Source organism: Lathyrus oleraceus, chromosome 1 (assembly GCF_024323335.1).
Source record: "Lathyrus oleraceus cultivar Zhongwan6 chromosome 1, CAAS_Psat_ZW6_1.0, whole genome shotgun sequence".
NCBI classification, from domain to species: domain Eukaryota; kingdom Viridiplantae; phylum Streptophyta; class Magnoliopsida; order Fabales; family Fabaceae; genus Lathyrus; species Lathyrus oleraceus.
Window position 1 is genome coordinate 339555788 of NC_066579.1, and position 72089 is coordinate 339627876.

Here is a 72089-nt window from a genome sequence, read left to right on the forward strand (position 1 = left end):
GCACCTCCCATGTGCAAAGCAAGATTAATCGCGAAAACATTATCAACTAAAAGTGTAAAAACCTCACCCTCATTGTTTCCCAACTACTCCAATAGATTCATTATCCCACAACATGACACACACATAACGAAGCAACAATGTATTAGGCCTTACAAGACCAGAGTGCAACTACCGGTTCCTTCTTTGAACACCAAGAGATTAGTGTTCTACCGAACATAAAGATGTATCCAATTGTAGACTTTCAATCATCTTTATCTCCATACCAATTGGAATCGGTAAAATAAAGCAAATTGTATTTTCTGCCCATATCCGGTGCGAGAAAGAGAATTTTGCAGCCAACTGAACCTTTGACATGTCTTAGGATCCTCTTGACAACTATCAAATGAGACACCTCCGGTCTCCCCATGAATCTACTCACAATATTGACACTAAACATAAATTTTGGCCCGTGTTGCACAAATAACACAAGGACCCAATCAACCTCCTACATTGGTTGGGTCAACATCTTGCTCATCCTCATCTTCGACATCTGTAGCCTTAGCTCAGCTAGAGTAATGGAAGCATTGCAATGCTCCGTTTCAAACTTCTTCAATATCTCAAGTGCATACCTTATTTGGTGCATGAGTAGTCCTCTTTTGGACTTGTGGAATTCAACGCCAAGGAAATATGTCATGAGACCAAGTTCGGTCATCTCAAATTCTTTCATAAGTTCACTCTTGAACTTAGAAATGCACTTTCCGTTGCTGCCTGCTATTAACAAGTCGTCTACATATAGACAAAGGATAATCACTTGTTCACTTGTATTCGTCTTCACATACACTTCATACTCAGATACACATTTCTTGAAGCCAACCTCCTTTAAGAAACCATCTATTCTTTTGTTCCAAGCTCTTGGATCTTGATTCAAACCATATAACGCTTTCTTCAACTTGTAGAACTTTATATCTTGGTTTCTCACAACAAAACCAGGGGGTTGTTTTACATACACCTCTTCTTCAAGCGGTCCATTCAAAAATGCAGGTTTGACGTCCATTTGGTAGATAGGGGAATTCTTGCTATTCGCAATACCAACAATTATCCTTATGGTCTCAATCATAGCAACCAATGTGAATACCTTTTCAAAGCATATGCCTTATCTTTGTAAAAGTCCATTTGTAACTAATCAAACCTTCTACTTGATTATTTCACTCTTGGGATTTGCCTTCACTCTGAACACCCATCTCCCACCAATTGGCTTCTTTCTGTCGGTATATCACCAACTCCCAGGTATTATTCTTCTAAATAGATTCCAGATCTTCCTTCATAGCACAAATCCACTTTGGATCACTTAAAGCCTCCTCCATTTTAACGGGTTCAGATTCGACCATAAGTGAAAAATGGATGAAATCACCATCATCATTGACTTCGTTGTCCCAGAACAACTCATAATCTTGGAGTTTTTTAGGAAAAAATCTTTGCCTTGTTGATCTTATCACATTTTATTCAATTCGGGCTTCGACAACGGGAGTTTCTACACTTCATGTATCTGCAGATTTTGAATTTTAAAAGTTATAACCGGTTACAACTTTTACATAACCGATTAGAGGTTGTTGCAGCTCCTTGATTTCGTCTATAATGACGTCTCGGGTGATCACAACCCTCCTTTTTGATGCATTAAACAACTTGTAACTATCGGTAGAGTGATACCTTACAAGTATCCGCATTTCTCGCTTATCATTCAGCTTCTTTCTAAGCTTCACCAGAACATCTCGATACACCATGAAATAGAAAACTGTCAAATGATTCAAATTCGGTTTGAATCCCGACCATGCTTCCTACGGTGTTACCTAATCAAGCTTCCTTGTTGGACACTTATTTAATAAATAGGCAGATATTGATACAGTTTCTCCCCATAACTCTTTCGGCAAGTTCTTCCCCTTTAACATGCTTCTTACCATGTTCATGATCGACTGATTCTTCCTTTCAGCAACATCGCTTTGCTACGGTGTATAAGGTGGTACAAACTCATGTATAGTCCCTTATTGACCATAAAACCTTTTAAAGTCTTTTGAGACATATTCGCCTCCACCATCCGTTTTGAGCACTTTGAGTTTGTGATCGCATTTCCTCTCAACCAGGGACTTGAACTTCTTAAATACTTTAAATACATTATCCTTTCTCTTGATTAGTTATGTCCATAATTTTCTACTATGATCGTCGATGAGTGTGACAAAATATTTATTGCCATCAATGGAATCTACTTGCATCGATCCACACACATCTGAATACACCACCTCAAGGTGATTCTTGGTTCTAAAACCTACATTCTTGCTGAATTTACCCTTATGTTGCTTCTCTTGCACACATTCTTCACAAATTTCAGCCCGTATGTTGATCAATAGCAACCTTATTACCATTTCATTCTTTTGCAAGTCTTTGAGATCTCAAAAATTTAGATGCCCAAGATGATAGTGCCATGTCCACTCTTCTCGACTTGCCACTGCATTTTCGTATACTATTTGCGTATATACACAGATGCATCTCTATATTGTTCCCTGAAGTCCTTTTACAAGTCTTGGAAGTGTGGTAATTCCAATGGGGGATTATTTCAGAGATGCATATCTGGAAACCCCCTCGAATGGTTTCAGAACAACATCATTGTCTCAACATTATAATTTTTTGAGGCCAAGTTATATTGACGTAAAATTAAAGTAAAATTGTAGTAAAATTAATTTTAATTAAAGGTAAATGAAATTAAAAAGTCATACATTAATTAAAAATGCAACACCATACATAATATTTGTCTGAAAATACAAAAAAAAATACATCCAAACATAGACTATTACATATGTCAAATCCCCTGCCTTATCCTCCTCCGATTGTACTACATAGTATTTCGTATCTCGACAATCATGTTCTCCACGAGGACCAACTAAGGATTTTCATCCTTAAAGAGTCATGACTCTAAACATGCTCTACCCATCTCCACAACACGCCGATAGACCGTCGTCACACTCTCGGCCTGCTAATCTCGAGCCTTAAGTACCTCCTAGTTAGATGACCTAAGTGGTCTTCTAGGAGTGTCTGACATCATGATAAGGTGTGACACCCTATACAACCAGATCATGTAGCCTTCAACAACAACCCAATGTACATGAATTGGCTCCCCGCGATACTCCTCTAGTACCAAGTGACTCTCAAAATCATTAAATATCACACTAAGATCTCTATGACGGACACCAGTAAGAGCGAACTCATAAGGAGGTATCCGAATAATTAGCAAGTAGCCAAACTGGCGCATCACTCTCTTGGGCAGACAAGGATACATAAGAGATGATCCACATACTAGCCACCCAGAGTATAAGGAAATAATGCCAAACGGACGTGTCCCCGGGTGACCATCGTATGGGCATAAGCAAACATCATCTGATACATGACGGCTAAGATACACTCTGAATGGATCAACTGCACTATTCCCCATGTACAGAATAAAAGCGGTTGCACGTGGCCAATCCTAATCATAGATAGACTCAACTTCCCACTGGTGATGCGAGGGAATGAGGGATGATTCATCCCTGAAAATGGTTTGGATACAATATTAGTAACAAGTGTAACAAATGAATTATTAAAATATTAGTAATAAGAAAATACCGTAAGCAACGTGTAATTCCCTGTCATCTGCTTTATCTTCCAAAGACAATCATCGCCCAACTTCGAGTACAGGTATATCAAACAGATAACCCCTAATTTGTACTTGTGAATCGAAGTTAGGTCGGTGAAGTACTTAAGGTACACCGCATCGACATAGGTTGTACTTTTGTCCATAAAAATGGACATGACAACCAAGAACAATAGGTGACACCTCAATACACAATGCCGGTGATACTCAACCTACACATCATCACCTTAAACATCCAAGGACCCCTGCAAATGTTCTTTATAAAGCTTTTCCAAAAAGTTAAATCGTGCATGTGCACCTCTAGTGTAATGTGCCTCCTATGCAACCTTAGTAGGGCCAACCCCCAAATGGGTGACCATCAGATCAACAACTTCCTCTCACCCAATCCTCATGTGGTCCAGTAATCTCCCTCTGATGGGAAGATGCGGGAGGTATGAGATGCCATCCAAGGTGATGGTCATCTCACCTATAGGAAGGTGGAAAGATGACGTCTTGAATGCCACCTGTCAGCAAAAGTCGTCTGCATGTCGTGGTTTATGGTCATGTAAGCAAAAGAACATAAACTTGCAAGACCAGAATAACAGATAACATCAATGAACTAAGTATCAATAGGTTGTCCCAACTCCAATGTCTTCTTGCCGTGGTTTACCGATTTCAAACAATAATGCTTATGTCAAAAGAAAATATCACCTCAACATCGATTTAAGTAGTTTTAAACATATGAATTTCAAAATAAAATAAATATACCTCCATTTCCCATACATGTCTATCCGCATGGTCAACATATAGATGGAGTAATGAGATGTCAAATGGTCTTGCTGGGTAACTCTCTAAACTAGCATCAACAACGACTTCCTCACGCGCTTAAAGAGCTTTAGGAACTTCAAGATTTCCTGCATCATATGCCTGAGAGAGTCGGCTACGAGAACCAAACGCTTGGGAACCTTGGGGTTATGAAGAAGATGCAATGTCAAATGAGTTATCAGCAACTTGTGGCCTCGTGGTCCTCGTTGCGGCCCTCTCACATCGTACCGACGCGGTTTGGAGCCCGAACTTAATTTTACCAGTATTGTTTTCATCCATTACACACGCGTTAAAAATATAGATAGATCTAAACAGCATGTCAGAACAAATTCACAAGTTCCACAAAATCAATTAAGTTTTTGCATGAGTCCACTCTAGGGATGTATCTTCGAAAATAATGCAGAGCAAATCCGGATATGCATCTCCAGACAAACTTGTGATATTCCCAACCATGGTAGATACGCCATTTATACCCTAATAGTCTAAAATACCTCAATGCATGTTCTTTTAACCTACCGATTTCATTTACACTACTATCTAATGTACCTAAAACAACTAATGTAACTTAAACAACTAACTTCAAGTCAAAACATAAAAAAAGATAGAATTTTTAAAAACTTACCAAATTAAATTGAATGTATGAGTAATGAGATGTTGGAAAGGAGGAGATATAGCTCGAACGATAGAGTTTTGCTATAAAGGGATGCTTGAAAGGGACAAAGAACTCAAAAGCTTTAGATGATGAATAATTTTTTTCTTTAGAAAATGAACAAAAAGGAAGTGGGAAAGGCAGTCTGGCGCGGGATATGAAAGTAAAGTTTCCGGAGATGCATCTCTAGGACACTCATAACTGTTTGAATAAATGGTATTTACAGAGACACATCTTCGGATGAACCCACAATTGTTTGAATAAATGATATTTACGGAGATGCATCTTCTGACGCATTTTTTGCGCATCCAGAGATGCATCTCCGAATACATTTTTGGCACAATGGGATGCCTCTTCAATTTAGTCTGAGGAATGATTAAAATAGATGCGTTAAGAGATGCATTTTCGGACTTAAGGGACAGTATGGACTTTTTATGGTGATGTGGAAGCACCCATAAGGATGAAAAGAGTATTCCCAAATATATTAGTGCAGAATCTTTTCTTTAATGTGCAATGTTTAGTGGCCTAACGGTAGAGTCAAACGGGAATGTCTTAGATGGTTGTGGTTGGTGTCCCATTTATGTCGTTCTTATGCCTTAATTTTATCAAATTTTCCTTTCCTTTAATCAATCTTTATAATTATTAATATTGTTTGACAAACAAATCTTCATCGATACTAGTATTAAGTGTTCACTTTTATTACATGATATTGGTCTTTGATCTAACAATACATTAATAGTTTGATTTATTTTAAAATTTCCTAGATTTCTTTTTTAATAAAAAATAAAATTAATGTTAAATTAATATAATTATGTTTAATTTTTTATTTTATGAAATTATGTGTGAATTTGAGTTTTTTTTGAAATGCTAATATGAAAATCACTTTAAAATAAATTAATATATCATTTCAAACTAAAAAAAAGATGAAGTTAGATTAATACCTAAAAATATAAAATAAAAATGTTAAGCTGGCACTTAAAATTTTGTAATCATGTAAAACTTAATATATGTTGAGTTTTTTGTTTTCTTTCTTTTTCCATGCTTAGTATTGCTGAGCTAAAAGTACAGTCAGCAAAGTGTGTACAATTTTTAACCCAGTCAATGAAATAAAACATACCAATCGACCCAGCTTAGATACACGTACTAAGTACGTGGCATGTTCGTTTATTATCTCATTTGATGTAAATATTTGTTCACAAAAAATTGCAATTAATAAATATTTTTAATATTCATTACTTTTTGTAAATTTTAATATCTCTCTCTATATATATTTTACATATTAAGAATAAAATATATTTTAATAAAATAAATTATAATTTTTTATTTAATAAACATTAACTAACACGTGTTATAAAATAAAGATGATACTTAATATACTATAAACCAATGATAATACTTATTGTCATTTGATGATTCTCTTAAGTCACTAATTTATCCATCTTTAAATGATGGTTATTTTAGATTTTGTATAACTATTAAAAATATGTACGGTGCATACAATATTAAAGTGTATAATATATATATATATATATATATATATATATATATATATATATATATATATATATATATATATATATATATATATATATATATATATATATATATATATATATATATATAAAGATTATACATAAATATAAAGCAAACAAAAAAATAACTACTTGATTTATGAGACATAACATTGTTATGCATATGTTTTGAACTCTCCGTAAGAGATAAATTACGTGTAATAATAGGAAATTAAAAATATTTAAGACAAATAATATAAAAACATGTTGATTGTAACACAATTTCTAATGTCTGACCACTTTACCTAAAGCGACTTTGAGGATTGTTTAGTTCCACAATAAACCCTTCAACTATCAGTCATATTAGTGGGAAAACCTCAATCAATTCTACACATGCATGTTTCTCTCCTACCCCAATCGAACATCAAAACATCTCATGACCTAAGTGTCAATCTTCCGTGATATGAGTCACTCAAGAAATTAAATAATGTCTCTTTCTTCATAGATATTCCGACTGACAAAAATATATCAAATAAGAAATCTCTAACAAAGTTATGTCAATATTTGAATTTGAAAACATTTTATATAAAAAATACATATTCCCTAAAATGTATCCAAAGACGTGTTGCGACAATAAGACAATATAACAGACCTCATTAATAAAAAATAAGAGAATAATCATAAAAAAATATCTAAGGATAATATAATCCTCAATCGATAGTGTGTTGACCTAAGCTATTAATAAGAACAACAAGAAAATTTTAAACATGTCCTGCTTTAAAAAAACTGTGTTCGTTTCATTTTAAGTTTTATTGTCTACTAGCGTCCAGACGGGCACTCACGTGCCCGTCTGTCCGCTTTTTTAATACACATCATTGAAAATATAAGTGATATTTTTTATTTAAATATAATTTTTTAAAAATACAGCATGTGAAAGTTATTAGTAGGAAGTTACGTAAAAGTTAATAATAGTGGTTTTATTGGAAGTTATTAGGTAAATTACATAATAAAATAAGGATAAAAATGGTAGAAAAATAGACTACACAAAAAAAAAATTCCCTTTATATACTGTTATAGAAAATTACACAATAAAATAAGGATAAATATGATAGAAAAATAGGTTACACCAAAAAAAAGTATTCCCTTTATATATTGTTATAAATATCCTAATTTGTTTTCCTAAAAATATTTTTTTTTTAAAAATCATTTGCTGATAAAACTCATAAGGTGAAAGTTGGGAATTGCGTCTCAAATACCCTTCAAAACTTTGTCCAAATTAAAGTATTTCATAAGGTCATTGAATACACCATAGATAATACAAGTATATTTATAAGTAGTGTTTTAATTTTTAATTTTTTATTAGAAAACTATGTATATAATATTTTATCTATTTTTCAATTTAGCCATGCATTCAAATGCTTATCACTTTTCTTCATTCAAAAAGCTTTGGAACAAAATTTAGACGTAAATATCCAAAAATAGAGAATTAGTTAGAAGAGGCTTGTCAACATATTATATATATATATATATATATATATATATTAAATTAAGAGTTAAATTACCACAAATAATGATATTTATTTAAAGAGATATTATCATTTATCAACAAATTATTAATTTACAACAACAATTAAATTAATTCTTAATTTTTGTAGTTGAAGACATGCGTGATAAATTATGGTATCAATGAAGATAAAGATAATTGGTTTGTAGCATGTGATTCTTTGAGAGGCTATAACCTATTATTTCAATTGGTTAGAGTTTTCTATGATATCCCAAAGAACATTTTTAGATCATCTCTTGCAGTTGAGTGAGTTTGGTGGGTTTTTTAAAAATATTCAATTAATTTTTAACTATTTAATTCATAGTGATTTGGATTATCTGAAAAAAAATGATATAGATTTAGTTTTCAAAATAAAGTAGAGTAATTGTAGACGGTATATGAAAAAGTAAAATTTTAAGTGATTAAAGTCCAAATATGTTATACTAATTACTTTTTATATTATAATTTTGAATATTTTTTTTAATTATTTTCCATGTGTCTGAATTAAAATTGTTTTGTTTTTATCCTTAATATATATATATATATTATTTTGACTTAAAAAACATTTTATACCGAATTCTTCCATAAACGTTAGCATTCGAATACTATGGTTAAAAAAATTACCATCTTTTTTGGACACTTTTTCCCACACAACAACCGTGAATAGAACTTTTAAACAATATATTGAATTTGATATCGGTTGCTTCAACCGAATACATACATTTTTTTATTTCTTTAATTTCATTGACATAATCCAATAACTAACCTTAACCTTAAAAGGACCATTTAAAAAACAAAAACAAAACTAACCACAAAAGGTGGAGGGAATTTTGTAATTTTAACATATTAAATTATTTTATTCTTTATTATAAAGGATGATAAATGAACATTTTCCTTCTGTTTAAATTTATTTTATAAAAACCCATAAATAAAATAAAATAAAATAAATATAAAATTTAAATTTTTGATCCGTTGCTAAAAAAAAGTACCGCAAAACGAGCATTCTCATCATTTTAATTTAATTTAATTTATTTTATATTTAAAATATTCAAAATAAAAATAAATTTGAAATATTATTTTAATTTTGGGTCATGATTTTGGTTCTTTTTAAAGTTGAAAGGTGAAGCCACATCTTCCATGTTCACCCGCCGCCTGTAAGAAGAAGGAAGAGAAGAGAAAGGGTGCAATTTTCACCCTTTTCCCTATAACCTAAAATTTTCATCTTCATTTTCCTTCTCTTACAAACAATTTCAACCCCAATTTCAAATTCCTCTAACCCTCATTCATCATAAAGATTATTTTTTTCTCACTTTCTTCAAGATTTTTTCTATATTCAGAGAAACCCTTTTCAAATCCCATAATAATAACCCAGTTACAGAAAAGGGTTATTATCAGAACAAAGAGAGAAAAAGCAACTGCCTTTGTAAAGCCCGTCATTGTGAACAAGGTTCCTAATTATTCTCTCCCTTGTGGGGTGTTGTTGAAACTTTCTTCCTTTTTCCAATTTTGTTTTATTATTTTATTTTTCTCTTATGATATCTATGTAATGTCTCTCACTACCAATATATCTTATCCGAATCAATCATAGCACAAACAAAAAAAATAAAAATCACTTTGCATTGTGTTTTTTTGTACTCTTGTTGTCATCATTCTTAGTTTTATCAGAGCAAGTAGTAAGGTTTTAGTATATATTGGTACTATATCTGTCTGTCTTTAGGGTCATAGGTTGTGTTGTTTTTGTCTTAGTACTGATATTTGGTGTTTTTTTTTGTTCTTGCTTTGTGCATTTTGCCTGGGACAAGTTCAGTATCCAACTTAGGAGGAAGGAAAAATGAAGTATGTGTTGGTGACAGGTGGTGTTGTGAGTGGACTTGGGAAAGGAGTCACTGCTAGCAGTATTGGACTTCTCCTTCAAGCATGTGGCCTTCGAGTTACTTCTATCAAAATCGGTATTTTCTTCTTCTTTGATTGAACTCTCACCATCTTTAATAATAATATTGCGTCCGATGTGGTCAAATTGGTGTTTCGATGTTGTGATGTCGTTGCAGAGACCTCAAAATCCTTTATATTGTGTCTGCATTTGTGGTTGCAAACCGCAGTTTAAAGCCATGCTTATGTGTAACTATATAAATCATATAGATACATTCATGTATGTTGTATATGTAATTATGTATATATACATCTATGTATGTATTTATTTATCTATGATATTACCATTTAATTGATTGACTCAATGGATAGATAACCATTCCTTGGTTACATGAGATTTGATTTGATTAACTCTTGTTGAACAAAAATGGGGTTTTCTTTGTGTGATATGTAACGTACCTATTCTTGTTTTAATTTTGTTCAAATTAAATTTATTTTTCATTTGTAGATCCCTACCTGAACACTGATGCGGGGACAATGTCTCCTTTTGAACACGGAGAAGTGTATGTCTTAGATGATGGCGGTGAGGTAAACAGATTTTTTTTTCTCGTATCCTAAGGCTGCAAATTACTAGTTTATTTTCAGGAAATTGATGCATAATATTTTGAGATTTATAGTGACATGTCATTGGCCATTTTTGTGAATCTACTTGTGCTGTTTTTTTCCTCTTGCTCACTCTTTCCATTTTGTCATTTTACATGGAAGTACAGACAAATTTATCTTTTGTTTGTTCACTTAGGTGGTTTGGTTCTAATTTTTAGTTTGCAATTTTTATTCTTTTTTTATATGTTTTGAAGGTTGACCTTGATCTTGGAAACTATGAACGTTTCTTGGACATCAAATTGACTCGCGACAATAATATCACTACTGGAAAAATTTATCAGGTGATCAAACAAACAACCTTTACGTGTATTTCTTATAGATGTTTTTGACTAGCAATTCCTAATGTATTAATGGATTTTTATTTGAATGTTTAGTCTGTTATTGAGAAGGAGAGAAGAGGAGATTATCTTGGAAAGACTGTTCAGGTCCGTTAACCATTTTGATTTTCTTCTTTGAAGTTTTTTTAATGGTTGTTTGTTGGTGCCTTAGTTTTCGAATTGTATTTGCTTTATTTGTAGGTTGTTCCGCATATCACAGATGCTATCCAAGAGTGGATCGAGCGTGTAGCGAAGATACCGGTTGATGGAAAAGAAGGGCCTGCTGATGTTTGTGTCATCGAATTGGGTGGAACTATAGGTACGTTAATACTCTTAGGAAAAAGCCTTTTGATTGAAGAAACAATTGGTAGAAGAAGAAATTCAAAATGGTTTAGTGAGAGGAAATAGTAATATAGTATTACGAAGCCTTTATTTTACTAAAGTGATTGAAATAAGTTTTTTTTAATGCAGGTGATATTGAGTCTATGCCTTTTATCGAAGCACTTGGCCAATTTTCATACCGTGTAGGTAATGCTTGTCACACCTAAAACCTCTTACTAATTTACACTAGCCGATTTTGTTTTTTCTGTATTGAGCGAATAAATTTAATTTTTTATAAATTTTGTAGGCCCTGGGAACTTTTGTTTGGTTCATGTCAGTTTGGTTCCTATTCTCAACGTTGTTGGTGAACAGGTATGTTGTTAAACATGTCATCAGTTTACAATATTATTCTAATAAAAAATAACCTTTATTCATGTCACACTGGCATGATCAAACACTTATATGAAGTTTTAATCTGCAGAAAACAAAGCCAACTCAGCACAGTGTTCGTCAACTTAGAGGATTAGGTTTATTCCCTAATCTTCTTGCTTGTCGTTGTTCAAAGGTATGTCTATCGTCCTTATTTCTCTTTTCATTGTTCGGATGGTTTCATGTTTTGACGATTAAAGAATCAATATTTCACTTGTCTTTCTTACCAGGAACTTGACGGCAGTACTAAGGCAAAACTTGCTCAATTTTGTCATGTGCCGGTAATATGACATTTTCACTTTGACTTCACTTGTTTAAAAAAGTCTTAAAAATATACTAATACTCTTAAAACACATTTGTATCTGCAGTTGTCAAATGTACTTACTCTTCATGATGTTCCAAACATTTGGCACATTCCTTTGCTATTGAAAGTAAGTAATTAGTTCTATAGTCTTTTGAAACACTTTTCTATGGTTGTCTTCTATGAATGCTGGAACTATATTTATGAAGTTCTATTCATTTATTTTAGGCTTTTATTAACTGAATTTTTCCTGAAAACATTTAAATTGCATGCTTTTCATTGAGTGGTTTAATTTGTGTAAGATTCTGATTTTTTTTCTTCTTTTGGATTTATTATGCTACAATAGGACCAGAAGGCGCATGAGTCGATCCTGAAAGCATTAAACCTGCCGGGGTTTGTCTGACAAAACTCATTCTTTTCTGTATATGTTTAGAACTCCCTCTCACGGTTATTAATATCATATGATACACGCTAGTCGTATCCCAGTGAACATATGTGAATTTCTAGTGTGTATCTATTTTGGACATGCCTCTCATCTGAAATCCTGATATAATGAGTTTTGACTCATTCTCTAGTGAATCACTACCTAAACTTAGTGTTGCCAACCACTTTTTTCTTGTCCACTTTGTATAGATAACCACTTTTTCATTTGATTTTTGACTTGAATCTTGAATTATTTTGATGTTTATAAATGATATATCAACATATAACTATGCTATGTCATTTGTTTTAACTTTAAAATGTCATAGTTTTATTGGTAATGTACCATACAATTCATAATAAGATTCGATTAATGACTCATAATATAGATATTCTGATTCACAATTTGAATAAAAAATTCCCATCCGTTGTGATTTGTTGTTCTGAAAATGTGTTCCTAGTTATATTACAGTGGTTAACTTAAGTTTCTTTCATTGAACTAATGACCTTTTTTTTGCAGTGTTGCTGCAAAGCCTAATTTGAAGGAGTGGACTGTTAGGACAAAGAATTATGACAAATGTCATGAAACTGTAAGTCTAAAACATCTCAAATGTATCGTCTAAATATTTTAAAATCAAGATATGTCGGGTTCTTCAAATATCCAACATTGTTGAGCTCACAACTGTACCGTGTCCCACAGGTTAGAATTGCTATGGTGGGAAAATACACTGGCCTTTCAGATGCATATCTTTCTGTTTTGAAGGTAATTTTCTCCGAAATTAGTGGTCCATAATAATGTAATTTGCATTCACTTTATGCTTTGTCTACAACTTTCATCTCTTGTATGAATTTATTAAAAAGAGGTGGCATTGAACTTTCTGCGCCAAAACATTATAAAACTGAATTACAATATACCATAAGCTAATTATTTGTTTTTCATGTAGGCACTTTTGCACGCTTCTGTTGCTCACAATCGCAAACTTATTGTGGACTGGGTTCCAGCTGGGGATCTCGAAGATGGTACCTACGGAGAGGTGATTACTAATTCTTGCAGTTGTACAAAAAATATTACTTTAACTTTTTTTGTTATCATTATGTCAACACTCTGATGATTAATGTAACTGCAGGATCCCAAGGCTCATACAGCGGCTTGGACTCTTTTGAAGGTTTCATACTATTCAGACCGAATGTGTTTTCTTCAATGTTTCTAGTCTAATGCTGTTTTATTTGTTTAACGGTTTCCTAGTGTAACATTATTTACCGGTCTGTCTTAAATGGACTTTGCTGCAGGGTGCTAATGGAGTTCTAGTTCCAGGAGGTTTTGGTGATAGAGGCGTGCAAGGGAAAACTCTTGCTGCTAAGTATGCTCGAGAACATAATGTTCCGTATCTCGGCATTTGCTTGGGGATGCAAATTGCTGTTATTGAGTTTGCACGGTCTGTTCTGGGTCTGCATGGCGCTACCAGTGCAGAATTCGATCCTGAAACCAAGACCCCGTGCGTCGTATTTATGCCAGAAGTATATTCTCTTACTCCTGAACCAGTTGATAATATTCTTTCTTTGAGTATCTCGTTAAATTGGTGATGTGTTTCGTTGATAGGGTTCAAAGACACATATGGGGGGAACTATGCGTCTCGGATCAAGGACAACTTACTTCCAAGTTGCTGACTGCAAATCTGCAAAATTGTAAGAATTATCACCTCAGTTTAGAGCTTATTTGTTACAGATCGGTCAAGAGAAAAAGTACTTTTTTTAAAACAAAAATATCCTTTTTGTGGTTTCTTGATAGGTATGGTAATGTAAGCTCTGTTGATGAGCGACATCGGCATAGATACGAGGTATATTGTGTTTTTTGTATGCTGAAACTTTCTCTCCAAGTAAAGACCTAGCGGTAGTTACTAACAATAATTGTTAACAGGTTAATCCTGACATGGTGTCTCAGCTAGAGAGTGCTGGTCTATCATTTGTTGGCAAAGATGAAACTGGGAGTCGTATGGAGGTATGTATTTACATAAAACTTCAATGACATTGATCTTAAAATTTATTCGAAAATAACAATAATAATAAGTTTTGGTAATTATATTCACGAGTGCAGATAGTTGAACTGCCTAGCCATCCTTTTTTTATTGGCGTTCAGTTTCACCCCGAGTTCAAGTCCAGACCAGGAAAACCTGCTCCACTCTTTTCAGGTATTTTCTCTACATATTCACCAGTCATCTTAGTCGATTCAAAATCGTTTATTTATTGATGTTGTCATGTCAATGCAATTACCGCGTGCTATTTGTGTTGAATTAACTTTTCATTTTCTGTGGAATGACCTTTGAAGTATTTTGTTGATAAAACAGGATTAATAGCAGCAGCTTGTGAACCGAAGAGGACAGTTACAATGCCGGGCAACGGCCACACCAACAAGATACCTAATGGAATATACAACGGACACTCGCCAATACGTAAAGCACACCAAAATGGAAATGGCTTCATATCATCCAATGGATCTTTAAACGGCGTATTCACCAATGGTAACGGAGTGTATGTGGATGGTAGTTGTTAGCCATCTGTCTTTTCCGCCTTCGAATAATGATGGTATGACTATATTCAACGACATTATGGTTTGTCCTCTGTCGGTCGCATTGTACAGTTAGTGAGTGGATAGGTCTTTTTAGCTAGGGACTTGTCTTTCATTATGAAACCAAAATTTTTGAGTCTAACAAGCTTTTATTGTTTCCTAGTATGGTTGTGCTGTGGTGTGTGGCAATTGCAGCCACCATTGATTTCACTTACACTCACTTGATTGATGATCATGCCAAATATTTGGGCTTTGGTGGCTTTTTCCTTGCTATTTAGCTTTTTTTTTTGTTCTATGTATACAAGTTTAAGGTGTAAAAGTATTTTCAACAAAGTGTCTTGTTTTGAGTGGTTATTAATGTAAAACTCTTATGAATATTGAAGTTGAATTTGTTTGGGGCATTTGTGCTTTTTATCTCTCTTGCCTATAAGTTTTTTCCTCTTAAGTTTTCTATAAATAATATTAACATAGTCAAATGTATTTGATATCAAATGAATTAGCTGTTTTTTCAATTACACAATCCATTTATTTGAAGTGAATAATGGTTATTGGCAATTCAGGTTGATCCTGTCTAGGAAACAAAGGGTCCATACAATTGATAATTGATCAAAATTCAAAAAAAAACTTGTCTTGAGGGATTCCTTAACATCTCCCATAACATAATGTTGGGTCTGACTTCTAAGGGATTCCTTAACATGAATGAGATTGCACCGTGTACTATCACTGACAGCAAGAATATCATATAGTGACATGTGTACCAAACAGTTGGAGGTTTTAATTTGCCACCCCAACACTTTAATTTGACACTTCCCATAAATTTCATAAATTTGAACGACATTTGAGTACAAAATTTCTGGTAGACAGTCCAAAATTTTCGGTACCAAAGAATTTTTTTTGTGTATTCAGTATTTCAGGTATATAAGAATTTCTAAAATTTTCGTGAAGTTTGCAACATTATCAGAAATGTTAAAAAGTATCATGTTATATTGGAAATTTTACTCAGTAAAATTTTTGGTAGTTTAATTTGTTTAAAATTTTAAAGGGTCAGTTTGTGGATAGTTTTGGACGACTGTGATTCAATCGACAATTTTTATGTGGTCCAGAATAAATGCAAAGTTATAGACATAGGGGTCATCCGTTATTTGATAAAAACATCTTAAAATGTTCCTTTCTTAATTTTTGATTAAGGCATAAGTGTACTTCAATGGAACTTTACCTCCTATAGAGTTCTGACTTTTGGATGGCACCACAACTCTCGCCGCCTTGACATTCAAGTTGAACGAATTGTTGCCTGATAGTGATAACGAGAAAGATCGAGTTTCGTGAAGATTAGATTGATACTAATGGCAGGGTGAAAGCCGATCGAGTTAGATGCGAAGATTTCAAGATCTACCAACGACATAATTAAGATGATGAAACGTCTAGAATCACTAGATAATGTTTAGATTTTCTTATTTATTATCATTTTCTTAATTTATGTTTAAGTTATGTAATCTTTTGTCAAATGTTAACTTATGTTCATCTTGTATCAATGGAAGATCCAAAACATATCTAATAAAAAGTTCAGTGCTGATATCTGAGTAATGTTACACGTAATATATAAAAATAACAATAATGTCTAAATAGGTCCCTCAGAGGCTGTATGTGCAGCACAAGATAAACTAGTAAAAACCTCATCACATGAGTTTAAAAAATCCATGAGGTTATCCATAATAACCTCAATAATCTGGAGGCGTTGCGGGTCATCGACATCAGTTGGAGGTGGCAGCGATGACACGTTATCGACAGGTATCCAACATTAGAAGACCCAACATCATCTGTATGCTCAACAGGTGGAATGATGCGAAAGAGTGATGCACTAAGGTACCACCCCAAGTGATCATCCTCACAATGCAAGCCGTACTGAACCCTAATTGCGCGATCTCTAATGGCACGACGATAACTCATGATGTTACTATAAAACCACCCGTCAATGCCCGCAGATGGAATATCCGAAACTGGTCGTGGGATGCTCCAAACATAACCATATTGTCACAAACACCTCTCAGGCAAGTGTATAGTCATCAAGGTCTCCCACCACATATAACCTGAATATAAAGAAGAGTCATCAAACTCACATTGGACTATGTGATCAGTGTATGGTGTCCAGATAACATAATCTACAATCAGCGCATCAAACCTCTTCCTATACTCCGCAACGCCACCAATATGTGTCTGCCTTCCATCTCCTTACTCGTGCACCTCCCACAGAGAAATGCTGCATCCTCATATCACATAAGGTGGAGAAATGCTCGTATATCCAACACTGATATCGAAACATAGACACAACAAATAATAATTAAGAAATATTATTGTAATAATTAAAAAAGAAATAAACAACAAATAATAATTTAAAGTATACATGTAATAGACTCAAATCACCATCAAGATGTCTGGTCTCAAAGGCTGTCACAACTCCAAGTGCGAGGAGCTCAAAATCACGTACATTACGCATGACTTGCTCAGACATCAGAGTCTTGGGGAAAATCTTCAGCTTCGACGTGTTCAATTTCACCTTTAATGTGAGACAATCCAGTGACAAACAAATATAAAACAAATTAGTAGATAACTTTCATGGAACAATATTAAATAAATTAAAGTTAAACATAAAATATATGTACCTCTTCCTGCCATAGTCGATATGCCACATGATCAGCATACTCTGTAAGCACCGACCGATCTATGAGTCATCTCGAAAATGCTCCGTCAGTGTGAATAGACGGCTCCGTCGACGAATCTGTAACCTCTGTGTCAGTAGTAGTAGATGGGATCGGATATATGTCATCCACCTCATTAGCAACAACGACATCTGGTTGGACCATGCCATCTACAACACGGGCATCTGGCTGAACCACCTCATCTGCCACCTCATCAACAACATGTGTCGTATCTATCTCGACCACTAGGCCATGAACATCCTGAACTAGCATGTCCTGAGCATGAACAACTCAACATCATCATCGGGCTGCTCGAAAAATCTCATTGCTTGGCGTCAGGTGCTATGGAGTGCACAAAATTGTAGGAGAATTGCCATCCAAGGTGCAACGGAATTTAAAAATTTCTCCATTTAGTGATCCTTACGAATGGGCATGATCAGTGATAGAATCGTTACCTCTTGTGGCGATTCAAACCTTTGGTGCAGATCTCTGATAATGATCAAAACCTTTGATACAGATCCACAGGGCGATCACGAACGTTGAACGATGACAACGTCTCTACTCAGTCCACACGAACGGATTCCTTCAATCGCAGTGCTAGCTGTTATGAATGAAGGCTTTGAGTGAGAGAAAGAGGGAAACAAAATTCCAAGTCTCTACTTGAATTTCTGTCTGAGTGGATTGGAGTGGAGTGGAGTGACAATGCTTCTACCCAAGGGGTTCTATTTATAGAACCACTTGTGTGGGCTTCAAGCTAAAAAGCCCACTTAAGTGTATTTTGCCCATATCTCATAATATGCCAAAATCACTTAAGTATTTGGTACCTTACCATATTTCGTTTCCACTTAAGTGCACCGTACCTTACAGTGTTTCTTAGTTACTCTATTTCTCATCAATCCGTCCTTTGTGTGTGACCCTATAGGTTTTCGCGACGTTGGCAATTATATTAAATCACGCATTTAACATAATAAACAGTGAGCGGTATCTAGCAACACATCACTGCTACCCAAGTCACGAAAATGTCATGTGATTTGACAAAACCTCATGTGATAATAATTATGTGTATAATTACCCCTTTGCCCTTATGTCTATATTGAACACAAGGTATAGACCGTGTCATCCTTGTCCAGTTCAATATTGGGCCCATAGACATTTATCCTGTTACGCAGGATGGGCAAATTCCATCTAGGACACTCATGTCCCTCAGCATGCTTTGTGGAGTACCCATCAACTGTCTTTATGGTTATCCAGTTACGGACAACGTTGGATCAGCAATAAAGCACTCGACTCTACATCTAGGATCCATAGTGGTTTCAGGTCGAAGAGTGGTATACACTATTATCACCATGAGAATAACTTATGACACTTTGCATAACTTTCTATATAGTATTCTCATAGCGGGTCAATCCGGTATAAATATTACTCCTAATATTCATACCTATGTTTAAGACTTGATAAGTCTTTATCCATGATCCATGAGATGTGATCATCAGTCTACAAACATAATAGTCTTAATGCTTTAATGTTATCCCACTTCACACTAAAGCTCGACTACAGATACTTTAAGAATAGTGTCCTTATGTTTAATGTGTTCTCATGATTAAGTACACTTAATACATTAAACGGACTATCTATTCCAGGGACTTTATTAATCAACCATAATAAAGAAAATGCCTTTTATTATTAATAAATAATTCGATACAAGTACCAAAAGTATTGGCCTCTAGGGCTTATACCAACAAAAATTGCCCCCGCTCAACCAATAATTTCCGGCGTGAACCGGTTAGAACCATTCGTTTAGTATGTATCTAAGAAGACTCAGCCTCAAATACCCTAGTCTAGTCTGTCGCTCTATCTGTCGCTTTGCCTGCAATATTGCAGTCTGTTCCCCTTTATTTCACTGCAAAAAACGGGAAAAAATAAGATTAAATTCGGGAAATTTAAAATTTCCATAATTTTATCAGAAATTCTAAAATTTTCGTGATTTTTTTTGTAACTATCAGAAATTCTGAAATTTATGAGAAAATGTAGATCAGTTGTACCGTAAATTGGAAATTTATGGGGAAAGAGTTCAAAAATACCGAAAATGCTGAAATTCATGGTACAAATTCATGCAAATTTGGTAATTTACGAATAAAACATACTGATTTTGAAATTTTCGAGAGTACAAACGAAATTTTTGTTATCACGCTAGACAATTTGTAATTCGTGCGCATGGTTGGTAAAAGTTTGAAAAAAAGAAAAATGTTTCGAGGTTAATATTGTCTATTAACCGGGATTCAGGAGGGGTTATCAAGTACAAGTGTGGGGGTGACAAGTTAAAACCACAAACAATTGACACATACAAGTTGTGTCTATTCACATGGAATTTTGATGAATGATTTTTGGCATATTAATTCAACTGTTGATGTCACAATTACACTTGGAAACTCAAACATGAATATCTTGTAGATGCTCATGGATTCACCGGAAGAGATTAATACTACATTTATGAGTTTTAATGTGAAAGGCTCAAAATAAACCATACTGTGCAAATTAAGAGCAAACCTTGATTTTAAAAGCTCTTTTGAAACCGCTAGCAAAGAATCCTCCAAACAGTGCGATGATAGACATGTTAAGCCACTGAGACCGATCCAAAAAGTTTATAAACTGAAATAAATAATGAAAAATCAATTATTTTCTAGTTTGTTATTGCAATTTCCTATCAAACGATTTCCTTTACTAATCGATTCTTATTGTGTGAATGCAACAATCATAGTTGAATTGAAAATCCACCATTGAGATAAACAAATTAAAATAGATCTCAAATCAAACAGATCTTGAATCATAATTCTTCCTTGTTCTCCAACTGTTTCTCTAGAGAAAAATCTTTCTTGTTCTTCATCTGCTTTGCAACCATGAAAACCTGCAACATCAAAATGAGAAGGTAAAAGGTTAGGAAAATATTGATCGAATAAGAGAAGCAATGGTAAAAAAACGCTTGAAATTGAAGATTTACATTAAAAGAGAAGAGAGAAAAAAAGGAGACGAAATGTTATGGTGGTGGAAGAAGGAGAAGAGAGAAAGAGGGGTGGCGGAAAACCTAGGGTACCATATAGGTTTCCAAATATTAAATGGTTTAACAAAAAATACTTAAAACTAAAAAATTCAGGTTAGAAAATAATAAGTTAAGTAATAAAATAAAAAAAGGCAGGTCAGAAAATAAAATTGCATTAACATTGCCACATGGTCAATTTTAATGTTTCTTTAAATTTTTTAACAGAAATGACCATTTTGTGTAACATAACATATTTTAAGGGACTACTATTTAACGTTTTTTAGTTAAGGAATCAAAGCGAAATAATAAACTAAGTTAAATGACTAAGAGATGAATTAAGCCTAATCCTTTCTTTCATTAAAAACATTAAATATAAAGAAAAAACATTGAAAAAATAAAAATAACACATTTCTCTCTTTGTAGGATGAAGATAAGGGGCCGGACCTCCGTCTAGGGTGAAGAATGCACTAATATAATGTCTTAGGGTTAACACAGTTTTCTTTGCCGTCTTTTCCCATGAGATGTCTGACATCGACCCGACCATCGTCTCTCATCAACTGAATATCAATCCTAATGTCCAATATGTATATCAGCGAAGAAGAATGCAATTTCAAGAGAAAGCTGAAACTACGACCATCACGATTCACGACCTGTTAGATGCCAATTTTATTTCTGAAGTAAAATATATCGAATGACTCTCCAATATTGGGTTAGTAAAAAGCACCTCCAAAAAGTGGAGGATGTGTGTCGATTATACCAACCTCAATTGGACGGGCCCCAAGGATTTGTATCTGCCAAGTATATGCAAATTGGTAAATAGTTTGGTCGGATACAAACTGTTGTCATTCCTAGATGCTTATTCTGGCTACAACCAAATACCCATGTTTGGATCTAATAGAGGAAATATAGATTTCATGACAAAGCAAGCCAATTACCAATACAACATGATTCCCTTTAGATTGAAGAACGCATGCACGACATACCAAAAATGATGAACAAGGTTTTTCAAGAGGAGGTAAGTGAGACATTAGAGGTGTATATGGACGAAATGACTGTGAAGTCCTGTCAAGAAGAGTCTCATGAACAACACCTTAGTCAGGTATTCAAGAGGGTTCAGAAATACAATATGAGCCTCAATCCATAGAAATGTACCTTTGGGGTCAGAGCTGATAAATTTATAGGGATTTACCTTACACAAAGAGGGATGGAGGTCAACACCGACAAATGCGAAGCAATCATCTAAATGTACGCGCAACCTTAAAGAAGGATATTATGAAGTTGAAAGGGATGCTTAATTATTTGAATAGGTTGTCTCAAAAATTACCAACATGCGTTACCATTCTACAAATCGTCGAGGAAGGAATCACAATTCGAATGGATGCTAGAATCTGAAAGGGCCTTTGTGTCTTTGAAAACAACGTTAGCTACACCTTTGGTGCTTACTTGATCTATCTCTGACGAAGTCCTCCATCTTTACCTAGCAATTGTCCAAATAAATTATTAGCATTGCTCTGATCAAGGAGCCAGATTCCAACCTAAATCACGGGTGTATTTCATTTTAAAGGCTCTACCCAGACCGATGTATGTTTGGTGTTTCTTTCGAAGCAAGGAAAGCATTAAAGGCCTAACTGTTTGCATACTTCCTAGAAGAAATGACTCCTGGCCCACCTAAACAAGCCCACACTTGGACGATACTTACATTTGGATCATATAATAGCTCGAACATCGTTGCTGATTTAATTCTAGAAAATAAAGCCAACCTCGTGGTCGAAGCTGAAGGGAAATCAAGATACAAAGCGATGTGGAAAATAAAAATTTCCCTTTAGTAGATCCTTATGAATGATGCATGATCAGTGACGGAACGATTACCTCTTATGGCGATTAACACCTTTGATAAATAATCATAGGAATATTCACGAGAGTTGAATGAAGAACAACGCTTCTACCCAGTCCACACAAATAGAGTGTCTTCAATCTCAATGCTAGTTGTTACGAATGAAGACTTTGAGATAAATAGATAGAGGTATATAGATAGATAGATAGAGATAGAGTATACACACACACACACACACACACACACACACACACACAGAGAGAGAGAGAGAGAGAGAGAGAGAGAGAGAGAGAGAGAGAGAGAGAGAGAGAGAGAGAGAGAGAGAGAGAGAGAGAGAGAGAGAGAGAGAGAGAGAGAGAGAGAGAGAGAGAGAGAGAGAGAGAGAGAGATCATGGCCAGGGTGTCACAAACAAACTTTCATCAAGTGTAAAATCTTCTGCACAAGTGTTCTATTTATAAAACCACTTGTGTGGGTGCAAGCTAAAAATCCCATTTAAGTGCAACTTACCTTATGATGTACCGTATTTCACTTAATCGCACCGTACCTTACGATGTTCTACAATTCATTTAAGCGCACCTACCTTACGACGTTCAATAATTCTCTTAAGTAAACTATACCTTATGATGTTCCTTTTTTATTATATCTCTGATCAATCTGTCCTTATGTGTGTAAACCTGTAGGTTCTCGTGACGTTGAAAATTATATTGAAACACACATTTAATATAATAAACAATGAACGGTATCTGGAAACACATCACTCCTACCAAAGTCACGAAAATGTCACGTTATCTGATAAAACCTTTATGTGATAATGTTTATTTACAGTTACCATTTTTCCCTCATGTCTATATTCAACACAAGAGATAGACCGTGTCACTCTTGTCCAATTCAATATTTGGCCCGTTAGACACTTATCCTGTTACATAGGTGTTCACAAGTGTTTTTAGCAAACAATCACGAGTTTGAAAGTCTTTGAGATTAACTCGAAAAATCTTGGGATTGGTTTGTGCAAAAACTTTTACAAGAACGTACGTGTAGGATGTGACTACAAATGTCTGAATGCAGACAGTGAAAACGTAAACCTTAAAGACAATAAAACTTGAATTAAAGTACAAAAAGTTTAGAATGAACAACATTAAATAAATGAAATAAAAGAAAAAAATAAAAGGATGCTTCATTTAAGGAAACATAAAAGGTACAAATAAAATAGGGACACAAACTCACATAATTGCTCACAAACTGTTTTTGGCTTGGGTACTCCAGTTCTATAGAGAATGTATATGAAATTTACGACCTTGATTACAACTTATGAGTCTGCTATATATACTAAACTAAGAATAATTGCCTTCAACAGTTTATACCTAAAGAATTGACACGTCTTCGAATGCATGCAACTCCTCTTCAAAAGTCTGACACATCGTCAGGGCTTGGAAACTGTTGAAACCATTATCCTACATTCTCTTAACTGCTTAGTGACTAGTAACTGCATGCTTGTCGAAGGTAGTTGTTGATATTACTAAGTCTCTTATGTCTTTGGTTTCCTCAATTCTTCTAAGTCTTTGGGGGTCTGTCGAAAAGCCCCCCTCGACATGGTATCGAGTAGTTACCCAGGTCTTTTCTCGAGACTCCTCCAAACCGATTCTCAAGATCTACTCTTAAGATTCTTCCATACTACATATCAAGAGCATCTAAAATCATGAGAATCCAGGGGAGGCTTTAAAAAGACTCATCAATAGCCAAAAGGGTTTCTCTGATTTATCTCCCAACTCATCTCGTGGTCAGCCTGACAACTTCGATGAGTTGTTTGAGCAGCTAAAATCCAAATTTGTTAATCTGGATCTTCTCCAAACAATCAGAGATGATCCTATTACTTTGTTTGAGATCCAATGGTTGGTTTTAAAGTTGAGCAAACCAGAAATACCAGCCCGATTGCTGATATTGTCTTGGACTTTGAACCTCTGCTCGAGTAGGCTTTCCAAGTTGTCAGGAAAAAGCAAGAATCTATCATCCATTTCGAACTAAGAGATGGTATCCTGCACGAACACCAGAGTCTGATCTCTGAGTCTTGGGCTCAAGTTACTGAGTTGGAAGCGAAGAATAAGGAAAAAAAATAAAGTAGAAACTCCATAAGCTGCATCTTGACTTGGACTCAATAAATAAACTGACTACACATGAAGATTGAGGCAATAAAAGAAGAGAACGAAGAGTTAAATGCTTATGACCTGGATTATATCGACCAAAAGCTGGTCGAGGCTGCCAACACTGGTTTAGAACGTGCCAAAACTACTAAAGAACTATAGACCGAAGTAGAAAAACTGAGAGTTATCGACCGCCATGTCGATAGGAAACTTGAGCGCACCAAGCTACGCTTAGAGGAGTTGGGGAGCAAGTTGAAGTCTTCTGATTGACATTGCTTAGTTATTTTCTTGTAGTTTGTAATGCACTTCTAAATTTTGTAATACTTCCCGTGCTTTTGGCATTATTAATATACCATTTTGGCAATCCCTTTTTAGCGCATTATGTTGATATTTTTATTTCCTGCAACACATGATTATACTTTTTTAAGTATTTTCCATTTATTTGTAATATTCGACCATCAGAACCTAACTCCTCTATTTCGTAAGCATGATTTGAAAATCCTTGGTTGATTTTGAATGGCCCTTCCTACTTTGGTGACCATTTCCCTAAAGCTTTGTCTATTTGTTCCATGGGTAATATTACCTTTCAAATATAATCCCCAACCAAAAATACTTTCAATTTGACCTTCTTATTATAGGCTTTGGCTACACGCTCTTTTTGTCTAATCTGAACGTCTAAAGCGGTTAACCTTTCTTCGTCTAGGTCGACCATTTCGTCCATAATTATGCTCCAATAATGATCTGCAACAATTTCTCCCTGCCTTTGAATTCTCATTGATTGCAAGTGTAGTTTTGTAGGAAACACTGCGTCATGCCCAAAAGTTAATTAAAAAGGCGTGGAATTAGTTGCCTCTTTATGGTATGTTCAACAAGCCCAAAGTGCTTGGTCTAATGTCTTGTGTCAATTCTTTGGATTTTGGCCTACAAGTTTTTTAATTAGGCTGATTATAACCTTGTTTGCAGCCTCGACTTGACCATTTGCTTGAGCATAATAAGGAGTAGAGGTCAATAACTTGATTCATGACCCTTGGGTAAACTCAACCATCTTTCATCCAATAAACATAAATCCTTGAGTTGTGGTTATTTTCTCAGGAATCCCGAATCTAGAAATTATGTGACTTTGGGTGAAGCTAATCACCACGTCTTAGTAGTCACTTACCAAAGGCACCGCTTTGACCCACTTGGTAAAATAGTCGATGCCTACCAACATGTATTTGTGAGACTTAGACGATGACAGTCTAATCTCGCCTATCAAATCCAAGGCCCAAACTCTAAGTGGCCAAGGTTTGATTATTGCATGAAGTTCACTGGCTGAGACATGCTGAATCCTAGCGTGCTTTTGACATTCCTGGAAGCCTTTGACAAATTCTATGCAGTCTTTCAATATGGTGGGCTAGTAGACCTCTTGTCGAAATAATAACCACTTCATGTTGTGGCCTGCTTGATGGGCACTACATGATCCATTATGCACACTAAATATTGCCAGGTATGCTTCATTTTCTCTAAGGCATTTAAGTAAAACTCCCTCAGGAGTCTTTTTTGAATAACTCATTGCCCATGATTACGTTACTTAACACCTTATACCTAAACTTTCGATCTGTTTTTCCCGTCAGATTCTTTAGGAATTCTATGATTAGTTTTCTCCAATCATCTTTTGAAAAATTTCTAATGGAAAAAGTTTCAAATTTTTTGGGATTTAGGTCTCCCAAGTCTTCTACTCTCACCAGTTTTGTCTTTGACAATTTTCTGGAGCTAGAACACAATTCGAGATTAATTTGTCTTTAACCTCAATCAATTCTTATAATTTTTCTTTAGAGACTCTATACCCTAAGCAAATTTGGGTTAAGTCACTGGCCTCCTGATTTTCAATCCGCGACACATGTTTAATGTCAACCATGTCAAACTTCTTTAATAGCGAGTTTGCTTTGACAAAATATATTAATAAATTCCCATTAATGCATTTGTACTCTTTTGTCAAACGCCTCATTACTAGTTCTGGATCTCCCTTAATCTCGACTCTTGTTTCCCCTAGGTCTACCAAGATGGTAATACGTGATATTAAGGCATTATATCCAGCCTCATTATTCGAGCACCAACCGTTAGTTTTAAATTTGTACTTGGTTGGAATTCCTTGAGGGGAGATAATTAGAATTCCAATGTTGATTCCATTAGCACGCCTCTCTAGAACCGTCAAAGTATAAGTTCCATGCCGTTTGCTCGACATAATTGTGCTCTACTTCCGTTGTTGCATGATTCAATATGAAATCAACAATGATTTGGCCTTTCATGGCCCTTAACGGTGTGTATGTTAGAGAATATTTTGTTAGGGAAATATCCCATTTTCCTATTCTAATATGTAAAATAGGTTTCGACAACATGAATTTAATAATATCAAAGTGTGAGTAAACAAACACATTTGTCGATTTTATATAATATTTCAAATTCATACATGAAAAATACAAAGACATGCACAACATTTCTAACAAGCTATACCTAGTTTCTGCATCGATTAACAATCGACTAAGATAATATATGGCTCTTTCGATACCATGGTCATCTTCTTGGGATAACATACTGCCTATTATCGAATATGATGCAGAAATATACATATTCATCCTCTAATTCCTCATATAAGGTAATAACACATGAGGCTTCAACATATACTCTTTTAATATCATGAAACGCCTTTTGATGTTCTGGTTCCCATATGAAACCTTCCTCATTTTTTAAATTAGCAATGGTGAGAATATTTTTGTCTTTCCGCTTAAGTTAAAAATAAACCTTCTCAAGAAGTTTATTTTTCCAAGTAGAGATTGGAGCTGCTTCTTGGCTGTTAGAGGCTCAGTATTAAGTATAACCTTTGTTTTGTTCTGATCTATCTTGATACCCTTCTTATGAACCATAAAACTTAAGAAATCACCTGCGCTGGCACAAAAATCACACTTTAATGGATTTATCTTCAATCCATATTTCCTCATTCGTTCAAAGGACTTCCAAAGGTGGTCTAAATGGCCACTTTCTGCCGAGGATTTGATGACTATGTCATATATGTAAAACTTCATAAATGTCTCAAAAAAATCTTGGAACATAGAATTCATTATACTTTGGTAGGTTACGCCAGTGTGTTTGAGTCCAAAAGGCATCACTACCTACTCGTAAGTGCCCAAGACTTCAGGACATTGAAAAGTCGTCTTAGCCACATCTTCCTCAACAATTAAAATATGGTTATAACATGAATAAACATCTAAAATACTTAAGTACTCAAACCAGGCCACCGAGTCGACTAGCATTTTTGCCACTGGAATTGGATATTCTTCTTTTAGAGTGTCTGCATTTAAATCTCTAAAGTCAATACAACCCTTGAAAGTGCCATTATTTTTAATCACTAGAATGATATTGTCTATGAACCTCTTTCGCAGTAATCTTTTGATTTTCACCTTGATTTTCAACATGACTTCTAGCGTAAATCTCCTTGGAGTTTGTTTAACAAGCCTTTTGTCTAACTTGATTAAAATTTTCAACTCTACCAACTCTCGGGTAAGACCCGACATGTCATGGTAATCCCATGCAAATCAGTCTCTAAACTCCTTCAGCATCTCAATTAGACTTGCTTTTAGGGACGGGTCAAGTTTGGCACTTATATAAGTTGACCTCTTCGTTAACCCTTCCCCGAGTCAAGTTATTCCAAAGGATATTGAGCTTGTTTCCTTTTGGTCGAAGTAAGCGTGTCTTTCTCAAAGCCCAAAGGCTCATTGTCGCAACCTGAAAAATACAGTGCGCGAAAAAAACAACCGACGAAAGAAAAAGACAGAAGAGTCGCCACCGTGCGTTATTCATCCCAAAGGAGGGAAAGGAAACGCTCGAAGTAAACCTGAAAAAGGAAAGGACAAGACGGGGTCTCGCAACCAAATCTTGGGTTCGGGAGTCGGTTATGCGAAGGGAAGGTATTAGCACCCCCAGCATCCGTAGTACTCTACGGGATCCACTTTTGAAGTTCTTGTCTAAAGGGTGTGAGTTTATCTTGTGCTGTTTACCAAAAAAAAAGGGTTAAATGAGAATGACTCGCGCGGATGTCGCATCCACTGCATACGTATCTCATCTGAATATGAGAATCAGAGTCTTCGTAGCTCGGCTGACCTATGGGTTGAGTAATTATGCTCGCTAAGACATCGCGTCTTATGCCTACGTATCTCATCTGGAATGAGAATCAGAGCAAGCCGTAGTTCGGCTAACTACGGGGTTATGGAGTGGGTTTTGGACGAACGACGTCACTACGCAATCTACCGGATGCTCGACCTTTGGAGACTTACTCGCCTGTAGTAGAAGGAGTTAACGTGTTGCTTTGGGTTTTAGGGTTTGAGGGTTACTCATGCAAAAGGGCAAAAAGGCAGTCCTCGACGAAGGAACCGCGCTACCTGTGGGGATACGAACACATACAAAACAAACATGTATAAAGTAAACGTGCCAACAAGGGGCTCAGAAGTAAATAAACAAAAGAAAACAAATGCCTCCTATCGAGGTCTTCCAGCTAAGAAAGCGATAAAATGCGGAAAAAAGGTAAAAGTACCACACGGATGAAGATCCGAAGTAACAACAATTAAAGGAGTAAGAAACCCAGGGACCTCCCAAGCTAATGCCATCAAAGAAAAGTGAGTCAGTACAGGTAATCGGAATGAAACCTCCAGGGGTTATCCCACAAATAAAGTGGGAAACCACGCAAGTTATCCCTGCAAAAGTCATGTGCCTTCACAAAAACTCAACAAAAGGGTTAGTGAAACACCATAAGCATTTTTTTCATGAATAACAATATGGTTTCAGAAACCTCAAACCATGTGGTATACATTTCAGAAATCATGTGATTAAACATTCAAGGCATATGTTTCACCCATTCATGCATAATTAAACCCGTGGGCAAAAACATAATGAAATTCATCCATCATACTTCATACATTTAGATGATCCAAATTAAGAGCATAAAATCATGGGAATGAGGCAAACCTGATGGGAGAGCTTGATTGAAATTGAGTTGCACCCGTGAGACCCTTCAGGGTTTGGAGGCTGCTCTGAATTCTCTGTCAGGTTTCTCTTCAGGTTTTGTCCAGGGTTTTGTTCCAAGGAAACCTCAGAGTATTTTGCTTCTCTTCCTTTTTCCCAAGTGAAGCCTTGGTATTTATAGACTGAATTTCATGGTTTTGTGGGTTCAAATGAGAGAGACCCAAGTCCAAAAGTTTTTATTATATTTTATTTATTTATTTATTTTTTTTCGTTTTTTTTTCCATGTTTTTTTTTCCGAATCTAATTCTGATTGACATGATGAAATGCAATATGAAATGCAAAATGAATGCATGAATGAGGGCAAATTTTGGGGTGTTACAGCTGCCCCTATTCAATCATCAGCTAAACCGAGTAGGATGAAAGCGAACAGCTTATCAGACAAACGGGGTGAGTTGTGATTGAATACCAAAGATAGACCGGAAATTTGCGCTCCGAGAACACCACAAAAACGCGGAAATACACCGTGCTGTTTATTTTTCTTCCGATCCTCTGGCTTAATATGGAGTTTCGATCCTCTGGCTGGATATTAATTTTGATCCTCGGGCTGGATACGATTTTGATCTTCTGGCTAGATCTTCTTCGATCTTCTGGCTAGATCTCCTTCGTTTCGATTCTCTAACTGAATCTATTTCCTTTGATTCTCTGGCTGAATCTACTTCGATCTTCTGGCTAGATCTGAATTGTTTCGATTCTCTGGCTGAATCTATTTCCTTTGATTCTCTGGCTGAATCTACTTCGATCTTCTGGCTAGATCTGAATTGTTTCGATTCTCTGGCTGAATCTATTTCCGGTCTTCGGGCTAGACCTGACTTCGATCTTCTGGCTAGATCTTCTTCGATCTTCTGGCTAGATCTCCTTCGTTTCGATTCTCTGGCTGAATCTATTTCCTTTGATTCTCTGGCTGAATCTACTTCGATCTTCTGGCTAGATCTGAATTGTTGCGATTTTCGATCTTCTGGCTAGATCTTCTTTGTTTCGATTCTCTGGATGAATCTACTTCGATCTTCTGGCTAGATCTGGATTATTTTGATGATAAATTCCCATCATTAGGATCCCGCATCTGAGGCATGCGCTGGTTGACCCTCTTTTGAAATCTACACCCAACCTTCATATTAGATATGCAGCTTCGAGCATATTCCACTTTTGGGCTTCGTACATATTCTTCGGGCTAGAACATGTTGTAACGACTCCTCAATTAGACTTGGGCTTGCTGGGGAAATAAAGCTTGTAGGCGACTTCACTGGGGAATCTTCAAATTGAGCCTTAGGCTGGCTTACTGGAACACGATTCTCAGGCTGAATCTTCGAAATGACCCTCAGGCTGGATCACTGGAACACGATTCTCAGGCTGAATCTTTGAAATGACCCTCAGGCTGGATCACTGGAACACGATTCTCAGGCTGAATCTTCGAAATGACCCTCAGGCTGGATCACTAGAAAACGATTCTCAGGCTGAATCTTCAAAATGAACCTCAGGCCGGATCACTGGAAAACGATTCTCAGGCTGAATCTTCGAAATGACCCTCAGGCTGGATCACTGGAAAACGATTCTCAGGCTAAATCTTCAAAACGACCCTCAGGCTGGATCACTCACGCTTGATCCTCTGGCTGGATCTCATGACCTTGGTTGTAAAGTAATTCTTCAGTCTGCTTGGAAGAACCTGTTTATCAGCTTATGTGTATGCTTGATATGATATGCATGCAAATGCAAATGTTATGTATGGTGTAAAAAGAAATCTGCTTGGGGAAGCAAACTCCGGTAGGGAACAGATCGCTGTATCAATCCTTGAATGCTCCGTGGGGAATGATCCGTCTGCCGGGACCAATGAGCCACCAAAAATAAATTGGCTGCTTGAAAAGTTGACCTTGCGGGGGGAGTATCAACTATGGAAACTTTTCTCGGCGAGGCTCTGTGAGGAGAGTCTGTGGGGAAAACACTTCCTGGGGAAATGTCGTAGGAAACGACCTTTGCTGGGGATATGAACTTGCTAATCGTCCTCAAGCTAGGGATTAGCAAATCTGTTAAAAATAATCTGCTGGGGAATGAGATGAACACTGGGAACGCCACCCTCTCATCTGTTGGTTATGCAACCACTCCGCTGTTGCTAGGAAGATACAGTCTGACACTGTCAACTCCACTGGGGATATATAGTCTGGATACTGTCAACTCTACTGGGGATAGACAGTCTGGATACTGTCAACTCTGTTGGGGAACATGCTCTGCTGAGGAACATGCTCTGCTGAGGAGAGACTTTGTGAACCACTTGGGGATGAAGATTCATGACTTGGCATCCGGTTCCTGTGACCTGCAACCAAATATACACGTATGCCTCGGGGGAATTACTCGGTTTGAATTCACCGTTCGGGATTAAGCACATTCAAAGCAATTTTAAATGTTTTCCTGTGCAAATCATCTGCAAAAGCCACCATTATGTTCATATGCAATATGTTTTATCAAAAATTCGGACATTTTTGCAAACAAACTGATAAATGAAAAATAAAGAGGCTCTTTAACTGAATTATTCGACTCTTAATGGGGAGAAAATTTGTGCCAGGAATAGGCTAGAGTATCAGGAAGCTGATCCCTGAAAAGAGGTGATCGCTATAAAAAGAGAACTATCCTAATGACAACGGGGATACGGGGTCCCACTGAGTTTCGACTCTGCTATGACTCGTATGTCCTCAAGACGCTCTGCTCATCTTGCTTTCTGAAGTGGATGATTAGTCGATCTTTAACCTTCGAAGATTGCCGGATTGAATGAAACGGTGATATAACACTGATGAACTCAGATCGCAGTCGTTCACTTATTCCCTAACTTTTGCCTGGATCGCCCCCTTTTTCGGGTTTTCAATCCACCGGGATACCCATTTTTGCCTGAGCCGCCCTTTTGGGTTTTCGACTCACCGGGTGTACTCTTTTTTATATCCCTAATTTTTGCCCGAACCTCTTTATTCTCTTTTTTTTTGGTTCGTCGGGATGCCCTTTTTTTGCCTGGACTATTCTTTTTATCGTCCAGCGGGTCTATTTTATGCGAAGTATTTTTTAACTGCGTCTGAGTTGACAGGGGACGGGAATCCTTCGCCATCCATGGTTGTTAGCATCAAAGCTCCGCCATAGAAAATCCTTTTAACCACGTACGGACCCTCATAGTTCGGTGTCCATTTGCCCATGTGATCTGTGTTGGGAGGAAGAAATCTTTTGAGTACTAATTCACCGACTTGATACCCCCGAGGGCGCACTTTCTGACCAAATGCTTTCTTCATTCGTCTCTGACCGAGATACGTCAATTCTGGGTACGTAGTTCCAGCATAGCACCATTTCCCGTTGGTTTGATTGATGACCAAAGCTGAATCCCCGTATACATCCAGGGTTTTAATCTGTATATTGACGGCTTCCTCAAGTCTTAGGATACAAGCTTCGTATTCGGCTTCATTGTTGGTGCAGGGAAAAGTTATTCTGGCACCAAATGGCATATGAACCCCCTTCCGGTGTGATCAACACTACACCAACTCCGCGACCATTGACGTGGACCGCCCCATCAAACATCATAACCCATTTGGATTCAGGGTCAGGCCCCTCCTCCGGGAGTGGTTCCTCTCAATCTTTCGATTTGAGAAACATGATGTCCTCATCAGGAAAGTCAAACCTCATAGGTTGGTAATCATCAATCGGTTGCTCTGCAAGATAGTTTGACAAGACACTTCCCTTGATGGCTTTTTGTGAAGTGTATTGGATGTCATATTCTGTCAGTATCATTTGTCACCTAGTAACCTTTCCGGTAAGTGATGGCTTTTCAAAAATATACTTGACTGAATCCATTTTTGATATCAATAGAGTCGTGTGAGTCAACATATACTGTCTTAGTCGGCGAGCAGCCCATGCCAAAGCGCGGCAAGTTTTCTCGAGCAATGAGTATCTTTGTTCATAGTCGGTAAACTTTTGCTAAGGTAGTATATTGCATGCTCTTTTCAACCTGACTCGTCATGCTGACCGAGCACACAACCCATTGACCTTTCTAACACAGTCAAGTACATGATCAACGGTCTTTCCTCTCGGCCTGTAGACTGGCCCCGATCTTGATCTCTTTCTTGTTGTCTTCGATACCAACGTTGATGGTCTCAACCACCTCCTGATAAGGTGTAATAGCTTGGTCCTCCTGTTTCAACAATCTGGCTAACCCTTCAGGCAATTCACAATCTTCCTCAGCCCCTTCTTCGGCTTAATAGATAGGATTGTCGAAGTCATACTTGGCCATAGCAGTGTCGTTAGCAGTGAGATCCGAGTGGTCGGCTCTGCATGATGGAGGATCATGCTTTACCTTAGAATGAGAGATTTTTTTTTAAAGAAAGGAAAAACGAAAAAAGAAACATTGCCATTTTTTTGTAAAAAGTAAAAAAAACTGAAAGAAAGAGAACACAAAATTGTTTGCAAAAGCCGTCCTTTATTGATGATAAAAATAATTGCGAAACGTAACTAAATGGATGGCCCTACAAATGAGCCGTTACACCTTGGGCAAAGTGTAAGACTTTATTATGCATGTAATAAAGGAAAACAATAAAAATCACTCTTTCAGTAGAGTAACCCGGACGGTTTTTTCAGACGACCAATTGTCGAGCTTTTCTCCTGGGATACACGGCCGAATCCAGCTATCTAAGTCACAGTCGCTGTCAGCCTTGTCTTCATCTGCAGCATTGACAATGTGGGGAGAAACCAAACCCCCGCTGGAGAAAGTACCGACTTCATTCTTCTGAGACCCCGGAGTATACCCCAATCCAAACTTGTCTTCTTTGATGACTGGCTCCACAAATTTGCCCCAGCCTTGGGCATTACCAGCTTTAACCACTTCGACAACTTGCTTGTATGAAGAGATAGAAGTCCCGACCTTCTCAAACTCAGGTGAAAAGACAGCTTCGGGCGCGACCTCATTGATGTTTGTAGTTTCGAAGCCCTGACACAGCATCTCGTGCATCTCGCCGTCCATCTCTACATACTTAAATGTAGACAGGTGGCTAACAAAAATATCCTCTTCACCACAGACAGTGACGACCTGACCTTCTAGTTCATATTTGAGCTTCTGGTGGAGGGTAGAAGTAACAACACCGACAACATGAATCCAAGGCTGACCTAGCAGACAGCTGTAGGCAGGCTGGATATCCATCACATAAAAGGTGCTCTTGAACACCTTCGGTCCAATCTTAACTGGCAACTCAACTTCGCCAAAAACAGCTCTCTTAGAGCCATCAAAAGCCCTCACAACTAAGTTACTTGGCCTCAGGATGATGCCATCGCAATCCAACTTCATTAAGGCTTTCTTTGGAAGAACATTCAGAGAAGAGCCTGTATCAACCAAAACATGGGAAAGCACCAATCCATTTTGATATGCAAGGCTTTGTTGTGATTCCTGCCCTCAGGTGTCAGGTCATTATCGGTGAAACCTAGCCCCCGGCTAACGTTTACATTGGAAACTACCGACTCCAGCTGGTTAACAGTTATCTCCGGTAGAACATAGGCCATATTCAGTACTTTCAACAAGGCTGCTCTGTGCGCCTCAGAGCACAGCAATAGTGAGAGAATGGAGATCTTTGAGGGTGTCTGATTTAGCTGGTCGACTACCTTGTAGTCACTTTTCTTGATAATCCTCATAAACTCATCCACTTCCTTCTCGAATGCGGTCTTAGGAGAATCTTCCTCAGTAGTAACCTCTTCGGTGGATACCTGTTTCCCTTTAGCCTTGGCAGCTGCCTCAGCTTCAGTATTCGCGCGTAATGTTGATGGTGCAAATAGGCGTCCACTGCGAGTGAAGCCACCAACCCCTCCAACATTGTCTACAGCGGAGCTACCAATGTCAATGTGTTCTTCGTTAACTTTCTGCCCCTGGCAGTAGATATCAGCCCTATAGTGCCACAGGATAACACTGTCTTTCTCATACGGAACAGGTCCTGGTACCGTGATGGTGATTGGACCAACCAAAGTCGGTTGAGGGCTGTCAGAGTAAATTGCGATTGGTGCTAAACTTTCGATGTTCACCGCTGCTGGTTCTGTACTTTCTGGGAAATATATTGTTGTCGGAGCGAGTCTCTCGGGAACATATATTTCTTCAGGAGTGAAATAAAACGTCACCGTCGATACATCATTCTTCACCGGACGGGCCTGATCGAACTGAAGACAACCTTCATCTATCAGCTGCTGAATACCCCTTCTCAAACTGTCACATCCGTTTTCGGCAGCTTGACAATTTCTGCATTCTTCCCCACAGCCCGGGAAAATCTGTCCTTTCAAAAGTCGGTCTTTAACCACCGATAGCGAAGTCTTCACCTTAGTCACATCAGAAACCAAATTCAAAGTTTCCCCACTATCAACAGCATTAATCCTCTGCCCTCCGTGAGCCGGCATCAGGTTCTGGATAACATTAGGCACCGGAGCAAAATTGATAGCCTGGGCATCTCTCAAATCTTGTACCTTTAACTTGAGAGCCTTGCAATTATCTGTAGTATGGCCAGGTGCGTTGGAGTGAAAAGCACATCTGACGTTGACATCATAACCTCTAGGAAGATTGTTGGGATTGATTGGTGGGGTCAGAGTTCTCAATGTAACCAGATTCATGTCAATCAGCTTGGGGAGTAATACTGAATAAGGCATTGGGATTGGCTCGATGACCCGGTCCGTCTGCCTTGGACGTTGTTGATAGTGTCTCTGCTGACCCGGATTACCTCCTTGTTGTTGATTGTTGTACCTGGGTTGTTGTTGCAGATGATATTGCGGTTGAGGAACAGGTGTTGGAATAGTGACTGCGGCCACTTGATCTTGATAATAATTAGGGCGTCCTCTACCCCTGCCTCTGCCGGCATACACAACGCTTGCCTCGCCTTCTTTTCTTCGCTGACCGTTACCAGCAAACAGTCTCTTGGGACCTGATGAGTTGGAAGCACTATTGTCTTGAATTCGGCCCATCTTCAACAGACTCTTGATTCTTTCTCCAGCAATTACTATCTCTGCAAAGCTGATTGACGGGCAAGCAGCCAATCTCTCAATATAATTGCCTTGAAGAGTGTTCATGAGCATGTCCGCCATCTCCCTTTCAGACATAGGGGGTTGGACGGACGCAACAATCTGTCTCCAACGCTGAGCATACTCTCTAAAGGTTTCCTTGGCAGTCTGAGACATACCTTGCAACAAGGTCCGATTTGGAGCCATGTCCAAGTTGTATTGATATTGCTTGACAAAAGCCTCTGCCAAGTCTTTCCAGCTCTTGATGGTAGTACGAGACAAATGAGAATACCATTCACGAGAAGCTCCAGTTAGACTGTCTTCAAAATAGTACATCCACAGCTTTTCATCTTCCGTGTGAGCTCCCAACCTTCCCAAATAAGATTGGAGATGAGTGCGTGGGCAAGAAGCCCCGTTGTATTTCTCAAAAGTAGGGGGTTTGAACTTGTGAAGAATCCTTACTCCCTGAACCAGACCAAGATTTGTGACATCAAAGCCTAAGGAATTTTGAGACTCCAAAGATTTGAGCTTCTCAGTAAGCTCATCCATACGGCGAGTGGTCTCGAGGGCCTCGTTGTGCAAAGAAAATTGATCACACTGATAATCTTCAGTAACGGGTGTAAGAACAAAAATTGTTCTACAACAGATTCCATGATTTTGATGATAACAAAGGATGAAACCAAAAATGGCACCCTAACGAAAAGTTTCTAAGTGTGCAGGGTTCTAAAGAAAGAAGGAAGAGATCTGATGATGTCATCAGATACAGAACCAGAACAGATACAAATTATCAGAAGATAAGAAGCATCTGAAGTAGAAACACGATCAAGAAAGTCTAACTCTGAGCAAAACAGCAAAATATCAGAAGCATCTGAACAAGAAGTACGCTCTAGAAGTTCTGATTCTGAACAACAGTATGTCAAACTTCAGAAGCTCTTGGCGCTATCTGAAGAAATCATCAGAACTCAAAAGATCAACATCAGAAGCTAGATAGCAGACTCCAAGATCTCCAGAAACATAAAGACTCTGATTATGGAATTGCTAATTATGAAAGAGTAACGTTAAAGTCAAGTAAAGTTTTGCAAATGGATTTCCTAATACAGAAAGAGACGTTAATCTCCAATTTCAATAAAGAAGGTACTATATGTGGTAAGTAGTCATTTCAAGGAGAGAAAGTTATCCTGGCAGAAGCTATTTATGTTATGGCGTAAATTCATTTTATTACTCATTAGTTTCAACTACTACCTCACTGATCTATATAAAGGACTGCAAATCAACATTCAGTATACAACATATACAAGCAAAAAAAATTATACTGAAACATCAACGCTCAAGAAAACACTCCTGCTCTCTAAATCTTCACGAAGCTTTTGCTTGAAACGTGAAACACTTTTTGTTCTTATTGTTGTAATATTTTCTTATCTTAGAAGCACTCTAGATTACATAAGCTTTCATCTATTGTTTTATTTTCCTCAAGTGACTCTGTGTAGTCTGTAGACTTGAGAGGACTAAGAGATCTTTCTCTTAGATGTTGTTTGTAAACAATCTTTCAAGATTAGTGGATTAAGTCCTTGTTGAAGGCGAAATCACCTTGGCCGGGTGGACTGGAGTAGCTTTGTGTTATAAGCGAACCAGTATAAAATCCTTGTGTGATTTTCATTTTGAAAAAGCGCTTATTTTCCAAACAATTCAAACCCCCCTTTCTTGTTTTTCTCACCTTCAATTGGTATCAGAGCTCCGGCTCTGTTATTGATTTTCTAATCAAACACTTAACAGTGTAGAGAGATCCAGAAAGAGAAAAACTATGGCCCACACAAATGAAAAGGATAGTTACAATGCTAAGCCTCCTGTCTTTGATGGAGAGAAATTCGATTACTGGAAAGATAGAATTGAAAGTTTCTTTCTAGGCTATGATGCTGATCTCTGGGACATTGTCACAGATGGATACAAACCTCCTGTCACAGAGGATGGAGCTGAAGTTCCCAGAAGTAAGATGTCAGATGATCAGAAACGAGTTTTCAAGAATCATCACAAGGCCAAAACCATACTCCTAAATGCTATATCTTACAACGAGTATGAAAAGATCACCAACAGAGAAACAGCCAAAGACATACTTGACTCTCTAAGGATGACTCATGAAGGAAACTCTCAAGTCAAAGAGACAAAGGCTCTGGCGCTTATCCAAAAATATGAAGCCTTCAAAATGGAGGATGATGAAGCCATAGAGGCAATGTTCTCTAGATTCCAAACTCTGATTGCAGGTCTCAAGGTTCTACACAAAGGATACACAACTGCAGACCATGTCAAAAAGATAGTCAGAAGTCTGCCAAAGAAATGGAGACCCATGGTTACTGCTCTGAAGCTGTCAAAGGATCTGAACAATATAAGTCTTGAAGAACTTGTCAGTTCCCTCAGAAGCCATGAGATAGAACTAGAGGAAGATGAGCCTCAAAAAAGGAACAAGTCCGTAGCATTAAAGTCCAGATATGAAAGACGCAAACCTGACAGAACCAAAGCTCTCCAGGCAGAAACTGAAGATACTGATGACTCTGAACCAGAAGATTCTGATGATGAAGAAGAATTGTCCCTCCTGACCAGAAGAGTTAAACAACTCTGGAAAAAGAGGAACAACAACTTCAGAAGATCAAGACCCAGAGGGGATCGATCAGAATCAACCTTCTAAGGTAAAACTAACAAAGATATTACTTGTTATGAATGTAAAGAAACAGGCCACTACAGGAATGAATACCCCAAGCTAAAGAAAGACAATCCTAGAAAAGAAAGTTTCAAGAAAAATACCTTCAGGACAAAGAAAGGATTAATGGCTACCTGGGATAATAGTGAATCTGGGTCATCAGAATCTGACTCTGATGAAAAGGCCAACGTGGCACTTATGGCTACCACATCCAGGAGCAGCTCAGATGAAGAATCTGAAGAGGTATTTTCTGAACTCTCTCGATCTGATCTAGAATCATGCTTGTCAGAAACTCTTAGCTCATATCAGAAACTAAAACAAAAGCTTAAAAACATAAAAGGCTGTCTTAAAGCAAAATTTGAAGAATGTGGCAAGCTTGAGATGACAATTCTAGCGCGAGAAGATACAATCAGATCTTTAACACTAGAAAGAGATGGAGCAAAAAGAAAAAGCTTAGAATTAGAAGAAGCGTTGTCTCAAGCACCACAAACTTCAAATAAAATTATTTTTGAATACGAAGAAGCCTTTCAAGAATTTCTGAAAAATGGAATAGGTAGGAGTATTATGGCATCCATGATTTATGGAGTCAGTCAGAACAATAAAAAGGGAATTGGGTATGATCCTAAGGAAGTTAAAACTTCTTCTAGTGACCAACTTAAATCTCCATTTTCATATCACTATACACACACACAAGAACAAAAATTTGAAAATGCTAGAAAACCCAAAGTTATAAGAAACTCTGGGAAGACTAATCAAAAAGGACCCAAGAGATTCTGGGTACCAAAGGATAAGATTGTCTATGTTGCAGATATCCTATGCAGCAAAGTTCAGACACCAGTCATGGTACCTGGACTCTGGATGCTCGCGACACATGACGGGAAGAAAGTCTATGTTCCAAAGTCTGGAACTTAAAGACGCTGGATTTGTAGGCTTTGAAGGAGATCAGAAAGGAAGGATCAGAGGCTCCGGAACTATTGGTAATGGTACTCTTCCCTCTATATCTGATGTCCTTTACGTAGAAGGATTGATGCATAACTTGTTATCCATAAGTCAATTAAGTGATAACGGTTATGATGTAATCTTTAATCAAAAAACATGTAAAGCCATTAATCAGAATGATGGCTCCGTCTTTTTCACAGGCAAGAGGAAAAATAACATTTATAAAATTAATCTTTCTGATTTAAAAGAACAAAATGTTAAATGTCTGATGTCTGTTCACAAAGAGCAATGGATATGGCATAGACGCTTGGGCCACATTAGCATGAGGAAACTTTCTCAGCTAAATAAACTCGAGTTAGTCAGAGGCCTACCTAAACTGAAGTTTTCTTCAGATGCTCTGTGTGAAGCATGTCAGAAAGGAAAATTTTCAAAAACATCCTTTAAAAAGAAAAATGTTGTTTCTACCTCTAAGCCTCTGGAACTTCTCCACATTGACTTATTTGGTCCTGTGAAAACAGCACCAGTCAATGGAAAGAAGTATGGACTAGTCATTGTTGATGATTACAGTCGCTGGACATGGGTGAAATTTCTAAAGCACAAGAGTGAGTCTCACTCTGTATTCACTAGTTTCTGCTCCAAAGTGCAAAAAGAATTTGATGCTAAAATTGTTAGAGTCAGAAGTGATCATGGTGGAGAATTTAAAAACAAAGATTTTGAAGAATTATTTGACTCTAATGGAATATCCCATGATTTCTCCTGCCCTAGAACTCCACAACAAAATGGAGTTGTAGAGAGGAAGAATAGGACACTCCAAGAGATGGCCAGAACCATGATCAATGAATCTAATGTGGCAAAGCATTTTTGGGCAGAAGCTGTAAATACAGCGTGTTACATTCAGAATAGAATCTCTATAAGACCTATTCTGGAAAAGACTCCCTATGAACTGTGTAAAGGAAGAAAACCAAACATTTCATATTTTCATCCTTTTGGATGTTCTTGCTTTATCTTAAACACTAAAGAACATCTGAACAAGTTTGATTCCAAAGCACAGAAAGGTATTATGTTAGGATACTCAGAACGCTCTAAAGGCTATAGAGTATACAACACAGAAACCAAAATTGTGGAAGAATCAATTCATGTCAGATTTGATGATAAGCTTGACACTGAAAAGTCAAAGCTAGTTGAAGATTTTGCAGATTTAGAAATCACTCTTGCAGGATCTGATAAAACTCCAGAAGTAACTGTCACTCAGAACTCTGAAGAAACTAAATCCCCAGAAATCCCAAAGAAAGTCAAAAGTCGTATCAACATATCTGAAGATTTGATTCTGGGAAACAAGGACGAACCTGTCAGAACCAGATCTACCTTCAGGACCTCTGAAGATACTCCTCTGGGACTAGTGTCTCTGATTGAGCCTATGTCCTGTGATGAAGCACTTCAAGATAACGACTGGGTTTCAGCCATGTAAGAAGAATTAGATCAATTCACAAAGAATGATGTCTGGGATCTTGTTCCAAAGCCCAGAGGCACTCACGTTATTGGAACCAGATGGGTATTCAGAAACAAGCTGAATGAGAAAGGAGAAGTCGTCAGAAACAAAGCTCGACTGGTAGCTCAAGGTTATAGTCAACAAGAAGGTATTGATTATAATGAAACTTTTGCTCCAGTCGCAAGGTTAGAATCTATTCGTTTTCTTGTATCTTTTGCTATTAACCATTCTATTAAATTATATCAAATGGATGTCAAGAGTGCATTCCTTAATGGTTATATATCAGAAGAAGTGTATGTCAACCAACCTCCAGGTTTTGAAAATCCAAACTTTCCAGAACATGTTTTTAAACTTAAAAAATCTTTATATGGACTTAAACAAGCTCCCAGAGCTTGGTATGAACGTTTAAGCAATTTTCTTCTGGAACACAATTTTATCAGAGGGAAAGTTGACTCCACACTTTTCTGTAAGAACCTTAACAATGATCTCATGATATGCCAGATATACGTTGATGACATTATTTTTGGTTCAGTTAACGCCTCTGTTTGTCAAGAATTCTCTAAGTTAATGCAGGCAGAATTTGAAATGAGTCTAATGCAAGAACTAAAGTTCTTTCTGGGAATTCAAATTAACCAAACTTCAGAAGTTACATATGTTCATCAAAGCAAATATATTAAAGATGTTCTGAAGAAATTTGACATGGCTAACTGCAACTCTGCAAAAACTCCAATGCATCCAACATGCATTCTTGAAAAAGAAGAAGTAAGCTCAAAGGTTTGTCAGAAGCTCTATCGAGGTATGATAGGCTCTCTTCTCTATCTGACTGCTACTCGTCCTGATATTCTCTTTAGTGTCTGTCTCTGTGCCAGATTCCAATCAAATCCTAGAGAATCTCATTTAACACCAGTTAAGAGAATTCTTAAGTATCTGAAAGGAACTCCTAACCTGGGCCTGATGTATAAGAAAACATCAGAGTATAGACTTTCTGGTTACTGTGATGCAGATTATGCAGGAGATAGACTAGAACGAAAAAGCACATCTGGAAATTGCCAGCTTCTGGGAAACAATCTAATCTCCTGGGCTAGCAAAAGACAGTCAACTATCGCTCTATCAACTGCAGAAGCAGAATATATCTCAGCATCACTGTGCACAACTCAGATGCTCTGGATGAAGCATCAGTTAGAAGATCTGCAAATTTTTGAGAGTAACATTCTTATCTTCTGTGATAATACTGCTGCCATTTGTCTAAGTAAGAATCCCATTCTACATTCCAGAGCTAAACACATTGAAATAAAACATCATTTTATCAGAGACTATGTTCAGAAAGGGATAGTAACATTGAAGTTCATTGATACAGATCATCAATGGGCAGATATCTTTACTAAGCCTCTAGCTGAAGATAGATTTCTTTTTATCTTAAAAAATCTGAACATTCAAAATTGTCCTGAATGAATTGTGCCTCTGAGAATATAAAATGAGACTCTGATGTAAACAAATGTATTTCTACCTCTGACTCTGATATTTCTACCAGTTAAGAAAATGTCTGAGTTAGAAATCTCCAGGAACCAATCCTTTGGTATTCCTGAAGATCAGATATATCAACACGTGGAGCACTTAGCGTCTAACCCTAGAACTTCTAGACAGCTGTCCAGAAGAAGATCAAGGTGAAACGTTTGAGATCTCCTCGAGCAGTGTGCGTACTGTTGGGATTAGACATTCATTAATTAGCCTTAATCATTTCTCCCTCAAGCGTGCTTACTTGAGCTTTGTGCTAACGCAATATTGTGTGTCGTTTTGCATGTGTTTTAACTTAGGGTATTTAAACACTTTTCTCACTTTTCACACACTTATCACTCTCACTCACTCTCAAACCCTCTCTAAAACCCTAAACCTCTCTGAAGCATTTCTGCAAACTCTTTATCTTCTTCTTCAACTATGGATGCTCAACAACAAGAAGTTTTCAACTTCTCTCAACAAATGGAATCCACCACCACTGCCCAAACTTCAAGCATTTCAACTCCAATGGTTACAGGCGTTTCCATTACTCCAGTATACAAGGAACCCCATATCCTTGATCGTTTACCTCACATCAACCTAGCAACTCCCTTTGAGGGATTGGATGTGTTATGTGAAACACTGGTGGACTTTGACAACATGAGAAGAAATGGAGTTGATCTTACTGAAGAACTTCGTCAACAAGGTTGGGGAAACTACTTCCAAAGGCTCTATGGCCCTGTTTACCCACTTCTCATCAAGGAGTTCTGGAGATTTGCAGATGCTGATGATCATTTCATCGTCTCCTATGTTTTGGGGGTAAAGATAGTAATTACTGAAGAGTCAATTGCTTCCTTGTTGAACATGGCGAAAGATGGAGGAAAAAGGATTTACAACATCAACCCAAGATCAAGGCGCGTTGCTGAAGTAATCAATCCAACCATCTTCAAACCCAACACTGAAGGAAATCCTTCAAAGAACAAAGAGCTGCATCAGAACCTCAGAGTGTGGCTCAAGATCATTCTGGGAACTATTCACCACCGCCCAGCATCAAACTCCTCTGATTACATCAATGCAGATCAGAAATGCATTATGTATTGCATTCACAAGGGTGTGAAGATCTGCCTTCCTGCACTACTCTTCAGATACCTAAGAGACTCTGTCAGGGAGACCAGAAACAACATGAAGCCCAGATCCTACATCCCTCTGGGAAGATTGTTATCTGATGTTTTCATCGAGAATGGGCTGGTAGATCATCTGGAGAAGGCCAAGCTGATGCAAGATCTGGAAATAGATACTGGGAAGCCTCTGAATGCCAGAAATCTCAAGAGTATGGGAATAATAAAGAAGATTCAAGTCAGACCCACGCTGGACACATCCTGGGATTCCTTGAAAGATCAGAGGAAGCTGCCTCATGGTCTTGCTAGGTTCTACAAGAATGAACCCAGAGATGCGGTTGCTATCTATCTTCAGCGTCTGCTGGATGAAGGTGTTGACATCTCTGACTTCAGCCTCGACGATTATCTAGATTCAGAAGAAGACTTCGTCAGGTACAAGAGAGGTCTCTCTGAGAAGAAGATAACATCACAGGCAAAGAAGGCAAGACTTGGAGAATCTTCTGGAAGCAGATCTCCAGCTCCTCTGCAAATTTCTTCTGGTACGTCTGTTCCTCCTATTTCCTCTGAACCTCTGATGGTTTCCTCTACTCCTTCCTCTAATCCTCTCCCAACACCACCCATTTATACAACCTCTGAAATCCCACCTTCAACCACCAGAACCTCAGAACCTCGACCCAAATTTAATCTTGCCCATACAATACTACCCTTATCTGAAGCTGAAGAACTGAACCAAACCAATTCCTCTTCATCTTCAGCCTCAGAATCACCCCCATACCTTCAAATCTCCTCTGACCAAGAATACTCTGACCCTGACTCCCCAACCTTAGCCCAAATTCAGGCTCAAAACCTTGCTTCACAACAACCAACACAAACACATTCTGAAGCAACTTCACCTCCACCAGAACAAACAACCAACTTTACTTCTGAAGACCAACCCTCTGAAACTCAACCCTCTGACCTCCACACCTCTGATATCAACCCTCCAAACACCTCCGCTGAACCTGAACCTGAAGCTGAAACTGAACCATTAGACTTAAACCCTCTTTACGCTTCACCCCAAAGATCTGAACCTCAACCTGAAGCAGAATCTGAACCTCTCACATTAAATCTCAGCCCTCCAACATCTCCACCTCATACCTCTGAACCGGACCTTTCTATACCTACCCTTGAGGAAGCCATCATGCTGGTCGCAGGGGCTTCAGTACAAAAGGTCAAGTCTCTGACCACTAATTCTGAAGTCAGTGATGATCCTGACTCTGTAAGGACACACTGGAACAGAGTCATTGGCTGGATGACCTCTGAGGCTTTTAGACTGAAGAACATCTCTGAACAAGTCAGAAATGGCTACATCAGAGATGCTGAGGCAAGACTTCAGGAAACACTTGCAAGAGAAGCTGAAGCCAGAAGGCTGGAAGAAGAGAGATTAGCAAGAGAAGATGAAGAAGAGGCTAGAAGGTTGGAGGAAGAAAGAGCAAGAGAAGCTGAAATTCTAAGGTTAAAGGAAGCTGAAGCACAAGCTGCTGCTGAAGCTGAAGCGCTGGCTGCTGCTGAAGCACAACAGGCTCTGACTCAAGGGGAGTCTTCTTCTTCTGTTATCCCTATGGTTCTCCAGACGCTGAAAGAACTTAAGCAAGATCAGAATGAACTCCGTGCCAGAATGGACAAACAAGACACTGTCAACGACAACATTCAGAACATGCTGGCTATGTTGCTTCAGAGATTGCCTCCACCTCCCAACCCTTAGGCATTTAGGATTTTGTTGCTTTGTTTTCTTTATTTTCTGATGTTTGCTTGTTCCTTTTGCCTCTGTTGCTGTTTATCTGAATACAATGTTTTTCTCTTCAATTTTTTTTTGCTATGTCTTTTTGATTCTGACAAAAAGGGGGAGAAGTCATTAATAGCTCTGATGAAAATATTGTCTAAATACCTTAAGCATTCTGCAACATATTTTTCTTAAAAATAAATTTATCTAACCTGGACTTAAGAAATTGCAGAAGGTATCAAGAAACCTCTTTACTTAGAAGCTCTGTAAGAACTTCTGAACTCCCTAGCACTATCTCAGGGGGAGCTCTTGTCTATCTGATCTGATATTTTATATGTTTCATCTGCTAATTAAGATTGTTTTATCATCATCAAAAAGGGGGAGATTGTAAGAACAAAAATTGTTCTACAACAGATTCCATGATTTTGATGATAACAAAGGATGAAACCAAAAATGGCACCCTAACGAAAAGTTTCTAAGTGTGCAGGGTTCTAAAGAAAGAAGGAAGAGATCTGATGATGTCATCAGATACAGAACCAGAACAGATACAAATTATCAGAAGATAAGAAGCATCTGAAGTAGAAACACGATCAAGAAAGTCTAACTCTGAGCAAAACAGCAAAATATCAGAAGCATCTGAACAAGAAGTACGCTCTAGAAGTTCTGATTCTGAACAACAGTATGTCAAACTTCAGAAGCTCTTGGCGCTATCTGAAGAAATCATCAGAACTCAAAAGATCAACATCAGAAGCTAGATAGCAGATTCCAAGATCTCCAAAAACATAAAGACTCTGATTATGGAATTGCTAATTATGAAAGAGTAACGTTAAAGTCAAGTAAAGTTTTGCAAATGGATTTCCTAATACAGAAAGAGACGTTAATCTCCAATTTCAATAAAGAAGGTACTATATATGGTAAGTAGTCATTTCAAGGAGAGAAAGTTATCCTGGCAGAAGCTATTTATGTTATGGCATAAATTCATTTTATTACTCATCAGTTTCAACTATTACCTCACTGATCTATATAAAGGACTGCAAATCAACATTCAGTATACAACATATACAAGCAAAAAAAATTATACTGAAACATCAACGCTCAAGAAAACACTCCTGCTCTCTAAATCTTCACGAAGCTTTTGCTTGAAACGTGAAACACTTTTTGTTCTTATTGTTGTAATATTTGCTTATCTTAGAAGCACTCTAGATTACATAAGCTTTCATCTATTGTTTTATTTTCCTCAAGTGACTCTGTGTAGTCTGTAGACTTGAGAGGACTAAGAGATCTTTCTCTTAGATGTTGTTTGTAAACAATCTTTCAAGATTAGTGGATTAAGTCCTTGTTGAAGGCGAAATCACCTTGGCCGGGTGGACTGGAGTAGCTTTGTGTTATAAGCGAACCAGTATAAAATCCTTGTGTGATTTTCATTTTGAAAAAGCGCTTATTTTCCAAACAATTCAAACCCCCCTTTCTTGTTTTTCTCACCTTCAACGGGGCGCCCGTTAATCCGAATTCCTTGATTCACATTGTACCTTCCGCCAATACCATTCCCAATATTCCATGTGTTGCCAACATTACCCGGGTTTCCATCAGCATTTGCGTTACCCGCGTTACCAATGTTCACAGGGTTATCAGCGTTCCCAGGGTTACCAGGGTTTCCCTCAGCATTTGGTATCTCCACCTCCGGATCGGGCCTCGGTTGCCCAACCAATTCCCTCAGCTTTTCTTAACCTGCTGCCATACCAGTCATCAATGTCATGAACTGATCCATCCTTTCACGCATATCAGCCAGCTCTTTCTGTACTTGGTCCATCGCTAGTCGTGGACGGTTTTCCTTTGTCGGGTATCTATGAACTTGCTTGGGACCAATAACTGCCTGATACAGGGAACAAACATTAGACACTGCGGTGACACCTGCAAAACAGACAAGGGTTAATATGCATGATATGCGATGCACTGCTTGTTCAGTTTTAAGGCACCCCCGTTTTGAAAGGGAATACCCTGCAAATGAATAAGCATGAGATGTTGGATGCAAATATGCAGATGATGTTATGCAATGCAAAGGCATGTCAATCAGAATTGATGGATCCGCTTGAACATCTGTCAGGTTGCACTTCCTGGAGAGAAATTCACTGAGGAATATAATACAAGACCAAAACTCTGCTCCAGAAAACCGGGTTGGTTGGAGGTTAAGGTTTCCTGAATTTAGCCCACCCCTCACTGGTAGGTTCTAAGAACAGAAGTTCGTCAGCTTCAACCCTTCAGTCGCGAATAATACGTTTACCACTGAAGGTTTGGCATTATTACGGGATAAAAGACCTCCACTGATTCCCCTCAACAGGACATCCTAAAGCAAGTTCCCAGTCTCGGGGTCCTCGGATTGATCAGCGAGAATGCGCCCACCAGAGCTAACATAATCACGTCTCGGAGAAGAGGCCTCGACTGAGTTCTCGGGAAATGGTCACCAGAGTCGACGATTTCTAAAGGAACACCATGTCGTTACGGAACATCCGTAGGACATAATATATCCAAAAGAAACCTCGTCTGGGTGTGGTTCTTCACGAACGACTTAACGTAGCAACATGCCACGCAAGCCTCATGATCATCCACTCTAAAACCTGTGTGTACACTCAAGCCTGGGTAATGGGCTTATCTCTCAGAGAACATCCCATCCCAATAAACAAACAAACAGATCCAACAGATACAACAGATGCATGCAAGCAGGTAAGCAAATAAAGGTACAAAAGCATGAACACCCAATAAACAAGAAATCACACAAGCTAGGAGGGTCTCGCTTAAGGAAGATGGACCATCAAGAGGTCAACTTCTTTCAATCCCCAGCAGAGTCGCCAGCTGTCGCAACCTGAAAAATACAGTGCGCGAAAAAAACAACCGGCGAAATAAAAAGACAGAAGAGTCGCCACCGTGCGTTATTCATCCCAAAGAAGGGAAAGGAAACGCTCGAAGTAAACCTGAAAAAGGAAAGGACAAGACGGGGTCTCGCAACCAAATCTTGGGTTCGGGAGTCGGTTATGCGAAGGGAAGGTATTAGCACCCCTACGCATCCGTAGTACTCTACGGGATCCACTTTTGAAGTTCTTGTCTAAAGGGTGTGAGTTTATCTTGTGCTGTTTACAAAAAAAAAGGGTTAAATGAGAATGACTCGTGCGGATGTCGCATCCACTGCATACGTATCTCATCTGAATATGAGAATCAGAGTCTTCGTAGCTCGGCTGACCTATGGGTTGGGTAATTATGCTCGCTTGGACATCGCGTCTTATGCCTACGTATCTCATATGGAATGAGAATCAGAGCAAGCCGTAGTTCGGCTAACTACGGGGTTATGGAGTGGGTTTTGGACGAACGACTGTCGCATTACGCGAAAAACCGGCGGGAAACAAGAACATCAGAGCCGCCACCGTGCGTTATTTATCCAAAAAGAGGGAAAGGAAACGCTCAGAGTAAACCTGGAAAAAGCATGGTCTCGCGACCAAAGAGAATGGGATCGGGAGTCGGTTATGCAAAGGGAAGGTATTAGCACCCCTACGCATCCGTCGTACTCGACGGGATCCACGCACTAAAGGAAGGGAAATGGTTGCTAAAACACTGCTCAAACACACACACACTGGCTGAAAGAGACGCAAGAAAACAAACAAGACTGACTCGGCAGGATATCACATCCTGGGCCTACTTAGTCTATCAAGCATAGACATCAGAGTCAAAGTAGTTCGGACTGGGGAAACGACACATGCTCGCTAGGATGTCGCATCCTATGCATACGTATCTCCTTTGGACGAAGGAGAATCAGAGCATTCGTAGCTCGGCTAACACGCACACAAACAAACACAGGCAAAGGCAAACGTGGAGCCTGAATGCCAATCACTGGACTTACATCAGCATCTGAACCAAAACACACATAAGAAGGCAAACGTGGAGCCCGAATGCCAATCACTGGACTTACATCAGCATCCGAACCGAACACACACAAAGAGTGTGGAGACACAAAGGTTAAAAGAAAAGAAAAGGCGCCCGGAGAGATCAGCTCAATCTCCTGCCTACGTACCTCATCTGGTATGAGGATCAGGGCGACGTAGTTCCCCTACGGAGGGACACAGGACTAGCCTAACCAGATAACAGAGGGAGACACAACTAGGGAGACTACGACTCGAGCCTAGATGTTATCATGCAAACTCATCCCTAAGTTAAGGTTTTCTAGCTAACTTGCACAGGGAGCAAGCCTATCCTAAACATGATTTGCACAGGAAGCAAGCCAAACCAAACCTATCTTGCACAGGAAGCAAGCCAAACTAAACCTAACTTGCACAGGAAGCAAGCTAAAACAAACACACAAGCACAAGTATCACACACTATATGCAAGCAATGGGCTCAAACAAGGTTAGGTTTTAGTCGAGGGGTCATATCAACCTCGACAAACAAACCTCTGTAACAGGGTAATGTTAGCTCTTAACCCTAACATTGAGAGTTAGGGTGAAGCTGATGAAAGGTGAGTGAAGATGAGACTTCACAGCTCTTATCCCTGGCCTGGGAGAGCTTAAGACAAGAATGTGTGGGTTCAGAAAGTGGGAACCCTTCTACACATATGACACTGACTCATTGTACAATGATCTTGGGTTAATATCTGCAATGCATCAACACAGTGGTGTGAGCAAAGCAGATGACACACAGAATAGCAGGGGATGGATTGCACATCCCCTGTGTCTGCCAATGCCTCTTCACTTAGGAGGTCTTTGAGTAAATGCAAGGACAAAAGTAAACAGTCACAAACATTGCCTCTTAAGGAGGACTTCAGACAGGTGCCTGGCCAAATAACAGGCCAGGTCTTCCAGACTACATGGAGTAAGGAGATTATACCTCAATGAAAATTGCTATCAAGCAAAGCAAAGAAAAGTTCACAAAGAACTACTAGCAACTAATGTACCTGAAATCAGTCAAACACAATTAGTATACCAGACACAAAGTTAAAACAAACAGCATAAGCCAACAGACAACACAGTCAAACATATGTGCAAAGCACAAGCTCATAACAAGTGAGCTAAGCAACCTACAAAACAAACAAGTTAGTTTATGATAAACAATCAAACTCATTCAACTTGTATTGATCTCTTTGAAGCATTTGTTGCTTAACCTGAAAAACCAAGCTTAAACATGAGCAACAAGACCACTAGGACAAGCCTAGGGTCAAAAGGGGATAAAAAATTTAAAACAGCAAGTGACAAGTGTCCAAAGTCAAGATAAATCAATCAAGAAACAAACCCAAGTGGTTTCACATTCACATCATTCATCATTATCATTTCACAAGCAAATTAGGTCAAAGCATGGCATATAGAACCTCAAAGAAGTCAACAAAATGTCTCAACTCAAATTCAATTACAAACATTTCAATAAATCCTCAAATAAATCATGATCAAACATCATCCACAACATGATAAGCATACCAAATTTCAGCTCATTTGGATAAAAGGAAGTAGGTCAATGAAAATCAGAAAGTCAAAGCAAGTTCAAACATACTCATACAAAGCATCAAAACATGCACCAACTTCAATTAATCATAAAACAGAAACAACATATGATAAATGAATGGGACTAAAACCATGACAAGCTATAAGATGTCTACAATCCACATGTTAAATTTCAAGTCTATCCAATTAAGCAATAGAATTTCACAAATCATATGGCATCATGTGTCACAAAAGTCAACAATTTGGTCAAACAGGGGAGAAATTATCAATCAAATAGGAAATGCATTCAAAAATTCCAGAAAAATTCACACACATTCTCAACATGCACAAGTATCTTCATGCAAAAATCCAGACCATTTTGAGTTTAATAAGCATAGTAATTAAAATCATGAAGTTGGACATGCATGGTGTGACACAAATTGTCACACCCCTATTCAAAAAATCATATCTCCACAACCAGCAATGATAAAATTACAAACTCTACACCAAAATCACCATGAACATGTCTAGTTTAAGCACAAAAAATTTGAGAAGCATTGAATAATGTATCATCATTTCACAAGCAATTTGGCAAAGCATACACAAAATGGACATACATGAACAAACCCTAGCATATTTAAAAATCCACACATGCAAAAAATCTGGAAAAATCATCATAAAAAACTAGAGATAATGAGGAGAAATTCACAAGAAATCCCATCAAATTTGGATTAAAAATGAGTGACTTATGAATTTTCTAAGTTGGCCATGCAAAATGAAATAAATATAAAAAAGAAATTGGATTAAATGAATTAAAAAACCCGGCCGTGGCATTTCTGTAATTTAAGCGTTCATTAAGTGGAACGCTGCGTTCCAACAGACTGCGTGGCACGGCCTCAATGGTCACATGGGACAGAAACAGCAAACCCATGCAAGAAAACCATCAAACACGATCAAATACAATTTCTGGGCTCATATTTTTAGGGTTTTCATGCACAGCCACCATGTTCATCATGTAATTCCCAGCAGAAAATAATTTGCAACCAAAATCAAAAATGATATACCAATCAACTCATCTTGCAGTGTACATCACAAATCCAACCTTAGTTTTCATTAATTCAAGCTAACAAGGAAGAACTAAGCACAAACACATTTGACAACCAAACTTAAATTCGATGTATCTCTCTCAGTTCTCAACCATTTCTCACGATTCAAGTTTCATTATATTCATGGCAAAAGGATCTTTAACAAGCATATCATAATTTTGACAAAGGCTCGGTTCGAATTTTACCTAACTTGAAGCACAGTGTTGGAATAGTGGTTCTTCGTTCGTGTTTAGTTGAAACAGCAATGCCTTGATACTCCAGGAGGTGAATGGATGAGTATTGGAAGCTCACTCTTGCTCAATCATGCTCGAAAATCCGACTGCCATGGAAATGGTTCAATGCAACAGTGCTGGAAAATGGTGCAACAGCTGCGAAATGAGGTTTACAGAAGCTTCAACAATGTTGGTGAATGATGAATCAGTAGACCAAGGCACCAGTTCTTTGAAGATTTTTTAGAAAAAATTCAGATGAAGAATTGAGAGTGTTTGAGAGAAAAGGTTTGAATCTGAGTTTTGGGAAGTGTAGCTAGGGTTTTCAGACTGAAAATGTGCACTATATACTCTGATTAGCAATGCTCAAGTGTGGTTAATGAAAATGGTAATTGGTTTTAGCTTAAATGAAGTGTCTTGCCAATTTGCTAAAAACCACTCAAATTGCATGGGGTGCATGTTAATGCACGAATTTGGGCTTAGGCATGCCCCAAATTTGATTTCTGAACAATTGCAATTGGTAGAAAACATTGGAAATGGTTAATTTGAAAGCTCATTTTTTTACCTCTCTCTTTTTTAATTCATGCCACTTGAAAAAGGCCATTTTTCTTGGATGACTTTTGGTGAATTGTGATGAAGGATTTGGATAGAGCATATCAAATGTGACTTGTAGCAAAAAACCTCACTCAATTTGGCCAAATGGTTTGGAAGATATGCCACTTTGAAGTTCAAAAATTCTTGAGAATGATTTGATCATAACTTACCAACCATAAATGAGAAATGAGTGTTCTTGGACTTTTTGGAAAGGTGAGAGCAAGATCTTAAACTTTCATGTTGGACAAAATTTCATTTGAAGCTTGTATGATGATGTAAATTTGAGGAGAAAAACTTTCTATTTTTGGCAGTTTCCAATTACAGGTCACCTGCTATTTTTGGCAATTTTTTTGTCTGACTTTATTTTCTCCAATCTTGATCTTTGAAATGTCAAATGAGACTTGTATGGACATGAATGAAGCCTTTCAAACCATCTCCCACCTTCAAATCCATAAAATCAAGCACAGTTGACCACAGTTGACCATAGTTGACTTTCTAGGGCTTCTGATGGACTGAACAATGACTGATGACTTCTGAGCACCCAATCCTTGACCAAATCACTTCAAAAGGACCCCTAGGTCATGTGAACATGTTGGACCAACCCTAGGGCCTTGTCTCAATGGAAATTGCACTTGCTTGCTTGATTGACTGATCTCCTGACCAGTTTGACCTAATTTTGTCAGAGGACTTGCACTTGGGCAAAGGACAATGCAATGCTATGCTATGGACTATGTTATGTTAATGACCTAATATGAGAATGTATGTACGAAAGGTAGGTGCAAATTTGAGGTGCTACAACGACGTCACTACGCAATCTACCGGATGCTCGACCTTTGGAGACTTACTCGCCTGTAGTAGAAGGAGTTAACGTGTTGCTTTGGGTTTTAGGGTTTGAGGGTTACTCATGCAAAAGGGCAAAAAGGCAGTCCTCGACTAAGGAACCGCGCTACCTGTGGGGATACGAACACATACAAAACAAACATGTATAAAGTAAACGTGCCAACAAGGGGCTCAGAAGTAAATAAACAAAAGAAAACAAATGCCTCCTATCGAGGTCTTCCAGCTAAGAAAGCGATAAAATGCGGAAAAGAGGTAAAAGTACCACACGGATGAAGATCTGAAGTAACAACAATTAAAGGAGTAAGAAACCCAGGGACCTCCCAAGCTAATGCCATCAAAGAAAAGTGAGTCAGTACAGGTAATCGGAATGAAACCTCCAGGAGTTATCCCACAAATAAAGTGGGAAACCACGCAAGTTATCCCTGCAAAAGTCATGTGCCTTCACAAAAACTCAACAAAAGGGTTAGTGAAACACCATAAGCATTTTTTTCATGAATAACAGTATGGTTTCAGAAACCTCAAACCATGTGGCATACATTTCAGAAATCATGTGATTAAACATTCAAGGCATAGGTTTCACCCATTCATGCATAATTAAACCCGTGGGCAAAAACATAATGAAATTCATCCATCATACCTCATACATTCAGATGATCCAAATTAAGAGCATAAAATCATGGGAATGAGGCAAACCTGATGGGAGAGCTTGATTGAAATTGAGTTGCACCCGTGAGGCCCTTCAGGGTTTGGAGGCTGCTCTGAATTCTCTGTCAAGTTTCTCTTCAGGTTTTGTCCAGGGTTTTGTTCCAAGGAAACCTCAGAGTATTTTGCTTCTCTTCCTTTTTCCCAAGTGAAGCCTTGGTATTTATAGACTGAATTTCATGGTTTTGTGGGTTCAAATGAGAGAGACCCAAGTCCAAAATTTTTTATTATATTTTTTTTTTTTTTATTATTATATTTATTTATTTATTTTTTTGTAAATTTTTTTTTTTTTCGTTTTTTTTTTCGAATCTAATTCTGATTGACATGATGAAATGCAATATGAAATGCTAAATGAATGCATGAATGAGGAGGGCAAATTTTGGGGTGTTACACTCATCATCATAAATGCAGTAAAGTCTACGACTTTCTGAAGTTGTTTCTTGGCCATTATAGCCAATTTCACTACTTTCAAACTGCATGGCTTCGACAACCATAATTTCTTATGATTCAGCCTCTAAGGCCGCTATTAGTTTGTTTTCAGCCACATAGGACAAAATCTGAGCCAACACGCTCGACTCAGACATCTTCATCTTCTGATCCACACCATTTGTTATATCCACTGGTCTCATACTCCTAAGTAAATCCATGTAAATGGTGTAACTTTACGTAGTAGTGTACATCGACTCCCTTGAATCGAAGCCAGTTCCTGCCGGTGCACAGGGTGAAATTTTTGCCAATTGTCGATTAAAACTCCTCTTATTGACATGGTTCACTTATGCACGAATTTTTTTTTGATTGGCTTCCAGATCGTAATTCTTTGGTGCATGGAGGATGGGACACACCCAACTACATGAATCCATTCTCGACCTAAGAGAAGATTGATAATTAATTTGGTTAGAATTACAATAAACAACATAAGTCGAGTTATGGTCCCTACAACCATATCCACTTGGATAACACCCAAGGTCTGCCGGTCTTTCCTTCATAATTGGATAATACCATATTGTTAGACTCCATATCAGTGTCATATTTTCGAATCCTCTTAAGTAGGTAATGTGTCATGACATTGATTCCGGCTCCATAATCGATAAGAACATTGTTAACACCGACACCTTATACTTTGGCCCTTAGATATAAAAGCTTTAGATGTTGTTGCATCAGCTTGTCAGGCATTTTGAAGATGTCATTATCCTCATTGATTGAGCCAACATGCATCACATAATAGTTCAAAGGGTTATGGGTAGCCATTTCTTCAGCGAGCCCATCTTCTTATTTAGTTACCTCATTAAAAATGTCATACTCCAGCGACAACACCGATATCATGTTACATATGATATCTAACTCACCTTCTGACCCCGATTCGAAATCGTTACTAGCCATTTCCTCATCTGATCTGATGGAAACCTTAGGTTCATTTTCCACCATTGAGGATAGTGGAGAAAACAACCTTTGTTTTATAGGCTTCTCCACCTTCTGTCCATCAACCATAGCCCGGACGCTAGTGTTATTGCTTGCACTTCCTGTTTCAAAGGTAACCTTTTTTGTTTCTTTGGTGCCTTCTCCACTAAGGGCGGGTCATGGCGTTCTGCCCCATGCAGTTTTTTTTGAAAGATAGGAATGTTTCTTGGAAGTTTAGGAATTGTCAAGGTAGGAAGATCCCCCACCAACTTCGACTCACATCCATTTTCCCTTTTCAGCGGTTGTCCTCCCTCTAGGCCCATACCATTCTTTGACAGGAACATCAGAAGACGAGACATAGGTCCTTAATTCTTCTGAGGGACTCCCCTCTTGTTAGAGAAGAATTATTTGTGTTGGTCTTGTCGACCGACTCTATTCGACTGATCAGGGTTGGCTTTTTCTAACTTTTTTCCGCTTCTTTGTCGAAGACGGAACTGCAACGTGGACATAGCATAACCTCAGAATCCTTGAGCTTACATCAATTTATAAAATCTATAAGTTCCTCCTCAGCTTTGGGAAAAACAACTTTCATCTACTCTCCATAGTCAGGTTCAAACCCCTTTCGAGCTTTCAGTTATATCCACCATGAACATGTCCACATGCTCGACGAACAAAGCCTCATCGACCTTAGGATTAGGTTCACCATCTGGTCAAAACTTTTTCTTTTCATCAAACTTGAGCCTTCCATCCTTCAGCGTATTCTGAACCCGATCCTTGAAAAGCATACATTGTGAGGTTTTATGTCCAAGAAAATTATGAAATTTACAAAAACCTTTTTAATTTCATTATTCTAATGGAGGAATTTCCAATCCCTTATGGTTTACTATCTGACCGCCATAAACTAGAAGGTCAAAAATTTCGTCAGATTTAGTCACGTGGAAAGTGTAAGTTTTTGTTACAAATTTTTCATTTTTTCGTTCAATGAGATTTTTCCCATTTGAAGGTTTCAATAATTTACACACATAAGGAGGTTATGGATTCAATTTTTCCATGTTGATCTCATTCTCCTTAAAAAAGTTGTTGTTTGCGTCAGATAAGTTATTTATATCGTCTATCTCGACATAACCTACTTTTTCTTTTTCATGGTACTTACTCAACATGGCCTTTTCAGCCTTCAATCGTTCGACCTGTCGAACCATATATGGTAATTGATCCATATACCTTAGATATCGAGTGTCTAATTTCTTCCAAATGGAATAGCCTAGACCACCACCATCCATTTCGACCAAGTCATGTTCAGGGACTTGCGTAAATCATCCCGCTTTTAGAAGTGTAAACCTGTTCAAGTAATCATCATTCAATTAAGGTATTTCATGCCTAATGCTGGCGAGTCTTAAGGCTAATCTTTGTCTTCCCCGTGTAAAACTGTTTGTGAAAGACTCTTTCGAGTTGGCTCTAGGTTTGTATGGAATGAGGAGGAAGTGTGGTGAACCATGTAAAAGCATTTTTTTCCAGAGAATTTGGCAAGTATTTCATCTTTAAGTTTTCATTGTTTGTTGTATCCCTTGTCTCAGTCAGGTATCTAGCAACATGCTCGACAATGGACTCGTTAGTTTCACCATAAAACTTGGTTAACTTGGAGACTTTCCACCCCCTAGAGAGTTCAGTTTGCCAAACGTATTTCGATAGAGGGGAAACATGATTAGGCCTATGAAGGCTAACGTTGAGGCCATTTTGGGCCAAAATCTGTTCGACCATGTTGTCATACCCTAAAATTTACCCTCCCCTTTCCCTTTGCATAGATTCATTTGCATACATCAAATTATATCATGTATGACCATTACATTTGGTCATTAGATCACAAGCATGACCATATTTTGGTTTGTATCTTAACATTAGGGTCTCCATCTTGATTTACTTTTCAGCTAACCCTAACTTCAATAAGAGATGGCATTTGTTTGTTACTTTGCTCATGTAGGTGATCATGCTCAAAGTCAAGGCAGGAACAAAGGTCTTTTGGTCAAGGGAAATGCAAGTTTGCTTCATGTGATTCAAATGTTGTTCATGTGTTTATTTCCATGCCACACCACTCACTCTTCAAGCTTTTCTCAAGATCAATCAAACCTAATCAAGTTTTCATAAAGGGATGCTTATTCTGTCATCATTATGGCTTGAAATGCAAGAAAACTTCAAGTTTGCACAAAGGGGCACAAGTGTGGTTGACCTAATTTGCAAGTATGGCATGCCTTTGGTCTAAACTCCATAAATTCCTCAATTTTTATCCAATTTCTAAGCTTCTTTAAGCCAAATGTGCCTTTTGAGTCAATCTACAACTTTTATCCAAGGGTTAAACATCAATTCAATCATTAAGTACATCATTTGTGCAAAGGGCCAAGTTGCCAAAATGGGCCAAAACCTTGTCATGGCCCCTACTTTCCACCTTTGCTATTTCCAGCGCAAACATCTTTTTGACTCCATTCTTTTTGCATCTTGTTAAGCTTATGTCAGAGATCATTTGGCCTAAGTTTGTCTCAAAATGCACGAGGAAATCAAAAGTTATAATGTAATCAACTAGAGACCTCAAAATGACCATGCATGCCTCATGCTGCCTGACCAAATGCTCAGCCTAAATTACAAGTCACGACCCTAACTTCCCACCTTTGTAACTTTCTCCTCAAAATTCCTTTCAAGTTGATTCTTTTTGAATTATGTTCTACTCCATGAAAGGATCATTTGGCCTCAAGAAAATTGGAAAACACACGAGTGGATTGGAATTTTCCTAAGCATGAGTATGGTGACCTAAACTCTGTTTTGCACCGTGACCTATAACGTGGAATCAAGCCAAAGTCAACCCGGGACCACTTCTCACATGTTAAAACTTGTTTATCATGTTGAGACGCTTCTGAATGCGTGTAAAATGGCCTTGCTACCTCATCATATCACACTTTTCGTGTTGCATTTCACATGGATTGCAAAACTCGAAACCTTAACCCGAATTCACACAAGTTTGCCTCTAATTTACACGAACCTTGACCACACTTCACTCCCTATAAGTAGAGGATTGTTCTACCCTCATTTCCAACCTTCAACAACCAAGATATCCTTGTCTCACTGAAACTTGAAAGCACCAAAAACCAATCACTCATTTCTCTGATTCAAGCCCTTTTGCCTTCGAATTTTTGCTTAGAATTCTTCATCGGTATCATCTGAAGTTGTCTGAAGCATTGTCGTGGTCTAAAACTTCTTGCAACCTTGCTTCCAGTTCCATCATTATTGACATCGAGTTTCGATTTGGACAAGGTAGTTACGAGTAAAATTACAATTCAAACAAGTTATCATTCTCTTCGTGTTGTTCCATTGATCAAAAAACCTCTTCTACCTTGGATTTATCTTTTGATTTTGTCATTTAATTTAACTTTGAAGAACTAGGGTTCTTCACGTGTTTGAGCAAATTCTCTCTGCTCAGAGCAAATCAATTACTCTGATGCAGAGAGACATGAACGATGAATGAAGTAGAAGCTTTCACGTTTGGTGTTTGAGCTTAAAACTCCAAGTTCATGAACTTGCAAAAATCAAAATTAGGAGGTTGAAGATGAAGTGCTTCACGTGCTTCAGAGGGAAATTTGAATTTCCCATCCTATCATAACCTGACATGCCACTATCATAACCTTTCAATCATTTTTAAACATTTTTCACTCCAACTTTTGGGATCAAGTTACTTATAATTTTTTTGACCTTCTCCATTTTTCTTGGATTTTTATTTGATGTTTTGATACTTCTTTGGTATTTTCCCTTTTGTTTTTTTAGTCATTTATAAATCTTGTTTTTATTTCTTTTTATTTTTCACTTGATGTTTTGACTTAAGTTGATTGCTTGGTTGACGAGGTCTTTCAAATTTCAAATCATTGATAGATGGACTTGAGGTTGATTCAACCTTTTTTGATTCAAACATGTTGATATATGATCCTGAATCATCTTCAACACTTTACATCAATGATATGTTATCCCTTGATGCTCCATATTTTGAGTCCTTTGATTTGTGGATAGATTGATCCCTATGTGATTGCCTGAGCTCTCATCTTCACTCTTTCTATTTTCATATATTCTCTTCTTTTGCTTTGATCACTGTGTTACATGTTGTAGGAGATTAACTTTGTGTTAATTATCTAACATATCTGACACAAAGATTGTTATTGACCGATCTCAGATAGGTATGGATTCTACATAAGCCTACTTACGATTGCTTCACATAGTGCTAAATTATCCTTGTACAATTGATTGTTCACTAACTCCTAACGTTAATCATCAAATTTACTTTATTGTCATTTAATTCTTGTAATTTAAATCAAGCCATTTACTTTTATGCCTTTACTTAATGCACTTTACTTTCATGTATCATTACTCATCATCTCACTTCATACTTTATTCATCTATTGCTTCTTATCTTGTTTGATTGATCTGCTTGTTAATCCCAATGAACCAAAACATGATAACGTGACTTGACTTAATTCTTAAGACCTATGCTTTACTTGGAGTGATGATGATCTCTCGGGACTGTAAGACCCCAATTTTGACCCTAAGATCTCTCATGATATCTCATCATATGCATTAGCATTGAGATCATACCTTGGGATCCTCCTTAGCCCTTATTCATTGGGTTTGTTTTGGGAGAGATCACCAAGCACTATGTGATTGTATCATACTTCATAATTTATCATCATTACTAACCAAAATACCAAAAATATGTCTTTGCATTTGTCTAACTCTTTTGTAGGTAGGGCATTTGATCACCTTTGATCTATCAAGCACACATCTAGGGTTTAAGACTCTCATTGCTAAGAGCTCAACCAAGAAATGATCCACAATGGCTCTAGTCATCATATATGAGTCCCCATGAGCTTCATATGTAATTTTGATCATCAAATCATCAAGAGTGTGGAGTTGGTTTGCCTTGGAAACTCTGGTTCATCTGGGTATCTTAATTAACTTCTTCAACAAGCTTCTTCACCAATTGATCAAATATTTCAAGGGAAACTTCAAGCTTCATCATATTATGCATATATGATCTCCCATGAGTCCCAAAATCAAGATAATTGTAGGCTAGTAAGTTGGTTGATGGTGGTTGACCAGAGGAATTCATCTGATCAAATATGGGGTCCCCTAAACCCTATATCCTGCAATTTGTATCATATGAAAATGATTCCAAGAGAAAAGTTACTCTAAATGGAATTCCAAACAACTTTCATATTAAGGTCTAGAGCTAGTTTTGCTTGGAAAGGAATTTTTTATGGTGAAAGATTATAAGTCATTTTGTATAAACCCTAATTTGGAGGTCAACTTCCCAAGGCCATAAATTGCTCAATTTTTAGGATATGAAAGATTTCCATGTTGAAAAATAAAATTCAAGGTGTCTACTTAAACTTTTATGTTTGGAGGAAGAGCTAATTCAACTTTTATGAGCATGTGATATAAGGATACATTATAGGTCATTTTGGACCAATGCCATTGAACAAGTGATTTTCCTCAACTTCAAAAATGCATAACTCATTCATATAAAATCCAAATATAGTCAAACTTGTGACCATTTTGAAGCATTTTGAAAGAGATACAACTTTAATGAAGACACTTTTCTCATTTGAAGCTCACATAAAAAGTTAGCCAAGGTGGAATAAGCAAACATATGGCTTGATACTTAGATATTTTTTTGATATGTTTAAATTTCCAAACTTCCACCTCAGAATTCATCATGATACAAGCTTCAAATGAAAAAATGTTCAACACGAGAGTTGTTCCTCTTGGTCTAACATTTCCAAAGAGTCCGATTTCATCCATTTGGGACAAGGTTTGGGTGGTCTGCGCATGGATTGAACATGGCATCATCATTTGACAAGAATCAAACTTCAAACAACTGCACACTTTTGCCTTGCATTCCAATCCACTTTCAGACTCAATTACATGTAATTATGGACTTAAGTGAGTGGCTTCATGGGCCTGTACACGCCCATGCAAGCATGCATCACTCAATGGCCAAATTTAGAAACAACTTTGAAGGTGCAAATATCACCCGCTTCATCTATAAATAAGAGTCCCTTGCATCAGAATTAAGGACCCCTTGTGCGCCAGCTTTGATCCAAGACCTCTAACCCTCACATTTGAAAGGAAAACCTGAGAATTTTCTTTTGAAAATTGAGTTTGAATCTCACTGTTTGGAGATTCAAAACTCCAGGGATCCAAAGCTTTGTTTCAATCCTAAGCCACTTCTACAAGCTTCCTGAGTAAGATCAAACAAGAATCAAAGCAAGAGAGATCGAGTTCTACACAACATTGAAGGTATTTTCCAGATTATTTCTTCTCTTCGATTCTCTCTCAATTCTCATCATTTCTCTTGGATCATTGGTTGTCTGAAGTCCTACCAATATAGACAAGAAGATTGAGTTGCTTTGAGGTCAAATGGAAGCAACTCAGTTCATGTACCTCAAATTTCAACTCCATGTATCTCTCAATATACTTGAAGTTAGGATGAATTAAGGTTAGATTCGTGATCAATGCCATTTTTACCTTGAAATCATATCCTTCTTTTTCATTTTTGTGATGGTGATGAGTGAACCAGTCCGGCCAGGGTCGCCTGAGAAGGTGACCAGCACTTTGCTCCGGTGATGAGCTGGATAAGTTCTGAGCCATAGGATCAAGTCATTTTGTTTTAATCACGAGCGTTCCTTTTGAATACCAGTTGTGTGGCGCACTGACTCAAGTGTGTGATGGAACGCGTGTTTTGGTCCACTTGATTTGCCACCTCAATTAATGAGGGAGATCAAGTGGTCCACGTTTTTTCTGATTGTTTGACATTTTATTTGCTTTATTTTCATTAATTCACATTAAATTTAATATTGATCCAAAAAATATGAGGGGTTCACCAATTTTTTAAAAATAAAATCCTCTTTTATTTTCTGAATTAAAATATTTTTTTGGATCATTATTAATATTTTTCATGATTTAATTGATTTTGTGAATATTTTTAATTTTTTAAAAATACTTTTAAGTTTCCAAAATGATGAAATTTGTTTCTCCAAGGTCCTTTGACCTTGTTTGACCTATAATAAATCTCATGGCTATTTCTTTGGTGTTTTGATGAGGTTTTAGGAAATTGACCAATCATTTGTTAATTTAAGGCATATTTTTATTATTTTTTAATTTTTAAATACCAAATTAATTGTGTAGAGCCATTTTAATTGACTTTGTGAGTTTGACTTATGTTGTTGGGCCTTGGTCAAGGTAGATTTGACTTTGTTAGGTTAAGATCATTGGATTTAGGGGATTGATGGAATGTACACTCAATCTCCCAAAATGAATGAATTATCTTAATTTGATAAAAGTCCTCCTTTGACCAATTTGTGTTTAATCTATTCCCCCTCCCTCTTCTTCTCATTCCCTTTATTTATTCATTCATATCATGGACCTATGATATCTCTATATCCTAAGGCTAGTTGATTGCAGAATCAACATGAGTATGGATGAGATTAGGTCCCCCTCTTTGCATATTCTTTTTGTGTGTGGTATGTTTTAGGAGCATAGTCCCATATACTATGTCTCTAACATGCATTAACACCAAAATTCTATTGCCCGACCTCAAATAGTTGTGACTTCTACATAAGTCCAATTACGATTGCTTAACATATCGCTAAATTTGTAAGATAGAAGGCATAGAATTCTAGTTATTGAGATTGTAAGTCTCCCCTCTTTCATGGTATTGTGTGGAAACTTGGTCTTTTTTCCTTCCTTTGGAAGATGTCTTGGTTCAAGGATCCATGCTTGTGATAAGTGGGTTGAGTGTTCTCCAAAGAATGACTTAAACAAAAACAAAGCAAAAACAATACTAACCTCTAATCAACTAACCACTAACATTTAATTTCAAGTCATTTACTTTTAATGCACTTTAATTTTAGAGATTTATCCATTTGCCATTATTCATACCATTCAAGTTGTTTACTTTAAAATCATTTTCACTTTGCCCATTTGGGCCATATTTTGTGATATATTGTGTTTGTATATACTTGTGTGTTTGTATGGTCTTTTGACCTTAATGTACATAATAAGAACAAAAACCCTAAAAAACATTTTGTATGGACTGTTGGTTTGATCCGAGATTATTGGACTTAGAATTTAGGCAATACTCCCTATGCAAAGGACTTGGCCAATGCCAACTTTCATGAAACCAAGTGCTTGTGAAGTGAACATTCATCTGATACAAAATTGAAGATCCATTTGAGTTCATCTGCAACATGATCATTGTGAAGCTGTTATTTTGAGCCCGTGTCTTATGCTCATCTTTGAAGTCATCTGATGCATGTGTAATTTTGAAGAAGATCATGAAGTTTCTAAGCTTGGATGTGGTTATCTTTATTTGATGCCTTGCTCTTCACCTTGCCATTTGTGTATTGATATTGCTTTATTCTAAAAGTCCAAGGGAAATTTGGGTTTCTATATTACATTCTTGTCTATTGGATTGCAACCCATTGGTCAGATCTTTTCAACTCTCAACTTTTAAATTTATGCTTAGGATTAGTCTATTCATCTCCTTCCCACTTTTTTAATTTCAAAATCTCTCCCGTTTTTTTAAAATCTTCTTTGCTTGTGTTTTTTTTAAAACTTTGACCCTTTTGCAAATTAGAAACTTTGGCCTTATGCCATTGCATTTTCAAACTTCTTTTCCTAAACAAACTTGTAAATAAATTTAACTATACTTGACTTAAAAGTTTCAAAAGACAAAAAGAACTAACACTCATTAAAACCATTTTAGGCCTTGGTACCTTTGTTAAACTTAAAATTTTGTTAAAAGCAACGTACTCACTTTGAAATTGATACCACAAACTAGAGGTTTTGATCCCTCATTTTATGTTGGTACGTAGGCACAAGTCTGAAGGTCTTGTCAGACACAAAAGTATAATTAATGAATTCTTTTCTCATCCCTCCATTATATTTATTGCAAACATCATTTGTACAAAAACACATATGCACACAAGAAAGGGCTCCCTAGGAGTACCTAGGATACTTTAGGTGCTAACACATTCCCTTTGTGTAACCAACCCCCTTACCTGTAATCTCTGGCATTTTATTAGTTTTGATTTGAAAACTTCTTATCTTTTAGGTTTTGTTCATACTTTTCCCTTTTCCTATGGAAACAATAAAAGCGCGATGACGGCTCTGGTTTAATTGACGTCTAGCTTATCCATAGCTTGATGGTCATGAATTTACCGCTACAGGGACTTCGGAACTTGGACTTCGGATTTAGCCCATTTGCTTGACTTGGAGTGACCTTGGACCCATGAACCTTGTGGGAACTTATTTGCTCATGTTGAACTTTTGAGCTTGTGTTTTTTTCATTTGCTTTATGCCTCTTGGTTGTTGCATTCATCTGATTAGGTCAGTATACTTTGCATCCACATGGATTTCTCTTGGGCTACCTAACAATGAGACTATGGTTAGTACACATTTGTACCCACATGGATTACTCTTGGGCTACCTAAAAATGATACCCTAGGATAGTCTTTTTATGATCGTGCATGTTGTTTGTTCACCAATCTCATTCCCTTGATTTGGCTTGATCAAATTCCATTTTGATCAACTAAATCCTTTCATCTATCACACTTCCCCTTAGTATTTGTCAAGTGACCATAATTCCCTTGGTCACTTGATGGTACTTACCTCTGTCACTCTAGAGCTTCATCCTTTCAACAAGTTCAAGACTTCCAGTGGACTATATATTTCCTTACCAGGTCTTAGTCATCTGGATCATCCCCACAAGCATCTTTGGGAACCTGCTTCAACCACTTGCCACTCATTGACTAAGCTTGCATACCATGAGCCGTAAGCAATAGAAAGTGATGAGAGGGAATATTTCATACTCTTGTCTAGAATACCTCTGACTACAGTATGTAAACCCTAGTTGTTCAAAGTATTCGTTTCTATTCATATACTTTAGTGCAATTCCAATTAATTCATTTTCAAGTCTTCAACCAGCCATATGGCTTCTCTTTTATTCCCTTTTGGTTTAAACACCATTGCAATTCCTTTTTGGGACACACCTTCATATTTTAACCCCTTTCTTTCTTGGCTTAAACACCATAATTTTGGGTTGACACCGTCATGGTTATACACCCCTTTCTTGGTTTTGAAACCAAAATTTAGGGGCACACCTCGTTAGTTAACTTCTTATTCTCTCATGTTTTAAACACCATTCTCTTACCATACGAGTCCCTGTGCTTTGGTGAGACCTTTGTCATGTGAGTCCCAGTGCTTTGCCAAGTTTTCCCTGCTTTCCTTTCTTACCATGTCAGTCCCTGTGCTTTGGTAAGACCTTTGTTATGTGAGTCCCCATGCTTTGACAAGTTCTTATCTTTTTTTCCTTGCCTTGTTAGTTCCAGTTGCTTAGGAAAGCCTTTCCCTTTTGCTTTTGGTTTAAATACCATAATTTAGGTTGACACCATCATGGTTATACACCTCTTTCCTTGGTTTAGACACCACCTTTTTCTCTTTTCTGGTTTAAACACCGACTTTTAGTTTAAACACCACCTTTTACTTTCCCTTTGGTTTGAACACCATTTCAGTCAATTTCAGTCTTTTTTTGGTTTAAACACCACCCCTCAATCTTATCTTTTTCTCAGTCTTTGTCCTCCGAACTATGGAGCTCTGACTTCCTCATTGCACTATGAGGATACGTAGGCACGAGGATATGAATCCTTGGCGAGCACCTTCCTTTTCTTTCTCTCTCTGGTTCCACAAACTACGAAGCTCTGAATTTCTCATTGCACTATGAGAATACGTAGCAATGAGGGCCCCAATCCTCCTCGAGCACTCTCTTTCTAACCCACTTTCTATTTTGAAGGTACATGAAGATATAAACACCCATCCAAGAAAGATCATTCATAACGGTTCCCATGGAGTACCATGGATGTGAGGGGTGTTAATACCTTCCCCTTGCATAATTGCCTTCCTTACCCGTTTCTCTGTTTCCCCTTATGTTTTATCGATATTTTCCATTCTCTCTTTTGGGATAAATAATTTTCAATGGACATCTGTTGTATCTTCGAGCGTGTGATGCATTCAGGTATATTTCGTGTAGCTTCAGCTGGCGACTGCAACCTAGTTTCTAGAGAGAGTCGAACCTAGTTTTGTTTGTTCCTTGTTTGATTGGGTGTTTATTTTCCTGTTTGTATGCTTTTAGTTTTTATGTTGTTTATTGCATATTTTATTGCTTTAGATTTTCATTTTTGCTAACCATGTTTTGGATATTACGGTTGTACGCTCTGTGGGTTGGGGATGATATTACTTGAGAGAATCTCTACACCCGAGCTTAAGCATAAACACATGATAATATCTTGGCTATAGTTGTATGGACCTACTTGGAGTTAGTTCTCGTTTATGGTTAACATGAGACGTCACACCTAGAGTAGATCCTTTTGGGAACATCATTGTCCGACGAGTCATTCGTTTTAGGAAATGGTTTCTTAGTAAGGATCCATGACTCTAGGGACCTTTTTAGGGTTAACTTTAAAGAATAACACACACATGTGAAGGGATGTTGGGTTTTACAGGAAACCAATACCCTACATACCTTTGTTCTCATGTAACATCAGAATTTTGAAGCTGTGCAGAGTAGTATTTACCGTTTATCCAGAACATATGGCACTTGTGAATCCATGATGCTTGTATTATCATTAGATCATATTTAAATTAATTTTTAGCATGTTCATTTTTAGCAAATCATCAGTTTGTCAATTGAGGTAGTTCATTCAGTTATGGAGAAGTCTGACCGAAGGAATAAATATCAGTACAAACTCAGAGAGTCCAAGTTTGATGAGCTTAAGAAGCTTGGTTCCCTATTGATAAGTGAGCAGAAAGATGTTTTCAAGAGGGCCTATGGTAATCTATAGGATGTCTTGATGACCAAGGTAGATCCAGGGTTGATACTTACACTTGCCTAGTTCTATGATCCCACGCTGCATTCTTTCACGTTCCAGGATTTTCTTCCAGCTCCTACTCTAGAGGAGTTTGCTCATATTTACCGTATTCCAGTTAGAGACCAGGTTCCTACATGGGTACTATTGGGTTTCCAAGGTTTCCTTGGTTTCTCAATCCCTTCATCCCGAGAAGAGTGTGGTTGAATCTAATCTTCGTACAAAGGGTAATTTCATAGGTTTTACTTCAAAATTTCGTTTTGAAAAGGCCATTTTGTTTGCTAGTAGTGAAAGTTAGGATGCTTTCTATGTTGTTTTCTCTCTCCTTATATATCGGTTGGCACTCTTTCCAAATATTGAAGGGTTCATTGACAAAATTGTTGTTTCTATTTTCATCTCCAAAAATCTGGTGCATACTCTCTTAGCCGATGTATTCTTTTCTTTCCATTGGAGAAACCAAAAGAGGTGTGGGACGGTTAGTTGCTGCATTACTTTGGTTTACAAGTAGATTTTGACTCACTTGCCAAAAAGGGGGCCTTTTGCAGACAACGTTGGAGCTTTGAAGTGGTTTCAAAGGTTGATGTCTTCGGATACTGAGGATGTTCTTTGGTGTTGTCGTGACTATGATGGGGTGGAGACTATTTACAGTTGCGGAGATTTTCAGAATGTTCCTCTTGTCAGTGTCATAGATGGAGTCATCAATTACAATGTTGTTCTTTCACTTTGTCAGTTGGGTTATCAGTTAAAGGAAAAGCCCGAAGGTAAGCTGTTAGAGGAGTTTCTTATAGCCAAAGGGGTTAAGGATATAGATATGATGAAGAGGATACATCGTTCTTGGGGTAAAGTTCACCGTATAGGGAAGAAGGAATTGGGCAAACAGAACTACATCCCGATAGAGTCATATACAGATTGGGTAAAATATAGAGCCAAGAGTATCAATCTCCCATATCCATGGGAACCTTCCATTATTTTTAAGGAACCCAACCCTTTTGTTGTTGTTATTCCTGAGGAAAATGCTCTCAAGGAGACTATCAAGAGCTTAGAGAAAGAGAAATCTGATCTCCGATCTAATCTCGGTAGACTTACAAGAGAGAAGGAAGACTTGGAGCTTAATCTCCACCAAAAGAGAGAAATGACATCCCAATTAGTGGAGGAAGCCCAAGATGAGCAGTTCAAAAGGAGGACAATAGGTGATTCTTTTAAAGGGACTATCGACAGCTTGTTCGTCAAGAAGAAACAGATCATTGATGCATAGTATCAAGAATGCAAGAGGGAGATCAGTTGCCAAGACCAGCTTAAGAAGTTATGATAAAGTTGGAGAGTTTCAAGAAGGAGTTGAAGAATAAAAGACCCATACTAAAAAGTTAGAGGTTTCTTTATCTCAGCACCAGACAAAACTTTACCAGCAGTTTAAGGAGATTCGGGAGTTGAAAGGTGAAGCACACCAAAACCGAGAAGATAATGAACAACTTCAACAAGATGCCATATATTAGGAAAGGAATAGTTGTCATCAACATGTTCTTTTAGATCAGAAAGAGGTTGTGTTGCGGAAACTGTTGGAAGAATCTAGTCATATCCCATAACACGCTTCATCTATTTTTATCTTTCACTTTTATCTAGAATTAAGGCCAATCTTCTTGTAGATCATTGAGCAAACTCTTGAGTTGTATTAATTTTCACTTTTCATATATTTTGAATGGAAAAATGATTCATGGTTCTATCTGTTTTATTTTCTGCAATTGAATGACTATTTGATGAAATTCGACAACTGATGGTCTCATTGAAACTAAATATTTGCATCCATCTTATCCATTAATTCATACATACATTTTTATCTATAAAATCTAAAATACAAAATGCTTATATTCGTCTTCATCCTTTTCAGAAAGATGACGACTTGACATCGGTATAACACCAGAGCCAACAAACAATGAATCATGTCTGAATTTGAACAAGATAATGCTGCAACTAGGGAGGCCCTAACTCAACTTCAAGGTCAAATGGGTACCATTATGGAACATCTTCAAGATCAAAGGGACAATGTTGTTATTGTCAACCCGACTGATGCTACTTTTGTGACTACTGATGTTGACACCGCTTTTGTTATGTTGGATTTTGTTGACACTATTGTTCCACCGGCTGCTGTTAACCAACCTTTGTCTCAAGTTGGTCCCAGTAGGTTTGCTGCTGCCTACCCATGGGGAATTCCTCATAATTACAAACCTCAGTTTGCTACTGGAAATCCTTTTATGCCGTATCGGTCCTTTGCTGCTGCTTCTTCCAATGTGAATTATGCTGCCTTCCCATGGAGGATGCCTAGTCATTACTCGGCTCAAGGGGTTGAAACTGAAGAGACTCATCCACCTGCTGTGAATGTTGACGGTGTTGAAGACCAAAAGCCTGAGTATATGGGCCCTCATCTCAATTTCCACATTCCTGCTCATCCAGTTCAACCAAATACCTATCTTTCTGATACTATGATTCCACCATTTTGGAACAACACTGCACTCCAGTATGCTTATATTGGGACACTCTTGCTCCTAATATGCAATGTGGGGGGAAAATTGATTAAGAAGGCACTCCATCTACCCAAACTTTGAACCCTACTTTGATGTATCAGATGTATCCACAATTTATGCCTTAACCTCTGCCTACTCAAAATATTGTTCAACCTCCTACTAGGGTTGCTACTCAAAGGGTCCCTGGTTTCAATCAACCTAGGCCCACTGAATATAAACTCTTAGAGGAGAGGATTCGTGCTATTTAAGGTTTCTCTACTCTCGGTTTGAACGCAAGAGAACTATGCTTAGTACTTAATGTTGCGCTCCCTAAAAAATTCAAAGTACCTGATCTACCCAAGTACAAAGGCTTAAGTTGTTCTCTCAATCACATTACTATGTATTGTAGGAAGATGGATTCCTACATTGATGATGATAAGTTGTTAATCCATTGCTTCTAAGATAGCCTGTCTGGGGAATCTTGTGATTGGTATATGAATATAGAGTCGGGGAAGATAGGACCTGGAAGGATTTGTCCAACGCCTTCTTGAACTAGTACAAGTACAATATGGACGTGGTCCCTACCAGATTACAACTTCAAAACCAGGTACATAGGTCTAATGAAAAATTTAAAGAGTATGCATAGAGGTGGCACGAAATGGCTTCGAGGGTTAGACCTACCTTGACAGATACCGAGTTAGTGGACATCTTCATGGGGATCCTCCAGAGTTTATACTATGAAAAGATGGTTGGGAGTTCATCTTTCAACTTTGATGATATAATCATAATCAGAGAGAGGATATAAAGTGGTCTCAAAATAGGAAAGATTGTCGGTGGTGGAAACCAACAGTCTGCAGTTAGAAGACCTCCTAGTGGGTATACCAAGAAGAAATAAGGAGAGACGAATTCAATAAAAACAAGTGTTCCACAATATCTAGCTCCCATAGCTCATATTACATATCTTCCTTATCCATATGTGGAGGCAGCCCAATTCCAACAACCGTTTCAGTATCAACTACAATATCAATAGCCTCCTTAG

At 37.7% G+C, this 72089-nt stretch overlaps 1 protein-coding gene and 1 long non-coding RNA gene across 3 annotated transcripts; one reads left to right on the forward strand and one right to left on the reverse strand.

Moving 5' to 3' along the window:
* The first annotated feature begins 9273 nt into the window (after window positions 1–9273).
* On the forward strand, window positions 9274–15465 carry LOC127135102 (uncharacterized). 2 transcript variants are annotated; one of them, XM_051061919.1, is made up of 22 exons: window positions 9274–9612; window positions 9968–10114; window positions 10543–10622; window positions 10892–10978; window positions 11072–11122; window positions 11216–11333; window positions 11486–11542; window positions 11643–11707; window positions 11817–11900; window positions 11995–12045; window positions 12133–12195; window positions 12412–12458; window positions 13006–13075; window positions 13186–13248; window positions 13430–13519; window positions 13613–13651; window positions 13776–14003; window positions 14086–14171; window positions 14275–14323; window positions 14404–14484; window positions 14581–14674; window positions 14831–15465. In XM_051061919.1, the coding sequence occupies exons 2-22, from the start codon at window positions 9997–9999 to the stop codon at window positions 15034–15036; spliced, it is 1827 nt and encodes a 608-aa protein (XP_050917876.1). In that variant the 5' UTR covers window positions 9274–9612; window positions 9968–9996; the 3' UTR covers window positions 15037–15465. The 2 variants fall into 2 exon arrangements, with proteins under 2 accessions (XP_050917876.1, XP_050917872.1); XM_051061915.1 differs by having other exon boundaries at window positions 9973–10114.
* A 3974-nt stretch (window positions 15466–19439) lies between these two features.
* On the reverse strand, window positions 19440–20846 carry LOC127135122 (uncharacterized). The gene is made up of 3 exons (XR_007808429.1): window positions 20746–20846; window positions 20295–20652; window positions 19440–19647 (listed from the first exon to the last, which is right to left on the reverse strand). It is a non-coding gene; the product is annotated as an uncharacterized LOC127135122 (long non-coding RNA).
* Between the last annotated feature and the right edge of the window lie 51243 nt (window positions 20847–72089).

Coding starts and splice junctions, on each gene's coding strand:
- LOC127135102 (XM_051061919.1), top strand. CDS start 9,997: ATGAAGTATGTGTTGGTGACAGGTGGTGTTGTGAGTGGACTTGGGAAA. Junction 10,979..11,071: donor CTACTGGAAAAATTTATCAG/GTGATCAAACAA, acceptor TTGAATGTTTAG/TCTGTTATTGAGAAGGAGAG. Junction 11,543..11,642: donor CCAATTTTCATACCGTGTAG/GTAATGCTTGTC, acceptor TAAATTTTGTAG/GCCCTGGGAACTTTTGTTTG.